Source organism: Lygodium microphyllum, chromosome 8, assembly GCF_053477565.2.
Source record: "Lygodium microphyllum isolate KBCC chromosome 8, Lygodium_microphyllum_v1.1.10, whole genome shotgun sequence".
Taxonomy (NCBI): domain Eukaryota; kingdom Viridiplantae; phylum Streptophyta; class Polypodiopsida; order Schizaeales; family Lygodiaceae; genus Lygodium; species Lygodium microphyllum.
In genome coordinates, this window is record NC_141142.1 from 73,204,788 (window position 1) to 73,276,876 (window position 72,089).

The 72,089-nt window shown below is 42.5% G+C and overlaps 2 protein-coding genes across 6 annotated transcripts; one reads left to right on the plus strand and one right to left on the minus strand.

Annotated features, from left to right (window-relative positions):
- Positions 1-6,779: 6,779 nt before the first annotated feature.
- Positions 6,780-54,644, plus strand: LOC148032450 (pentatricopeptide repeat-containing protein At5g27110-like). Of its 5 annotated transcripts, none has more exons than XM_087683123.1 (3): positions 6,780-10,564; positions 10,781-10,894; positions 54,247-54,644. In XM_087683123.1, the coding sequence occupies exon 1, from the start codon at positions 7,294-7,296 to the stop codon at positions 10,411-10,413; it is 3,120 nt and encodes a 1,039-aa protein (XP_087539249.1). In that variant the 5' UTR covers positions 6,780-7,293; the 3' UTR covers positions 10,414-10,564; positions 10,781-10,894; positions 54,247-54,644. The 5 variants fall into 5 exon arrangements, with proteins under 5 accessions (XP_087539249.1, XP_087539251.1, XP_087539252.1 ...); XM_087683125.1 differs by lacking the exon at positions 54,247-54,644 and adding an exon at positions 53,035-53,681; XM_087683126.1 differs by lacking the exon at positions 54,247-54,644 and adding an exon at positions 42,669-42,687.
- LOC148032451 (uncharacterized) lies at positions 15,037-35,803 on the minus strand. The gene is made up of 4 exons (XM_087683925.1): positions 35,253-35,803; positions 15,450-15,522; positions 15,152-15,384; positions 15,037-15,103 (listed from the first exon to the last, which is right to left on the minus strand). Exons 1-4 carry the CDS (start codon positions 35,801-35,803, stop codon positions 15,037-15,039), a joined length of 924 nt encoding a protein of 307 aa, XP_087540051.1.
- Positions 54,645-72,089: the final 17,445 nt, after the last annotated feature.

Consider the following 72,089-nt stretch of genomic DNA (forward strand, 5'->3'; position numbering starts at 1 on the left):
CCATACTACAAAGTGGACTTCACATAACTCAATATGCCTTTGAGTGCATTTGAATGACACTTCCTAGATACTTGCATAGACTAACTCATAGGCCCAACTAATGCTTCTTGGGTACCTGTATAAATTGATGCTTCTTAAGTACCTACATAAACTAACAAGTCCAACAACATAACTTAGGTCTATCTTGTGACAGTCATGTAGATCAAAGTCCATACAATCCATCTAAACATAGTAGGGGTCTTCTATCTCATCTGAAATAGCAGTACTCAACTCTACATTCTACTCCAATGGCACTAAAATAGGCTTACAAGGTATCATACCATGTGTGAACATCATATCCAAGCTATATTATCTTTGCAATAGTTAGAGTCCATCCACACACTTGATTACTTCTTGTTGTAGGAGTTGTGGGAATGTAGATTGCTATTGTAAAACAAAAAAAATATTGGTTGCTATTGTAGGAATAGCAATGTGAAGTTATTGCTATAGGAATAGCAAGACTACATATTGCTATTGTAAGGACTGCAAGATTACAAGTTGTTGTAGGTCTTCTTGAAAAAATTTAGACTTGTGTAGTTCATCTTGTAATCTTGATACATTCAGTAAACCTAAAAACTTATTAATTGCTAAAATCTCTTGCAAACTTGAAAAGATACTTTGCAAACAAAGAACTTGAAACTTTCTTGATACAAAAAACTATAACATACTTCTACAATTAACACCTAGCTCACCTAAAATCATCATTGTCATGCTCAAAAACTATCAACCACATCAATAATGATGATGATCAAACTTGCATCCTCCTTCCTCACATGAAGTAGTGATATATTTTAGAAGTATTAAAACTAATGTTGGAAATATACTCTCCAATATTTTCAAACCATACTCTAGGTGCTTACTTTGACCAACAAAGCACCATCATTGACCCACACACATATGTAGGATGCTTCAAATCCTCATAACCTATTGGTTGCTCCATATAAGCCTTTTCTTACAAATCAACATGCAAGAAGTTATTCTCTTCATCCATCTTATGTAAAATCCAACCTTTGGATGATGGGAAAGCAATCAAACATCTAATAGTTGCCATCCTAGCAATAATTGGGCTGAACATAACTTCATAATTTATTCGACATGTTTGAGCATATTTTTTAGTAACTAGCCTTGCTTATACCTAGGACTAGAACCATTTACATTATAATTAGTCTTATAGACCCCTTATAGCCAATAGCTTTCTTGCCCTCAAGCAATGGTACTAAATCCCAAGTTTTGTATGGATGCATTACACTTATCTCCTGATCCATTGTTACATCACAATATGCATGATTAACAACTTCCTCAAAACAAGTGGAGTATATCTCCTCAAGTACCTTTGTTATGTAAGTATAATATTGAGCTACATAACCCTCAAAACCAAATCTTTTAACAAGATATCTAACCTTGCTAGACCTTTGTATCACTAGATAACTCAACATAACCTTAACAATCGTATGATTTCGTGATGTCAGGAGGCATATTCCACGGTGGATTCCATGCCACGGTGGATTCCGTAAGATTTTATTACCGGGGCTCATACACAAAGTGGATTCTTTGTGCGAGAAGTTGATGGGGACGCCTATCCTTTTCGGGCATTTTGTTAATTTAGTGTGTACATGGGTGATTCCATAGAGGGTGATTTCGCAAAATACATATTTAAATTAATAAACGTTTATGAGTTTAGAGTGCGCACTCGTGATAAATTAAGGTTAGGATTTATTTTTAACCAATTTATTTATATAGCTGAAGACTGCTAGGTATTCATTTTTTTCGGTTTAATTGTATTATTTTACTAACAATTGTGAATGCTTCAGTTGATGTGTAGAGATAGCAGCGGTGGCAGTGGAAAGCATTGGAGGATAGCATGTATTCAAGTTATCGTCAATATTTTGATGGGCGCATACCTTAGGCATGGCGCCTATATTTTGTCGCGCTTATTCATCAAAGCACTTGATATTTATTTATTATTTTTGTATGCACATGGGTGCACGATTTAGATATTTGTATTTGGACATTGTATTTGGGTACGCCTGACTTCTTGGGCGCCCATTAACTTTAACTCTCTATTAGGCACAAAAGCAAACTCAAAAGCTAAAGCATGCTATTTTGTAATTTGGGCTATTATTTGAGCTTGAAGATGATTAATATATGAAATACATGCTTTGTAAAGCGCTCACACAAGGCATGGGGGGAGATTTCACCCAATTGGTCTCTTGTTCATGTCGTGCAAGCTTTCTACATTGATTTGTGTGCAAAAAGTAGAGTTCTTTTGTTCTTGGGGACCTTCTAACGCTCACTACGCGCGCTTACGGCATCCGATCTGCACACCATTTCTATTCACCTAGTGCCTTGACAATAAGAATACCAAGTCCATCATAGGAAGTCTTGCAACCACTAGAATCTCCATTAAATAATGACCAACTAGTAGATGCATCATTACCATTTGAAACTTTCTTCTTTCCTTTGTTAGTGGTTGTTGGCCTTTTTTTTTATATTACTTGCAACATTAATAAATGCATATGAAGATATGGAGATGCTCCTTAGTCTCCTAAATGACCAGAGACTTACTATCAAATGATATTTGTGATCCACTAAGAGTATGCAATTCCTACTATGCTATTTGCACATGACTACCATGATCATCATCATTGAATGCATAACCACTAGATGCATACCAAGCACTCATCTCATCATCATAAACTACATATGTGCTCACTCTAAACTTATTAATTACAAGCTTATAACAACAATACCCCTTTTTTCGTTATAGAGGACCCAACAAAGATGCATTTTTAAACCTTTGGGTCAAGTTTATTCCTTAGCTTATCATGCACATGAACATATGCAATACAACTAAAGACTTTAAAGTATGATACATCAGGCATTTTACTCATAAAGAAATTTTCAAGGGTCTTACCAACCATGAACTACAATTGTGGGATTTCTATTCATAATATGTTCCCATCAAGGCTTATGCAATTTTTGCAATGTACTTATTTTTATTTTTGCAATCCCATTTTACTATGGGATATAATGCAAATAAACTATCATTAAATGCCATGAAATCTCAATAAGTTACCGAACTCATGCGAGTTATTCTCCCCCCTCCATTTCACCTCGAACATTGATTTTTAGACGTGTTTGTATTTCAATAATAGCCTTAAAAATCTTGAACTACTCAAATACTTCACTTTTATCTTTCATAAAATATACCTTACTATTATCGAGTGTAGGACCCCAAATATCTATATGAACAATATCAAGTATGTGGTTGTTTAGATTTTCATCATGTGGAAAAGGATATCTCGTGATCTACTTTGCAAACTAACATGCTTCATAAACCGTATGCAGTTTTGCAACTTTAAATGCAAGTAAATTGAAACCAACCCTTTTGACTGCATTCGTTTTAGGCTTTGTGAATTTTTATGACCACTATGTTTGTACTAGAGTTCAATATTTGCAACTACATCTTTACCTTTAGTATAGATAGGAGCATTAATGGTAGGAATACCAACATCCAAAGTAGACATATGACCAAATCTACTTCCTTTTGCAACTAATCTACGCTTCTTATTAGATTTCTCCACAAAATAGCCCTTTGCATTGAATCTAACCGGTGACCTTTGCTCTCCTATCGACCAATAAACACTAAATTCTCACTAGAAGAAATAAGGAAGATTAGTGATAGGGGTCCCAAAATTGGCTAATATTGTACATGAGATGATTATTATGGGTGTTGCATATGCAATTCAAGTGTTATAGGCCCAAGTTTATGCATAAAACATAATAGGACCGCTTTGTTGTATGAGGAAATACATCATGTTGTTGCAAGTATTGCAAAAAAAGACTTTGCTACTTCAAGAAATAAGAAAAAAACTAAGAGGTAACACCATAGAATCTTGAGAAACTACCACAAAGCATTTATGAAGACAAAATACAAAGAATATTACTGTAGTAAACATAGAAATAAAGCATAAACATGGCTGAAACTATCAGGACAAATTTGTATGGTCAAAATCCCATACTACAACAAGGCATGATCAACAAATGAGATAAAGAAAGTACATCTTTAGGTCATGCTTGCAACAACCTCCAATAACTATATGTTATATGATCTTTAAAGTCTATTCTTAGAAATACATAACATAGACTAAGGTATAAACCATAAACAAGGGTAAATATGATGTACCAAGCCATGGCTAACACCTAGCACAACCATGACTAGAACCCTTCTGTCAAATGTCTTATCAAAAGATATACAAATTTAGTGAGACATAGTTATGCCTTACCCAAAGCCTTGCACTTTAGAATAAGACACATAGAGAAATGATGAGTAGAGCCTCTCCAATAGGATGCTCATAGCACTCTAATGTAGTTGCATAACTCATTCAATAAACTACCAACAGAAAGAAAGGCACATACATATAATGATGGTATAAACAAAAAGACCACCGACAATTTGTCCAAATAGTTCATGAGCTATGATGCTCATGCATTCCATGTGAATCAAAAGTTAAATTCTCATGATGCATAGCATCCCCATGTGGCTCATGAATAACCAAAGGTATAACAATCCTCTCAACAATCTTATATAGAGTTAAATCTCTAATTTTCATCTACTGGTTATATCTAACAACACCTCATCAATATTAGACTTGGATCCATCAAAAGCATGGATACTAGCAACATGTCCAATTGTCTTACCAATTTGCAAATTAGAAAGAATTCCACATAAAACCTCATCTAATATCTTTGCTCATTCTTCCTCAGTCCATGCAAGAAAAACATCTTGATCAAGGTTTGGCACACGCTTTTCAAGATCGACCATTCTTTGGCCATTGAATCCTCAGGCCTTGCTCTTTGTCATGCAGAGCTCTTTAGTATTCCCATGAATCTTTCCATGAAAGACACCCATGAAGTGATCTTATTCCTTTTTGTCTAAACTTCTTGTGTACCATTGCTTAAATTACATGCAAGTGTGAATCAACATGTGTATTAAAAATGAGTCCTTAAGCATACAATTTTTTGAAAATATAAATAAAGTGAAAATGTTGATTACAGAGGATATGCCATTAGTTTAAGAACTTAGGCATAGGAAACCCTTTTGAAATATCTATTATATATATATATATATATATATATATATATATATATATATATATATATATATATATATATATATATATATATATATATATATATATATATATATATATATAGAGAGAGAGAGAGAGAGAGAGAGAGAGAGAGAGAGAGAGAGAGAGAGAGAGAGAGAGAGAGAGACCAAATGGCCTCAAACACTAGTGGTGAAGAATACAAGTTACAATAAAGAAACTTGTGGGCACATAATACTAGGCATGTGCTAACTGTGGTAATAACGTCCTAGGAATGAAAATAGAAGTTTTGAAGATTTCCACTTGTTTCATTCTTTGTAATTACTTTAAGCTTTTCTTAGCTTTTTCACTACATTGTTCAATGAGATGATGCCATATGTTTTTGAAGAGAAGGTATGTAATTAAAATCCATGCTAGGCTAACTAAGTAATAAAAAAAGATCATGTGTTTCCCTTAATGGCCACTTAAGCTTATATATGTGGCTTTTGCTCAAACATGGCTAGTTGTAAATATCATCACCAGTGCAATATCAAAGTCACAGGTGGAAGTCAAATAGTTGCAAATCATCACCCACTAGTGCAATGCCAAAGTCACACGTTGAAGTCAAATAGTTTCAAATTTGTTTGCATAGCAGTATTCAACTACCAGTGCATTGTTTTTACTGTGATGTTGAATAGATAGGACAATTATGCCGACAAACATAACAATTGTTTGTGGGTTGGGAGAGAAGCCAGAAATGGAAGGAATCAAAGGATTAAAAGTACCTCCATAATTGGGTCGACAATAGATAGAGAGCGGTAAAGTTTTGGTGTTGTGGAATAGGTAATTCTTTAGATATGCACAAATGTTTTGATAGCTTTAACGCATAAACATTGAAGAGTTTTTCATCCCATCGAAGATTTTCTCCATAATTCTCAATGAACATATTCTCATGAGAAGATTAGCTTATCATAGGTCCTAGAAAGTGTAGAACTATAACAATTATGTATCTTACCTTACATTTAGTGGAGCCGATGGAAAGTAATGGAACTATGGTTTTTTAGACGAGTGTGCTCCTCTCAAAGGAGTTGGCCTTTATTTTATAGGTATGCGAATGCGACCTAAATTTGGCCTTCTTTTGGGGGCAGCTAAATTTTCTGGCTAGTACACTACAACTCCATTCCATTGGCTAACATAGCCATGTTAGCTCTATAAGGTTATGCATGATATAAGGCTGGTTACACACCGGGGCTATGGACAGACAGGAGTTGCAAGTTGTCCATTACTTTGTTTACACACTAAAATGTGCCCATGAATTTCATCAAAAGGAGGTTCCATTGGTAATGAATGAGAAGTGTGAGGGGATTGGTGGGGGTTCAATTCTTGTCAGTCCCGCAGGCCACTTTTTGGAGAAAGGTGTTGTCGTCTTGTACATTGGACGTGCCCGAATTTCGGGACGGGGGAGATCCCCCGGCCAAAAATGTCCCGAATTTCGGGACGGGGGAGATCCCCTGCCCAGAAATGTCCGCCATCCGCAAAAATCGGGCCCAATGGCCTTTTGACACGTAGGGCATCTTTTTCCACCCTGCATCCGCCGGTGTGTATCCGGCCTAAGTCCTTGTTTGAAGCATATTCCAAGTGAATCAAAAGTTTACATGTCCAATGCCACATGAGCCATCGTAGCCTGCTCCGCTGATCTGAATGTAATGGTAGACTTCTATACGGTAGCCTCCCGCACCAGCAGATTCAAGAAGGATGCGCGGGAGTGCCTGTCGTGGCATCATCCCTCAACTCAAACAGTTGTTGAAAAATTGCTAGTCGTGCATAAGAACATTCTGATGGTGCTATTCTGTTCAGTGTTATCCTGTAGAAGTCATGGTCGATTTGTGGCATCGCATACAGAATTATCCTGCGGCCATTATACATGTGCCATTTGAAACTGTCAAGGACATGTCCCAGATCAGTAATCACGACAAAAACATGATCAAGCAGAAGCGAGCGAATGGATTACAAAGACTTTATCCTCCATAGCAGAGTGCAGCCGCATTTAAGAGATATCTGCAATATCCTGGGACAAAAAAAAGAAGAGGTATTATACTATGTTTGCGCTGCTGAGTACAGCTAACAAGTTTCCACATGAGTATATGCAGAACTTGGTGACGGCATGCTGCAGTGGTCCTTGGGACATGCAAGCCAAGTCTCTCTATCAGAGCGGTTAGAACGGTCAGTAGGGCTTGCAATTAGGCAAGGATTTGTAATAGACAGGAATACATTGTACAGTCTCCTACAGAGCTGTGTGCAACAGAAAGATATCTCAGCTGCTCGGCAATTGCACTCTTTTATGATATGTGAGGGGCTTGATTCATTGTCAGTTTTAGGTGATCACCTAATTCGTTTGTTTGCTTTGTGTGGAGCGTTGGATGAAGCAAATATGGTCTTTTGTACAATATCTAAACCGACCATTTATACATGGTCTGCAATCATCATAGCCCACACTAGTCTTGGGGAATGTGAGAGCGTTCTTGACCTGTACAAGAGAATGAGACAAGATGGTGAAGAGCCATCTGACTTTGTCTTTATGTCAGTTCTACAGGCTTGCTCTGATGCTGGAACACTGGAGCAAGGAATGTTGATCCATGATCACATAGCAAGAACTGGGTTGGAATCAGAGGTTAACATTGGGAGCATGTTGGTGAAGATATATGCAAGCTGTGGAAGGTTAGCAGAAGCAAATAGGGTCTTTGACAATTTATCTAGTCAAGATGTGGTGTCATGGTCCACTATGATTGCAGGCTATACCCAACAAGGACAAGGTCTCCAAGCACTTGAACTGTTTGAAAAGATGCAAAAGGATTGTATATTGCCAGACAAAGTTTCTTATTCCTGTGTTTTGAAAGCCTGTGGCAGCATCGAAGCTTTTGAACGGGGTAAACTGGTGCACAATCAGATGATTTTAAGTGGAATTCAAGTGGACGTAGTTCTTGGGAATACCCTTATAGATATGTATACAAAATGTGGAAATCTCCTAGATGCACATCAAGTGTTTGATGACTTAGTAGACAGGAATGTGATTTCTTGGAGCACACTGATCGGTGCATATGTACGTTTTGAGCTTAATTCTTCTGCATTGGAGCTGTTTACAAAGATGTTATGTACAAGGGTGAACCCTGGCAAGGTAGCTTTTGTATCCATTCTGAAAGCGTGTGTTGGCATTGGAAAGTTCCAAAATGGCAGGATGGTACATGACTTAATCATTGGTATGGGATTTGAAGTCGATGTTGAGGTATGCAGTGCGCTCATTGACATGTATGCAAAATTTGGAAGTCTACGAGAGGCACATTCATTATTGAAAGGATCTCAAAAGAAGAATGTGTTTTCATGGAATGCACTGATTTCGGGATATGATCGTGTAGGTCTTGGCCGGTTGGCCCTAGAACTTTATGAGAAGATGTGTCAGGAAGGTACTAAGCCAGACAATGCTACATTTTCATGCATCTTGAAAGCATGTGCCAATGTAGGAGCTACAACCGGCGGTAGGATAGTACATGATCACATGATCAGAAATGGCTACCAATTAGATATAATTGTAGGAAATACACTTGTCGATATGTATGCCAAGTTGGGGGCATTAGACATGGCTAGAAAGGTATTTGATTGCTTACCCAAAAAAGATTCAGGAACTTGGGGTGCAATGATCACGGGATATGCCTGGCAGGGGCATGGTTGTGTTGCTTTCAATCTTTTCGAGAAGATGCTATGGGGGGGTATTAGTCCTGATAGTTCCACATTCTTAGGTGTTTTGAAAGCTTGTGGAATTTTGGGAGCAGTGGAGCAGGGGAAACTTATTCATGACCTAGTAATCAGAAGTAGGCTTGAGAAGGATGAGTTAATTAGGAATTCTCTAGTGGACATGTATTTTAAATGTTGTTACATGACAGAGGCCCATTCAACGTTTCAAAGGTCTTTCAAACATGATGTGGTGTCATGGAATGTGATGATAGTAGGGCATGTACAGCATGAAAATTTCCTAACTGCTTTTGAATTTTTTAGAAAAATGCAACAAGAGGGCATTAAGCCTGACAGGGTCACATTTTCAAACATCTTAAAAGCGTGCAGCAGCCTTGGTGGTATGACTGAGGGAAACTTATTTCACAGTCATGTAATTAAAAGTGGGTTTCAATCAAGTACAGTAGTTGGAAGTACCCTTGTAGATATGTATGCAAAATGTGGCAATCTGAAGGATGCTCATGAAATTTTTGATCAAATGCCGAATCGTGGTGTATTTGCGTGGAGTGCATTGATTGCAGGATACATTCTCCACAATGATGGCTATAATGCATTTAATCTTTATTTGAAGATGCAATCACAGGGCATTCATCCTGATAAAGTTATCTATATGTATGCATTGAGAGCATGCTCTTTGATGGGAGCCTGGAGTCATGGTAAGCATGTCCATGTGCAAATACTTAGGAGTGGACTTGAATCTGATGTGGCTATTGGGAACATGCTCGTTGATTTGTATGCAAAATCTGGAGACATAAAAGATGCAAAAAAATTATTTGACAACTTGTTATTTCAGAATATTGTAGCTTGTAATGCAATTTGTGCAGGATATGCCCAACAAGGCAACTGGAGGCAAGCAAAACAATGTCTCCATGACATGGAAAAGCGAGGCTGGGAGCCCCTGGATGAAATGTACACGAATGTGCTTGCAGCTTGCAGTCATGTGGGGAATGTGGAGGAAGGCCACCAGTCTTTCAAAGAGATATTGAAGAAAAACACTGGAGCTCCAAATACAGAGCACATAATTTCGATGGTTGACCTTTTGGGCCGGGCAGGTTGCTTCAATGAGGCCTTGAAGATGGTCCAAAGTGCACCGGGTCTTTCAGATGTAGGATGGATGTCTTTGCTCTCTTCCTGTAGGATTTACGGCCAGATAGAGCTGGGAAGACTCTGCTTTGATCAAATTGTGTCAATAAATCCAGGTATTAGTGCCAGCTACACAATCATGTCTAACATCTATGCTGACGCTCAAAGGTGGGAAGAAATGCATGAAGTGCAAGAATTGAGAAAGTGTGCTGGTGCATGGAAGCTTCCTGGTAGGGCCTGGGTTGAGGCTAACAGTAATGTGCATGAATTTCTAGTGGAAGACAATCTTCATTCAGATTGTAACAAAGTTTATGCTTTTCTAGCAAGAATTCAAAAGCCATTGAAAAATGAAGGATATGTTCCACAACTGGACCAGACTGTGAGACTCTGGACATATCAAGTTGGAACTGTATGACATAATCTTGGAGTTTGTTTTTTGCTACTATCAAATTATGCCCATTGGTATATGAACCATGTAACATGATAAGTTGTGCCCTTCCTGCCAGCATTGGAAGCTGGAAAGATAGCGAATACAAGAGGCAGCAGAAAAGACAAAATAGCAGCAGGTAATCAATAATTGGCCATCATTCTGCAAATACATGTGTGTATGCATATGTGTTCATGTGCAAATAACAAGGGCAGGGGTGGGGGTGTGTGTTTGTTGATGTAAGGGTGGAGTGCATGTGCTTGCTCCCAGACAAAACACCCCCTTTTTCCCCCCCGCGTGCCCCCCCCCCCCAAAAAAAAAGAGATGCTTGCTCACAGTCTTTTTCTTTTTCCAGAGATGCTTGCTTACAGATATGTGCATAGAAAAGCTTTAATTTGCATGGACTGTAGCTCTTATTTTTCATGAAGAGCTTACCTCAAGACCTGTAAGGAGGGCATCATCACCACAGGTATGGGCGCCAGCTTGATTTCCAAACTTGAAACTCCACTTGAGTTTTCTGAGATTGGCAGCAGATTAGCACGAACTTCAAAGCAATGCACTAGATCATCATTTTGGTTGGGTGAATGAGGCCTTTGGGTTTGAGTTTTGTTTCTTGTGATGAGCTTTCCTGCAGAATTCATAGGCTGTGTACTCTGTTGGATGTGTAGGCTGATTTGAGAGGAGGAGCTAAGGTGGGTAAAGCTCCATGGTGAGAGAGAGAGAGAGAGAGAGAGAGAGAGAGAGAGAGAGAGAGACACTTTTTACGAAAAAAAAAAAAGAGAGAGAGACACTTACACCAATATAGATAGATTTATGTGATAATTTCATGATATGAAAATACAAGAATAGGGGATTATTATATAGCCTTGGGATTTCCCCAAACCCTAAACCTAGGCTCACACACATACCGAGGTGTATTCACATGCCAATACACACTGATGTGTGTTCATACATATAGAGGTCGTAGATATAACTAGCAGAACCCCCTCGGATCATGGGTGATTGAATCCATGATATGAAAGGCAGGGAAAAAAAACAATGAACTCCAAAAATATGTAGTTGGCTTGCTCCAATCTGGCGGACCAACACTATCAGGTAACGAAAATGTTGACATGGCACTCTCTGTGCAGATTATTGATGTCTGGGGCTACATAACCTCTATCAAGACATGTGTAATGGCTATAGATATAGTGTGAACATGCATGACACTAACTAGGGGAAGAAATGCACACAAAATGGAATGGAGAAGATAGTCAGAGCTCCAATGTCTCTGTCAGCCTTTGATAAAGCTCACAACTAGGAGATGACAGACTGGCAAGATAAAATGGCAGGCTAACACCCCCTCTTAGATGCCAATAGTGTCTAAAGACCCAACAATCTCATATGATGTAGCATGGAAGCCTTTGGAGGAGGCTTTGTGAAAAGGTCTACTGCATTGTTCTTTGTGGGATAGCAGGCCACGGCTAACTCAAAATCCAGGATCTGCTCTTGAACAAAGTGGTATTGAATCTCTATGTGCTTCATACGAGCATGAAACAATAGGTTCTTTGCCAGAGGTAAGGCACTTTGGTTATCCACATGCACCTATGTGGGTCATGTTTGGGGAAAGCCAATCTCTGCCAACAAACAACGGAGCCAAAGTGCCTCGTGAGTAGTAGAACAAAGTGCACAATACTTGGCCTGCATGAGGCCATGGAAGGCTGCTTCTCACTGTTCCATGAGATAGCTCTTGATCCAAGGAGAAAGCAAAACCTATAGTGGAGCGTCTGGACTTCACATCACCTGCCCAATTTGAGTCACTCCATCTAGCAAGAGTGGCTCCCTCTCCATTCATGATCCCATAGGATTAAGCCCCTTGTAAGTAGCACAATACACACAATATAGCTCTTCAGTGAGCTTGACTAGGAGTCTTTATAAAAGAACATAATAATGCCACCACAAAAGAGATGTTTGGCCTAGTATGGAGAAGCCAAATCAGTGATCCAACAAAGACACTTGTACTTGGTAGCATTAGGAAGGGGAGCTCCAGTAGTGACCAACTTGGACTTAGGGTCCATAGGCCAAGAAATAGGTCGACATTCGGCCATACCAAAATTTGAAAGAAGCTTGGAGATGTACGTGTGTTGGGAGATGAAAATGCCATGTGCTTGCCTAGTATGGAGAAGCCAAATCAGTGATCCAACAAAGACACTTGTACTTGGTAGCATTAGGAAGGGGAGCTCCAGTAGTGACCAACTTGGACTTAGGATCCATGGGGCAAGAAATAGGCCGACATTTGGCTATACCAAAATTTGAAAGAAGCTTGAAGATATACATTGTCGCAGCGTGTAGGGTTGAAGGTCACCACAGGGGTTTGGCAAGAAAACTGGACAAGATATGTGTCTTCAAGAGTTAAGTAGATTATAGTGAATGTTTAAAGGTTCAAGAGGTATTTCACGGTCAATCACAAGGGTTTGAGAAAGAAGAATGTATGGGGGTTCAAGAGCTTAGACTTCGGAGATGGTAGAGATAAGAGAAGGGTTGAAGGTTTCAAGCCAAGTTTTTGAAGATGTTGATAGAGCTTCCAACTGCATGTTCTTAGCAAAGATCACAAGAGTATTATCTCATAAGTTCTAACTCAAATCAAGCTTGTTTTCTTGACTGTAAGAGCAATCAAAAAATCAAGTATATGCTGTCATGTATTATAAACAACTCTGCATCCCATCATTCATACATGATGCCATAGCATGAATCAACTTTGCATGATTACATTCAATGTAGACTGTTAGGGACAAAAGCTTATGAGTCAATTACAAGGCTTGTAGGGCAAAGAGACTTGCTTCAAGAGAGCTTCAAATTGAGTTCCTGAAAAGAATAAGTTACCACAGCCAAGAAATAAGAGAAAAAGCTCCTCTTAATTAAACTCAAAGCATCTATGAATGATCTACAAACATTGCCCTGCCATAGGGGCACATAATACTTGCATATTTTGACAAGATATCTTCTGTAGAGTAAGAAAGCAATTAAAAGAACAATGCTGTAGTTGATTCTCTGAATATGGCTGAAGATATCAGCCCCAAATCAGCCCAAATATCTTTCGGAATTCATCTCTGATGATAGCATAAACTTCCCCTAACACGGTGTTGGTGCGTTTGGTGTTGAGAGTCCACCACGGGGGTAAGAGGCAGCAGGGTAAAGGAAGATTCAGGGAGAGGAGTAGACGAAAGAGAAGGGGTTTGAAGAAATTGAAGACGTAGAATAATACTCCAAAAAAGAATTAGAAAATGTAGAAGAATACTAACTGTAATAAAGCTAAATTCCACAGCAAGCTTTTAAACTGAAATTATAAGAAATAGACATAAAATGCCAGAAAGCCATAGCTAAGGTAGCTTGGCAAGAAATGGTATTACCAATATTGGTTGAGAATTAAATGATGAGAGGCTGTAGCAAGGTATGCACCCCAAGCTATGGGGGCCAAGAGTATTCACCCTCTTAGATGGTGGGAGGTTGAGACCTCAAACAAGATATGTTTGTAAAATGGCAAAAAGATGCTACACATGTTACACCTCCACCTTTTATACTTACCCTAGACTAAGGCATTTATGCTTTATTACAAGCCATCCCGGCCTAAGAGAGCTTTGTCCTCAAAGCTGAAATTGGGACAATTGATAAAGGAAGATTACAAGAATAGCTTGTAAGTGATGAATCCATGTTGAATGAAACTCCAAGCTGAAGATCTCATATATCAATGAAGTATAGGTATGAAATTTGAATATATTAGTGGAAACTGTCCAAAACAGGCTGCTGCACAAGAATGGCCATAACTTGAAGAAGGAATGTCCAATCATCATGATTGAGCTATAGAAATGTAGAGGACAATCCCTACTATCCAGCCATGCCATAAAAATCCCATTTTGATGACCATAGAGCAATTATTTTTATGACAAATTTAATACAGCAAGCTGTCCCGTTCAGATATTACTCTGTTTCTTGCAAAAGCCATGGAAAAGAGTCAAGGTATGATGATGGTTTCCAAGTAGACTCCTCCATGGGTAAACCTCTCCATTTAATAAGGTACTCCAGCAGCGAACGGTTTCTTAAAATCTTTTCTCTTTTGCCAATAACCTTTTCAGGCTCATAAATGATAAGACGATCTTCATCCATGGGAGGTAACTCCTCTAAAACCTTTATGGATGGAAAAGATATCTCTTAAGTCGGGAAATATGGAAGGTAGAATGGATCCTTGTTGAAGAAGGCAAATCAAGCTTGTATGCAAGCTCACCAACTCGTTTGTGTTGGGTATCTCACACGCCTTACTTACGCCTACGCTCATATGGGAGTGTGCGGGTGATCACTAGGACACTGGGGCACTTTTTACTCTCGGTAGGAGAGGTTTTTTCCCCCAGATTATGTGTACTATTTTGTATGTGCTTGTGGTGCACACTTACGGGCACTTACTGTGTTCGGGTGTGAACAGCCCCTTATAACCCTAAGGTATAAGGGTTATCGTTTGTACTTTCAGCTAACACTCAATTCAGTACTATTGGTATCGTGTTCAACTCTGTCTCTCACTCTCACACTGTCTACTGCACTTCAGCTGCACCTCGATCCTCTCCCATCTGACATTTGGTATCAGAGCTGGTCAGCAGCTCTGTTCGGTTCCCGAGGACTTGCGTCAGCACTGACAGCTCGTCGGTACCTGTCTGGTACAGCTCATCGGTACCTGTCTGGTACAGCTCGTCAGTACCTGTTTGGTACAGCACGTGCAGCCTGTACCTTCGCCTGCAGCCCCGCCAACTCCGCCAGCTGCGCGCCACCTACAGAGGTCGCTGCCACCTGTGCGCAGCTCCGTCTGACACACCACCTGACAAGTGCGCCCGCCACCTGCTCCGCCTGACGCCGCCTCTGTCGCCTGCTGCGCCCCTGGACCTGCACGCCTGTACCTACACGCCACCTGTGCAGGGCCGTCGCCTCTGCACTCTGCTTCCGGCAGGCGCCAGCTCAGCCAGCGCCACCTCCCGTGGAGTCCGCCATTTGTGCAGTACCCTAAGGCGCCGCCGCCTCTGACGCGCCACCTCGAGATTCGTGCTAGTCTTGGGATCCATGCCCGTCTTCGACCTGCAGAGGTAACATTTCTGCATTTTTTATTTCCACACAGGGATTCGTGCAGCAGCAGCAGGTTCAGTTTTCAGCATTGGGAAACGTGCTGTGTCAGTCTGTGACACATTGATTGCACATTTTGGGGCTTTTGTAACAGACATTTGTGACAGAAATTTTGGGCAGAAAATTTTGGGGCTTTTGATGGTTTAGTGCTGCTGAGCACTAATTGCACCTTGGGAAGCGTGCATCAGTGACAGTTTTTTTTTGATAGAGTACCCTTTGCACATTAATTGCAGACTTGTGTTTGCTGCAATTTCTGGAAATTTGCAGATTTCCAGCCCGTACTGCATTGACATTGCTCTATTGCCTTTTGGGAAATAATGGCAAATCAGGGAGGAGATGTATTCACCTATGTGTCCAAGGAAGACCGATTGGATGGGAACAATTATTCCCTTTGGTCTTTCATGATGAAGAATGTATTAGTGGCCAAAAATTTGTGGGATTATGTCAGTGGAGAGGAAGCACGACCGGGAGTTGTGGCTCCCGCTACTCCTCCTCCAGGAGGACGTGCAAGAGGGCAACCTCAGCCCCCTCCACCTCAGCCCGCTCAGCCACTTCCCCCAAGAACTGCAGCTCAGAAAGCTTGGGATACACGGGATGCACAGGCTATGTCGCTGATTGCATTGGCAGTTCAGCGTTCTATCATTCCTCATATTTGTTTAGCAGCTTCTTCACAAGAAGCTTGGTTGACATTGGAGCAGATGTTTGCAGGAAAGAATGAGACTCGCATCTCTTTCTTGAAGAAAGAGCTAGAGACTCTAAAGATGAATGAGGGTGATTCTATGCAGGATCATCTCAACAAAATTCAGGACTTGCGGGAGCAACTCATGAATGTGGATGAGTACTACTCAGATGCGCAGCTGATTTCTACGACATTGAATTCACTGCCTCCCTCTTACTTGGCTTTTCATACTGCCTTGAACCTCACTATGAGGATTTCGAAAGAGCCCATCACTTTCATTCAGCTTGTCAGTTTGCTTCTAGAGGAGGAGCAAACTAGACGGAACAGTGGTGTGGATGGTATAGCCTCTGAGCAGGCTTTTATGTCAAGGCAGAAGGGTAAAAACAGCCAAGGGAAAAATGCTTCGCAGAGTTCTGGTAGTAGTAGCACTTCACAGACAAGTCAGAAACAGGGGGGCACGCAAGCCAAGAAAGGAAAATGCCATTACTGCAAGAAGCCTGGCCACTATATCACTGAGTGCAGGAAGCGCATCGCCAAAGAGAAGAAGAAGGAGTCAGGGATGTCTGTTTCTGCAGCTCCTTCCACTGCTAGCGAGTCCGCATCCTTTGTTGCAGCCAGGGACTATTGTTTTTACACTTGCAGTTATGATGTCTCTTGGGCTGATAGAGCATTTAGCTCTACAGAGGATGCTGACACTTGGTTCTTTGACAGTGGTGCTTCACGGCATATCACATCTCGTAGAGATTTGTTTGCTTCTCTTGGTGCACCTCCCGTTGGGAAGTCTGTTCAGTGTGCTAATAATGCATCATACCCTGTTCGTGGTATTGGGGAGATTCAGCTTACAGCCATTGATGGCTCTATTCTCCGCCTACAGGATGCTTTGTATGTGCCTGGCATTAAGAAGAATCTGCTTTCCATTTCTTCTATGGCACGTTGTGGTTTGCAGGTCACCTTTGATGATGACCGTTGCATGGTCCGTGACAAGGAACACATGACATTGGTCTTGACAGGTTCTCTGTTTCATGGGTTATATGAGTTAGATGCTCTTTCGGTAGATCAGTCTGCATATTTGACATCCACTCTTACTCCTGCTATGTTAGAGGCAGAGTTATGGCATGCTCGTTTGGGGCATGTAAACTATGGCAGCTTGATGCTATTACAGCGTACTCAGATGTTGGATGGATTACCTCTCTTGGAGAGACCTCCTGAGCATTTATGCGAGGGTTGCATTTTGGGGAAAATGCATCGTTTCTCTTTTCCCCGTGATGTTGCTTTTAGAGCAACAGCCAGATTGCAGCTTGTGCATTCGGATGTTTGTGGGCCCATGCAGACACAGTCATTGGGTGGTTGTTACTATTTTGTAACATTTATTGATGACTTTACACGTTTTTGCTGGGTCTACTGCTTGAAAAAGAAGTCAGAAGTGTATGATGCATTTTTGGCTTTCAGTGCACTTGTGGAAACTCAGTCTGGTTGCAAGATTAAGACTCTCCGTTCGGACCGAGGGGGGGAATACATGTCCTCTATGCTGAATTCTTATTTGCAGCAGAAGGGCATTATCCATCAGTACACTACTGCATATACTCCACAGCAGAATGGGGTAGCAGAGAGGAAAAATCGGTCACTCATGGAGATGGCCAGATGTATGCTGAAGGCAAAGAGTTTGCCTCATAGTTTTTGGATGGAAGCCGTCATGTGCGCTTGCCACATTTTGAACAGATGCCCTACCAAGGCCTTGAAAACCGTCACACCTTTTGAGGCTTGGCACAGCCGCAAACCTTCTGTTGGCCACTTCCGTACTTTTGGGTGTCTTGCATATGCCCATATTCCACAGGTACTTCGAAAGAAGTTGGACAACAAGGCTGTAAAATGCATCTTTATGGGATATAGCAGCGAAAGCAAAGGCTACAGACTCTATGATCCCGTGACCAAGAAGGTTTTTGTCAGCAGGGATGTTGTATTTGATGAAAAATCAGAATTATCCTTGGCTGGTTTTGATACATATCAGGCTGCCCGTGATGTCTTTGAAGGGCTGCTGCCCATCACATTTGGTGATTCAGCTGGTACTTCAGCAAATGAACCTAATGTTCAGCCAGCTGCTCCTATGGAACATGCAGTAAATCAGCACATTGCTGAAACTGAAATTCAGCAGGAACTTGTACATAGTCAGGAAGCAAGACAGGTGCCTAGATGGTACACGCAGACTATGAGAGATAGTCATTTGGAAACACCCTTGGCTGGTCGTACTCGAAGGCAAACTCGACTGCATGATTCAGCACATTCCATGGAGTTTGTTATGGCAGCATGTACTCATGATAATGAGGAGCCTGAATGTTTTGAGGATGCACGACATAGTGTGCATTGGATGGCAGCCATGCAAGCTGAATTGGATTCTATTCATAAGAATCATACTTGGGATTTGGTGTCTTTGCCAGTTGGCAAGCGTGCCATTGGTACGAAATGGGTCTACAAATTGAAAAGGAATGCAGATGGATCCATAGATAAGTACAAGGCACGGCTGGTAGCTAAAGGCTACGCACAGAAAAAGGGCATTGACTATGAGGAGACCTTTGCTCCTACCTCCCGTATGACGACCATTCGGTCTATGATTGCCTTGGCTGCACATTTTGGTTGGAAAGTGCATCAGCTGGATATAAAGACTGCATTCTTACATGGGGAACTTCAGGAAGAAGTGTATGTACAGCAGCCCATTGGTTTTGCAGTTGAAGGCTCAGAAAATTTAGTATGCAAGCTGAAAAAAGCTCTATATGGTTTGAAACAAGCTCCACGAGCTTGGTACGCAAAGATAGATGCTTTCTTGCTTAGTCAGGGGTTTGTAAACAGCCCATCTGAGTCTACCCTTTATGTACATAAAGAGGGGGGATCCATGTTGATTTTGTGTCTATATGTAGATGACCTTTTGCTCACTGGAACACATGCTGATCAGATTTCAGCATTCAAAAATAATTTACAGCAAACTTTTGACATGTCTGACTTGGGTATTTTGCACTATTACTTGGGCATCCAGTTTGTACATGATGCTAGAGGCATTGGATTATGTCAGTCAAGGTACATTGGGCAACTTCTTGAGAAGTTTGGCTTACAGGATTGCAAGCCAGTTTGTACACCCATGGAACCTGGGCTCAAACTGTCATTACATGATGACAGTGATTTGTTTGATATCCATACTTATGCTCCAGCAGTGGGATGTCTCATCTATCTATGCCACACTCGGCCAGACATACAGTTTGCCGTTTCAGTTTTGAGCAGGTACATGCATCAGCCTCGTATGTCGCATTGGCAAGCTGTGAAGCGTGTGTTTCGTTACTTGCAGGGTACTAGAGCTCTTGGATTGCTTTATGCCAAGGGGGGACCACTGCAGTTACATGCTTACAGTGACTCTGATTGGGCTGGTGATTTTGATACTCGTCACTCCACTAGTGGCAATTGTTTCTTTCTTGGCTCGTCATGCATTTCTTGGCTTAGCAAGAAACAATCCACTGTTGCCACGTCGTCATGTGAAGCTGAGTACAAGGCAGCCTTCACTACTGCAGTTGAGTGCGTATGGCTTAGACGCTTACTTGCTGATTTGGATGTATCTGTTACGGAGCCTACTCCTTTATATACTGACAGTCAGAGTGCTATTGCAGTGGCACGGAACCCTGTGTTTCATGCTCGCACGAAACACATAGAGATTCACTACCACTTTGTCAGAGAGAGGCTACATGCAGGTGATATCAGCCTTGTCTACTGTCCTACCACCAGCAATGTGGCAGACATCTTCACCAAAGCTCTTCCACGAGACAAATTTGAAGCATTTCGCGATGCTTTGAATTTGACGCCCTTTGGTGGCGGATGATCCTTGTACACTTGATCACTCTTCACTCCAGGGGGGTTTGTTGGGTATCTCACACGCCTTACTTACACCTACGCTCATATGGGAGTGTGCGGGTGATCACTAGGACACTGGGGCACTTTTTACTCTCGGTAGGAGAGGTTTTTTCCCCCAGATTATGTGTACTATTTTGTATGTGCTTGTGGTGCACACTTACGGGCACTTACTGTGTTCGGGTGTGAACAGCCCCTTATAACCCTAAGGTATAAGGGTTATCGTTTGTACTTTCAGCTAACACTCAATTCAGTACTATTGCATTGGGTATCGTGTTCAACTCTCTCTCTCACTCTCACACTGTCTACTGCACTTCAGCTGCACCTCGATCCTCTCCCATCTGACATAACCCTAAGGTATAAGGGTTATCGTTTGTACTTTCAGCTAACACTCAATTCAGTACTATTGCATTGGGTATCGTGTTCAACTCTGTCTCTCACTCTCACACTGTCTACTGCACTTCAGCTGCACCTCGATCCTCTCCCATCTGACAGTTTGAGGATTTGATAAGGCCCATAGTAACGATGAGCCAACTTATTATGACCGCCTTTGAGAGAAGCATACCTAGATTTAGGCACTTTGAGGAATTCCCAATCCCCTTCTTCAAACTCCAAAGGTCTCTGCTTTTCATCAGCATAAGCCTTCATAACATCTTGTGCCTTTCGAATGTTTTCCTTGCATTGATGCAAAAGAGCTTCCATTTTCTCCACTTCAGCCTTGGCTTGTGGATTCACGTCTTCATGAAAAAGGGTTGAAGATATTTGCACTTTGTATCCATAAAGCGCTTCAAATGGTGACATGCCAATGCTCATATGATGAGTATTATTATAACATAATTCAGCAAGATATAACCAATGATCCCACAAAGCTTGAGTGTCATGGCAAAAATGACGAAGATAGACTTCCAACCATTTATTGACACGTTCCGTTTGGCCATCGGTTTGGGGATGATATGCCGTGCTAGGAGTCAAAATTGTTCCCATAGAAGTGAATAAACTCCTCCAAAAGCTTCCATGAACTTAGTATCACGATCGGATACTATCTTCAGCGGCATATCATGAAGCTTAAAAACACATTCCATGAACTGTTCAGCCACTTGCTTTGTTGTAAATTGAGCCTTGGTAGGGATAAAATGAGCTGATTTAGTCAACCGGTCCACCACCACATCAATGCTATTCCACCCATGCTTTGTTGTAGGTAAGCCCACAATAAAATCCATTGTAATATCAGTCCACTTGCCTTGAGGAATAGGAAGTGGCTGAAGTAATCCACTGGGTAGAAGAGAGGAATCTTTATTTTGTTGACACGGAAGACATTGCATAATATAATCCTTAACATCCTTCCAAATGCCCTTCCACCATTCTTTGACACTTTTTATCTTATTGGGGTCCACTCTAAGTAAGGTACAACAAGGGGAAGAAGCTGATGTCGAAGACAAAGTGTTGAAGCCTTTAGGATACCATGAAGGGTAGGAACCCCCTCTCAACCTGGATGTAGATGCCGAAGAAGGAAGAGGAGCCTGATATCGGTCTTCGTATGGTACCAAGAACTATAAGGAATGAAAGAAGAGGAAGTGGATGAAGCACCCCGCTAGAAGAGCAAGGTAGAAGTCACTGCCATGATAGCATCGAGAGAGATGCTGTACGATTCGCCTTGAGAGGGGAAATTGCCATGCTGGAAGAAGAGCAAGCACTCCTAGGATGATGAAACCATGAAACAAACAGTGCGCATCCCCATGTCTCTAGCCCAGGTAGGACCAAAGCAATCTGCAAGTTATCCCTACACTAAAAGACAAAAACCTGTAAAAGAGATGAAAATCTACAAACACAGAGATTAGTGGTGAGATGCTATAAAGTAAAACAGAACAGAAAGAAAATCTAACTTAAAATAAATGCAATGAATGTGTATGTGTGAGTAAATGCAGCAGAAGACAAAAGAATGTAAAAGCTAGACCTAGGGTATCCGAAAGGACCTAGAGACATGCTAGTTTAAGAAGATGGCCATCATTGCGTACATCCAGTAGCAAGGCTCTGCCAAGGGAACGCTTGACGAGGTGGGGAGGAAGGTGAGATAGATACATAAAGTGCAACGGGATCGGAACTTGCAGACCAATCAGCTAGTCTCTCCTCAGGTGTAGTGAAAGAGATGGGCTGTTGAGGTTGTACTCGAGCCATATGTCCAGCAACAACGGCAGGTGAGCAGATGAAGCAGGAGCGGAAGGCGTAGCCCCACTGGACTATGCAGTCGTAATGGTTTGTAGAGGCTTTTTAGGTGGAAGACCTTGAGCCTTGAAGCGATACTCCTCGTCCACATGGCTTGCTCTTTGGTAGTGTGTGCAAAACCGGTTTTTCTTAGGGAGTTGTTGCCAGATAGGTCTAGATTCTTTGGTACCATCTGAGGAAGAGGAGTCACCCTTTGATTGGCTTGCCTTCGCATCTTGCGAGTTCTTGCCAGTGGTGGTTTTCCCTCTCGAAGAAGAGGCAACCAACCCCCTCTACTCTGAATAAGACTATGATGAGGATTTTTTGTGGACTTAATCATGTAGCCTTGCGTAACGCAATAAATGACACTCAAACTCGTAGAAGGTTGGCAATCGAGGTTGGGAGATGATGTGTTGAATGAAACTGAAGTATTTTCAGGCAACTTATTCAAGAAGAATGTAACCTGATTGTCATCTGACTTTGGAGAGCTAGTAGTGGCAAACTCGGCAAGTAACCGCCTATATTCAGTCAGCTTGGCTTTTAGATCATCCCCTTCCTTAATAGAGGACTCTTGAAGCTCAAAGTTGAGATTGATACGCCGAGTATGATCACAAGCTGCATAGCGGTCGAGAAGGTGACTCCAATGCTCTGATGCGAGCGGGAAGTGTTGCAACTGAGAGTGAAACTCAGGAAGCAACCCTTGCATCAACTCAACATTGGCTGTGGCATTGCGGACTCTCTATTGACGGATGTAGTTAGGGTGAGCTAGCCAGCATAGGCTCTAGACCAATGATGAGGTCCCAAAGATCTGAGACTCAAGCACTTGTTGCATGAAATTAGACCAAGTTGTGAAATTTGACTCGTTAAAACGTGTCTTATCCGTGAAGGCATTCTTGGCCGTTGCAACAGGAGTGGTAGCGCTTGGAGATGGATAGTGTGAAAAAGTGTAGTGGGGATAGGATGGGGGAGTGGAGTATACTTGGGAATGGGCCCCAAAGTGCCCACCAGGCATGCAGGTAGTGTGCAAGGTGGATCCAGAGGCAGGGATGAGCTGACTAGGCATGGGCATGGTAGCCACATGAGGAACCTAAGGAGGTGGGATGGGAACACGGGGAGCAGAAAATGGGAATCCCTGCGTAGGTGTAACCCAAGGAGAGTGTGAAGACGCACCATAAGCCGAGGATGGAAATCCCTACATTTGAGTGGCCATGTGAGATGTGAAGTTGGGGATAGTGAGGGGGATGGCCATCACAGTCGACCCAGGAGTTATGGGTGTACTTCTTTGTTGAAAGGTGAGAGGCACTGTGTTAAAGGGTGGCATTCCCCCTAACGAAGTACCATGGTCCAAAGAGGTAGAGAATGGGGTGGAGAAGGAAAAGGTGCTAGGAGTGGAGATGGAAGATCCAACCCCTAGGGTGTGTGATGCAAATGTGGAGTGTAATCCAAGGTTTTGGAAAAATGATGAGAGGTGATCAAGGTGTGATATAGAAGAGGGTGGGATGGGAGGGAAGTGAGAAGTGTGTGTGATATGCTCAAATGAAATAGAAGCTGTAGATGTACTTGAATTCCGTCCACTTTGTGAGCCCCCTTTATTAAAGTTCACATACACAAAGCCATCCGGATCTTGTACCTCAAAAGAAGAAACAACACAAAAGAATTGTACAAACCTAACATTGGACTTGGCTGAGATGATGAAGATGGATTGCCAGATGTTCCGAATGCCGTACGGCCTCCATGATCGGAGAGGTGGCCAGCCTTACCAACCGGTCCGAATGTGGTAGCAAAACTGGTAGGAGGGGTGTAAACATCACCGTACTTGTTGCGATAGTATTCCTCAAAGTCCTCTGTCATGTTAGTGAAATCTGGAATAGGAGTAGAAGAAGGTGAAGGTGAGTGTGGAGTGTTGTCCTCCTCATCGAGTCCATAATGCTGTCTTAGGGCCTCCAATGATGGAGAAGCCTGATAAGACATCATAGGAACTGGAGAAGAACGTGTCTGGGACATTGTGATTCGGTTACGAGTCGTATTGTGTGCCTTGCACAAAGACTAGCTCTCCACAATATCCGCAGGATACTCTTTACAAGAGCATCGGCTTTGATACCATGTGAAGAAAACTGCTAGGGTTTGCACTAAGGACACATAGAGTGTATGACCACTCCAAGATTAAACTTCACGTATCAAATTGTTTTTTAAAATGAGATGGCATAGTGATGCCATAGAAATAGTGAATATTTATGCCAATTTGGTGACTGGGAGATGAAATTGGGATAGACCCTATAGGTTGCTTTGTCTATTGACATTGTCACTAATTGCTGGGATCCAAGAGACTTTTTGTGATAAATAGAAAGAGAGAGAGAAAGGTTATGTCTTGTCTTCAAGGTAGAGATTGAAGAGAAGCGGCAGGCCCATGAGCAATGACTGTTGCAAGGCTCTCTGCATTGAGGGCAGAAACGATTCTGTCATGTCCATGATGCGATCCTTAACTATCAGCATGATGAGAAGCCAACAAGGCCTACAGTGAGCTTCTGGACAATGCCTGTCTTCATGAGAGTGGACCAACAGCAGACATTGCAGAAAGAACCAGCCTATAGTTTAGCTTTGTAGTCATGTGTGCTGTTATTGTGACTGATGAAGAAGAGTGTCACTTGTAAGTTGTGATATGGGAATGCTTATGGAGAAGCCACAACTAAAGAGATTGACAAGCAACCAACTGCAATTTCCTTGTTTATTGAGGTGGCGACTCCATTAAAAAGGGAGTGATTTGAGGTTAACCAAGAAGAGACAAAGAGAGAAGGTTGGAGACTTTGAGTCATTGACTTACCACCTTAGACCGAGACTAAGATTTTGCATGCTCAAAGATGGGACTAGAGAGTTGTATACTTGAGGTGGGTTTAAGACACTATGCTTATGGCATCAGATTGATGTTGTTGAAGATCTCAACAAAATTAAGCATCATTTGAGGGCATTGAAGAACTAGTGAGGTGGCATACCTTATGCGATGATGAAACACCAAAAAAAAGAGTTGAAACCTTGTGAGGTTGAAATCTTAGAGGGGAAACTTTGTGTTCTTTTTATGGTTCATGTATGATATTATAACTCTATTGTGCTTAGAAACTTTGATACCTAAAGAAAAAGAAGTGGGAAAATTTGTAGAGCTTATAGAACTTTTGTGTCTATAAGGTGATTAGGTAGAGGTAATAGAGGTAGTCATCTTGTTACTCCACTTTTGTTGGAGCCTTGAGTAGTAATACTAGAGTAGACTCCTTGGATTTCTTTGACCTATAAACATTTTTTGTGGTGATTGTGATTGGGAGATCATTAATGCATCACTAGGGGTTTGGGGAGAGAGAGAGAGAGAGAGAGAGAGAGAGAGAGAGAGAGAGAGAGAGTGTGTGTGAGAGTTATATTAACGTCTACAAAAGGCTAAATCGGTCTATGAGACCAAAATGTTACATTTGAAAATTTAGGGAATTTTCCATGTCCCAAAATAGGTGACATCTAATGCTATGACTATCTAAATGGAAAATAAACAGTGAACAATACATAGGTGACGAGTACAAAATGATGTCTAAGCTTGATACAGTGTGAAACAGGGTTGTCACGTCCGATGGCATCCGATTAGTATAGTCCAATGCTAGTACGGTACTAATCAGACTAATAAATCTTAGACTTACGTTCAATGTTACGTCTAATGAAAGAAAAAATACATATAATTTTAAGTCTATGCTTAATGTTTGGACTTAAAAGTTAAAATATAAACTTAGAGATTTAAGTCTATGCTTAATGTTTGGACTTAAAAGTTAAAATATAAACTTAGAGATGTAAGTCAAAAGTAAGCGCAAAAGAGAGTTGAAACAAGACTCAAGAGTGTAGCATGAATAATGAAACCAACTTTATTATGAGCTAGATGTGCAATCTCACATAAAAAGTATACAAAAATGGATTGAGATAAAAGCTATCATCCATGGCTCAATCCGAATCAAGATACATGATTAGTCTAGGTGCTCATACCACTCTTGACATCGAAGGTGGAAGCATCCTTGTTGCTGCTTGAGGAGCCATCACTCTTCTCAACAAAATCACCTTCACTAATGACATTGCCCTCGTTATTATACTCGGGCTCTCTAAGCTCTATGTGAGAGGTAGTGATAAGTATGTCCTCTTGGGCCGAACTAGGAGTACTTCTCGAGCCACTCCCATGCCTCTTGTAGCATCTAAGGGCCCTATGAGCATCACGGGTGAATAACAATATGAGCGCGGTGTCAAAGAGTTTATTGTTCATAATATAAATCATGGGATTTTTATGAACACAGAAAAACTTTACTAGGATTTGTGTGAGGAATTTGCATACATAACTCAGTCATTGATACCCAACAACCAACTTAGTTACATAAGTTCTTTTGTATTTGGCATACAATTTTCAGTTGTACCATGTATATTGATAAAAAAAATAAGTCTATGGGAACTTACAACTTGATCAACTGGAAGTAATTGACAGTCTGCAGGATAAACCACATTGATTCAAATGGAAAAAATGGTTAGAACTCAAGAAAAATGTCAAAAGTCCACTAGGTTCATGGGGGACCTAGAATAATGAACTTAAGTGACTTGTAAGTGACCAAAGTAGGTCAAAAAGTGAAGTGGGAGCTGAGCAGGATGCAGCCCGCATTTTCCGGCGCAAAATGCGGGCGTGCATACCTGCAACAACTGGAGAAGAACTGTGAGCTATGGTGCATGTTTTGGAGCATGCAAACTGAAGCAAACTGGAGCTGAAGATGAAGATACAAACAAGAAAGGTGAGAGCTCCTCTTACCCATCCATTTGGTCTGACGAAAATGAATGGTATGACAGTCTATAAAAGAGGGAAATCTGAGAGAAAAGGATTCAGCCTGCTCTTATGTACGTATTCTCTCATTTTATTTACCTTATTCATGGTCCAATGAAGCCCGACTTGTACCCAAGTACTTGAGTGACTTTGGGGCAAGCAAAGGGGGAGGATTCTGAAGGTGAATGGGCTGTTATGGGCTGAAAAAACCAGTCGTAAACAGGGCAGCCCACTGTTCTTGTCCATTTTGTTGAACAAACAAGTGATCCATGTGGTTGTAATAGAAGAAATTGACCTCTTATCATCAGGGCTTTACTCATTAATGATTAGAGGAGCTTATTCTTGAGTTTATGTACACTTTTCGAGCTTGATTATGGGCTGGAAATTTTTGTTTTAAAACAGGGCTGAAGTTAAATTTATGCTCCATCAATGCATTTCATGTACTATTGTTCTATGTCTTGAATGTACTTGAGTCTACCATCAAAATACTCGTTTCTTGGAGTTGTAATCCGTCTATGTACATGAGATAGAAGCCCTTTGAGCATGCATTTGATATATGCATTTGGATTAAAATTTGAGAATATTCTTTATGTAATGGCTTATTTTTTCCAAATGTATTTGATGTAATCAAGTTAAAGGCATTCATTCCATTCATGTATGCTAAATACACAGAAAAAGCTTGATATCTTCTTCTTCAACTAAGTCATTTCTTAAACTTGAATCTTGTCAAACTCCATTCTTTTTCCCTTCTCCAAATCTTGAATCCCACACTCTTCTTCTGCTCTAAGCCCCGGTGGTAGACCTTCAACTCCTAACACGACGACAGTGGTGAACCCGACGTGAAGGTCCGCTGTGGAAGAAGAAGTACAATGGGAGAATCATCAAGTTCGGGAGGAGATGCCTTGCAACAGTTGGTTCGTCTGATGCAAGAAAGCCAACAATAACAGTTGCAATTTCAGCAGCAGTTGCACTTGCAACAACAACGGAGACAAGAAGAAGAGCGGAATGATGCCGCCACCATTAAAGCTTTGGAAGCAGTTGGGCAAGAGCTCAAGCAATTTAATGGGCAAAATGTGTCTTCTTTTATCCGCCTCTATACTGACAAGATGGTCTTCTTCGGAGTTCCTCATCATGCCTGGAGCCGATATTTTGCCCGTTTGGCCGTACATGGTCTCCAGGATCGAATTCATGGTCTTTTCCAAAAAGACGCGGGATGGTCCGCATTCAAGAAGGCTCTTCGAGAAGAAATTTTTCTTGAAGATTCTGGCTTTATGACAAAGAAAGTTTTCACTGAATGGGTCGAAAGGCCCAATAAGGGTCTAACTGCCACTGCTCTTTATCGCGAATTTGAAAGCAAATTTGCTCAACTAGATCCTGACGATTAGCAAGGTATGGAAAGTCAGAAGATTGAATTATTTCTAAAGGTTGCAGATCCTTTTCTTCAAGAGAAGCTAACTGATCGACTTGAAGATCTTGACTCTGAGACGGGATTGAAGACTGCTTGGAGTGATGTCACTGAAGCAGTTAATATGATTGCTCGAAGAGAGCGGTTGCGCCTAAGATGGGGATTTACCCCTGCTCCAACTGAATCCATGAAGGAGCCTGTTCCTGTTTCTCGACCTCCTGTCTCTATGGCTGAGCAACCAAGAAATTCTGCTGTTCCATCTCCAAAGAAGGATGTCATGGACGAGTTAATTAAAAGCATGCGGGATCTCCATCTTAATCTAACGGAGATTAATTCCAAGGTGGAAAAGCTTGATATGAAAGTGGAAGAAAGGGGACGGTCAACTGCCCAAAGACTTGTACGAGAAGGCTTCAAAAGACGCTGTATCTGGTGTGATAGCCTACAGCATGATAAGAGGGAGTGCGGTGCATTCCGTGAAGCTGAAGCACAAAAATTAGTCTTTTGGAAGGATGGTAAAATTCATGCAACCGAAACTGGGCTTCCTCTTGAGGCAAATTTCGGTAACGGTGGCATGAAAAAAAGATTGGAGGATTTGGCAACAAGAACAGCCTATGCAGCTGTTGATGCAGCAACCTATGGGTTGCAAATTGAGCCAACTAATGAAATTGTTAAAGCATGTAAAACTGATGCAAAATCTAAAGTGTGGATGCAGGCCTTAGAATGCATGGAGCAAGGCAAGGCAACCAAAGATGATTTAACTACTGCCAGTCAATGCATCCGAGGAAGAACCGGATAGACCGAGCTAGTTGATTCATTTTCAGCTTTGCTCGGTTAGCTGAAATTAATTATCATGAAGCCATGATAGAAGAAAAGAGAAGAAGAGATGAAGATGTTGCTGGTCCTTCTTCTTCGGGGCCAACTAAACGCGTGACAAGAAGTAAACCAGATCAGCAGAAGGCTGTTGAAAATCCTCCACCGCCAATGCTTGAGATGGGAGATGCCCCTCAAGCAAAGAAGACAGAAGAAAAAAGAAAAAGCAAACATCCCAGCTACAAGTTGCAGTCTGATATAGAGACCGCAACGGATCTTAAGCGGATCCTAGAAGAAAGGATTCTTGGAAGTAGAATTGAATTTACATTAGGTGAAATTCTCGGAATTGCAAAACGAGGATTTCATGATGTAATAATTAATGTAATTAAACGAAAAAGACAATATGTTGGTGAGGAAACTGAAGAATCCGTGCATGCTTTTTTGCAAGCACTTCATGTGTATTTGCAGGATGAAGAGAAGCTGAAAACTCAAGGGATTCGATTGGAGGCAATCAAAGAATTGATTGCAACCATAGAAGCCAAAGATGAAGACATTTATGAAGCAGAAACTGAAGAAGCTATTATGGTGGGAACTTCTCAATCCAAAGTGCAGCCCATGCATAAGAAAGAAGCTCATCTTTACAACATGCAAGAAGAAAATGATGCTCACTTTATTCCTAGTAGTCACTACTCCCGTACCCATTGGGCAAGGGTGACCACTGAAACCGTTGTTAAGATTGGAGAAAAAGAGACTCCATGCATTGCCCTTATAAACCATGGCTCGGAGATTAATGTCATATCAAGAAGTCTCTATGAGAATGGCGGATGGCCCATTGATGTGGACCCAGGATGGCGTATGAAAGCAGCCAATAACTCCTCTGGCGATCTTTATGCAGCATGCCCTTATGTACAAGTTACTATTGGTAATGTAAACGATGAATTTCATTTCTTTGTTCAAGATCCTGCAGCTATCCTATCATTCTTGGAAAACCTTTTATTTTTGAATCTCGTTTAGAGACAAAGGCCCTTGACGATGGTTCATCATATGCCCGGATAAGAAGTAAGGATAATGACAAAGCTGTCCAATTCTTGACTGTATGTGTAAATCATCACCGGAATAGAGATCGATTGAGAGATCATCCTGCTCCTCCTAATGCCCGAGAATTTAAGGGTTTTTGGGTAGCACTGCTATAAGTGGAGGCTATGGCGGTGTTTCATGTCACAAAAAATTGCCTCCACATATAAAGGGGGCAATACCACAGTGTGGGCTGTTATAAACAGTCTTCAGCCATGAATAGAGCTGAAAGAAGGCATTTATATCATGTGGAACAAGAACTGAAGCAAATTGATGTTTTGCCTAAAGATGATGAAATTTCAGGGCTCTTTTATGGGCTGATTTATAATGATACAATGGCTGAAATATATGCAGCTATTCATGCAGAAAATCAAGCTGAAAATCAGTCCATACAGGTATGCACATTGGATATGTATGACATAATTCAAGAATTTACAGATCAAGAAGCTTTTGGACAGCCAAACAAGGATGAGGTAAGAGTAGAAACAAAATATAAGACAATTGATAAAAAGGTCAAGCCGGTGGCTACTCCTCTACCACCCGAAAGCGAAGGACTGGCAGAAAGGGTATCCAAACAGCCAAGCCTTCGTGATTCCAAAGACATTGGTCACCAATTTATAGCAGAAAGTCTACAAGAGCTGAAAATTGGTGACAACTCTTTTCTCTTGCCAGCTGAAAAGCAAATCTTCATGCAGATGTTAAAGAATCATGGCAAAGCTTTTTCATTTCAGCCACATGAAATTGGCTGTGTGGATCCAAGTGTTATGGCACCAATGGTGATTTTTACGGTCCCACACGTTCCTTGGAATCTTAAACCAATTCCGGTACCAAGGGCTCATTTGCCTAAGTTATTGGAGCTTCTAAATGAAAAGATAAAAATGCGAATATTGGAGCTGTCTTCAGCCCCATATTCCAACCGATGGTTTACTGTGCCTAAGAAGAATGGATCTTTGCGATTCATTTAAGATTTACAGCCTGTCAATAAAGTCACTATTAGAAATGTTGGTTCGGGGCCAATTGTTGATGAATTCGCTGAAGCTTTTGCAGGTAGAGCAATTTATTCCATTGGAGATTTATATTCGGGCTATGACCAATTTCAGCTTGCTTTGGAGAGCCGAGATGTTACCACAATGAAGGCGCCTCTTGGTTTAGTCCGCATGTGTACTCTACCTCAAGGAGCTACGAATTCAGTAGCTCACATGACGAATGCCATGCATAAAGTGTTGAGAGATTATATTCCCTAATTAACCCTTCCTTTCCTTGATGATGTACCAATCAAAGGATGTGAAGTTCATGAGAAGAATGAAGAACTCAATGAACTTGGATGTCGCAAGTTTGTTTCCGATCATATTAATGATTGTGCTCAAATCTTGTCTAAATTAGAAGAAGTCCATCTTACTCTTTCAGGTGCTAAATCTGTTTTTGGAGTTGAAGAAGTTCTTGTGGTACGGCATATGTGTGGTCCATATGGCCGAAAGTCCTCTCCAACCAAGATTGATGCTATCAGCAAAATGCGGGAAATATGCTCAAATATTTCAGAGGTGAGAAGATTTCTTGGTGCATGTGTCTTCTACCTCATTTGGATCCCACATTTTGCTCATGTAGCTGAAAATCTTTATCAACTGCTAAGAAAAGGCCAAAGGTTTATATGGGAAAAAGAACATACTCAAGCTATTCGGAAATTGAAGAAATTGCTGATTTCAGCCCCCACCTTAAAGAGGGCTAATTACTCTAATGGACAGCCTATTATACTCACAGTGGATACGAGTCCTATTGGAATAGGATGGGCAGTCGGTCAAGACGACCTTGAAGGCAACAGATATGCAATTTGCTTTGGAGCGAAGGTTCTTAATGAACGACAAAGAAGGTATGCTCAAATTAAAAGAGAACTTTGGGGAGTAGTAACTGCATTGAAATGTGACCGGGAGTACTTCATGGGCGCACATGTAATAGTTGAACAGATTGTCTTCCACTCTTGGGCATGATTGCCAACTGCTCAACTCCCGATATAGCAATGCTGAGATGGATAGCCTATATTAAATCCTTAAATCCTGATTTAAAACATATTGCAGGAAGAGATAACCCAGTTGCTGATATGCTTTCGCGTGCCAGATATAAGGATGAAAAAGAGATGATGGATGAGAAAGAATCAAAGTCTATATTTGCTAAAAATGATGCTGTAATTGCAGGTTCAGATCTGAAAACAGTAAGTACAGCTGTACCTAATGATGGCTCAGCTGTCAAAAATGTAGGTACAACATTAATTACAGAAAGTACAACAGGTTCAGCTGTTGCTAAAACAAAATTTACATCAGCAAAGAAGGAAGAAACAACCATAGAAGGACACTGGGCAGCTGATAGACAGCATGCTCAATGTTTTGTTATGGTTTGTTCATACTTTAAAGAAGAATATTATGCAGGTGATTGGCTAAAACTTGGCCAATTTTTGAGCACTATGACAAAGAAGAAAGATTGGACTAATGAAGAGTTCAAGAGAATCAAGAGAAAAGCTTATGGCTTTTGTCTTAAAGATGGCTACCTTTGGAGGCATGCGAAAAAGAAAGGAAAGGTGCCTGTTCGTGTCTTAGGAGACAAAAAGACTCAAAGACAGGTCATGTAAGAATTTCATGAAAGCCTATTGGCTGGTCGTAGAGGCATATGGGGCACTTTTGCCAAAATAAAAGAGAAATTTTGGTGGCAAAACATGTATAAAGACATTGAGCATTTTGTTAAGTCTTGTCATGTTTGTCAAATGTACTCTATGGTTAAGCATAGAGATGGGCTTCAGCCTACCTTTCCTTTATCCATTCACTATAGATGGGTTATTGATTTAGTAACCATGCCTACAGGAATTTGGAACATGAGATATCTAGTACTTGCTAGAGAAGATCTCACAAATCAAGTGGAAGAAAAAGCCTTGATAACAAAGTCTACTCAAGCAGTTTGTAGATTTTTACTTGAAGAAGTATTTTGCAGGTATGGCTGTGTTGCCAAAGTAACTGTTGATAGAGGAGAATTGGATGCTGATGAGGCTCGCCATTTCTTTGCTCAATTGGGAATCAAGCTATCTCTTACATCAGCCTACAACCTTGAAGGCAATGGTAAGAGCGAAAGAGGTCATCAACCAATTCTTAAAGCTTTAGCAAAATCTTGCAAAGGAAAAATGAGGGAATGGCCTAGAATGCTACCATTCGCATTATGGGCTGATAGAACTACCCATAGTGCAGTAACAGGTTATATGCTGGCTGAACTAATATATGGACAGCCACCTATTATGCCTATTGAGGAGTCCATTGTCACATGGAGTATCTTGCCTTGGGATGAAGGCATGAATAGAGAAGAGTTGCTGACTTTGCGTGTAAGGCAACTTAAAAGAAGGCCAGAAGATATCAAGACAGCCATTGAAAGGTTGAAAACTGCAAGATTAAAGAATAAGAAGAGGTTTGACAAGCATCATCGATTCTGTCCAAGAGCTATTCAAAAGAATGATTGGGTATTTGTCTATGATAGCAGCCTGGACAATCAATATAGTGCTCATAGGAAGCTAGCCAAGCGATGGTTTGGTCCATATGTAGTGAAAGTAGTACATGATAATGCTACTTATACTTTGGCTGAAATGGATGGAACCATGGTAAAAGTACCAATAGCCGGTAAACGTATCAAGCTCTTCAAACGGAGAGAATCTTCAACTTATGAGCTTGATGACTTGGATATGAGCCAACTACTTGAAGACAAGCAGGAAGAAGAAGACTTAGAGAATGAAGATGAAGATATGTCAGAAGAAGACCCTCCTTAAGCCTGTAATCTTGTGAAATGGCCTATCTCCTCCTTGGGCTCCAAGTAAAGCTTCCAAAAGATTTGCTCCTTCTCCAAGTCCCTCTTGCAAAAGTCACACTTTTAAGTGTGCTACGGAAAGCTTGAGTGAATCCACATTTATTTATACATTTAAAGGATGAAAAACTTAGATTAAACAAATGAAACTTCTCTAAATATATTTCATAATCTATAAATAAAGTTATGAACTAAAAAGTATAAAAATTGGATATACGATACTTGTCTTGCCATAGATATCTCATGCATGTTGTGTAGCATGCGTAAATTGGAGCGATAATAAATTAGCCACTCCAATTGTCGTGTGCTATGCTTATTATGAATTTTGGTGTGCACGAGGGAATAGGCAGATCAATTTCTCTCACATGCACCCGACGAACAATCCTAAATCATGTGAAGAAAAAGTAAGTTTAAACTTTAAACTTGCAAGTTGTAACTAGAATTAAATGAAAAAAGAGAAGAGGTTTTCAAATTTGTGCAAGAATGCGTGAGGCCACTCTTTGGAGGTGGAGCAATCGGTAGCCAAATGACTCCCACAAAAAAAGGGGCTTCACCAACGATTCCCGTTTCCAACAAATGGTAGATGCGAAAGCGGTGCTCCTTTGATCGCTATAATTGATGAGCTCTTGGAGGAAGGCACCATGGTGCTCTTCCACCAAAGCATTTGGAAGAAAGGCATCACGATTGGCAAGGACATTGGTATCCATGAAAAGTGAGAGTTTTTTGAAGGTGGGATGCAAGAGTGCCGCAAATCCATGTATGGGTCGCTTCATCCACTCCATTTTTTTTTCGTCAAAAAGAGAATATCATCTTTTTTAAGGGTGGTATTCAAGATATCACCATAATAGGTGTAAGAGGATAGAGATTTAGAGGTGAAATTTGAAAAGAAAGAGAGTGAGACAATATGAATTATAGATTCTAAAACTAAAAAGAAGCATGAATCATTAAAAAAAAATAAATAAAAACAATACCATAAAGAAGAGGCATTTCCATCCAAGATGGTCGATGATTGTATATTCTTCATCGCATCCTCTATAAGATGATAGAGGAGGCCAATAGTAGTCCACTCCATGTTCGTCATATGAAGCATCTTGTAGATGGGAGTGATGGCAATGACAATGCCTCTCACATTCATCCAAAATTTCTCCTCTAAGCAAAGCCTTTGAATGGCCTTTGCTTCCACTTGGCTTGATGTGGACTTCCTTTCAAGCCATTCCTTAAAATCATTTGACACAATTATTTTTTGTAGCCTATTGCGAATGTCATAGAGACGCTCGAGGAGAAGCCACATGATTGCAAACTGAGTCTTTGAGGGCTTCTTCAACTCCAAGTCCAAGTATGAGTGATAAATTGTAAGAACTCGGACCTTGGAGTTGATAAAGCCAACGATTGTGTAAGCGTCATTGACAATCCTCGCCACCCACTCTAACTTGCTTATATCTTCCATAAGAAGATCTAGACAATGTGTAGCGCATACTGTCCATACTATGGATGGAAACTCGGCCTCAAGTTTCCGCCTCATAGATGCACAATTTGAGGCATTGTCTGTGACAACTTGCACAACATTTTGCGGCCCAACCTACATGATTATACACGATGAAATTAGAATAAATTTAGGAGGTTAAAAGAAAAGAGAGATTACAAAATAATGGATTTAGAAGCATGACCTCAATGATGGCTTGCCGTATGTGCCAATACATGAATGAGCCGGTGGTTCTTCTTTCCCTTGTGCCCACATTCACCACTTGTAGGAAGTATGTGCCAAGTGGGCAAGAGACGAGGATGTTGATGATCCCTTTTTTTTTGCAGTCACTTCATCCATCGGATAAGATAGAGCATCCATACTTCGCCCAACCGGCACGCACGGGCTTAAGGGACCTGTCAATCCTCTCTCTCTTCTCATTGAGTTTCTTGGTACGCATGTTATTGTATGTGACACTGTACCATCCCTCGCATGGACCAATGGTGGCAATGGCTTTTATCATCCACTTCCATTGATCCACTTTGAGAATATGGAAAGAGAGATTGCACTCAATTATGGTGCGTGCAATCTCTATTTCCGCTTGCCTTTGCCTCTCCTTGAGAAAGGAGAGAGGACCGGAAACTTGCCCTTTTGCTTGAGTAAGAGTGGCTTGTCTCTTGGGCATAGGTGTACCACTCGAATGGCTTTTTCTAGATGGAATAGAAGAGGCCCCTCCAACGGAGGAAACTGAAACAATTGGAGAGGGATCGTCTTCCGCATCTGAGACCTCATGATCGGGAGAGATCACCTCCTGACTTGCCCTTGAAAGGCCTTTGCGTTGCTTCAATGGCAAGTATTTCCGACAATAATCTTCATAGACATTGTCGGGAATACCAGGGCATGGTGTGGCCTCCCCTCCTAATTTGCAAAGGTGGAATGAGAAGGCGAGTGACGGATGAGATTTGGAGCTTTGGGCAATACTTGCATTGCCACTTGCAAGTGTTGGGTTTCTCCTTCACTCGTTCGAAGTACGCACAATGCAAACGAAAGGCCTCATGGAGAGGGGGTGCCATTGATGATGTATAGAGAGCCTAGAGGGTTACGGCAGGTGGAGGGTGAGATGATTGAAGAAAGGAGTGGAAAGGGTAGAGAGCTTGAGGGAGTAGAGAGAGGCTAGAGCTTGATGGAGGAGGAGGTTGGAAGGGTTGAGAGGTTAAGGGAGGAGAGAGCTTGAGAGAGTAGGAAGGATGCTCGATGGAGAGCTTGAAAGGAGTAGGAGTGGTGGAGAAAATGAAAGGATGAATGAGATGGAGGGGGGGGAGAGGGGAGATTTTTATAGAAAGGAAGAGTGCTTTGGGGTTTAGGTTGAGAGAGAGAGAGAGAGAGAGAGAGAGAGAGAGAGAGAGAGATTATAAATTTTGAAATTTGAATGGTGGCCCATCATCCATGGGAGAGGATGGTTGCATTGTGCCATTGTGTGTATGTGAGAGAAAGAGATGGATGAATCATGAGAGAGGGAGAGGGAAGGAGAGAGAGTTTTTAAACTTGTTAGTTTAATCTTAAAACTTTTCTCTTGAATCTTTGTGTGAGAGAAATAAAAAATAGAAAGAAAAGATAGAGAGAAAGAAAGGAAAGATAAGAAAGAAAGAAAAGAATAGAGAGAAAGAAAAGAAGAATAGATAAGATTCAAGAGAGACAGAAGAAAGAAAAGAAGAAAAGAAAGCACTGAAAAAAAAGGGGAAAAGCGGTCAGAAAAGTGACCATTTTAGTGACCGTTTGTTGGCTGCAAGCATATAGGAGGAGAGGGCTTAGTTGGCACAGTTGGATCAAACTAGACGGGTTGGACAAGTTGACCCATCCGTTGGACGTGGACAACTTTGGTGTGGAACTGCTTAGGAAGCACTCTCAATAGAGGGCATATAGACGATTTGAGATTGATAGAAGATAATTGAATTTAACCTTGGCTAGTCATTTGTCATTGAATTATTCGGTTTTGTTTCTTGAAATTCTTAGGGTTGTGGTATTAGGGCATAAGTCAATTGAGCCTAGACACTAGGTCACTAAACCTTACAAATACTCGTTTGTATCCTTGACTGTGCGTGCTAGTGTGGGTTTCCCGATTAGCTGAGTGCATGTCATCTTTCCTGATATTAGTTCGCATTGCCCACAACCTAGAAGGACAAGAGGAGACATGTATCCACTTCCAAAGATTCTACCCAATAGGCAAAATGATTACGCGATTGAGATCCATGAGTCATCAACTTCAAGAGGTCCAACTGCTGAGAAGAAGGGGAGTGCATTAAATTGTATACTAGCTGCCAATAAAAGGGCTGGTATTGCACTTGCTATTAACAGGAGGAGAGAAGTATAAAGAGATGAGCTTGAAACCAGTAAGGTTGGTGAGAGAGAGAGAGCTAAGGCAAAGAAAGATGCTATGGAGCAAAAAGATAAGACAAAGGAGAATGCAAAGCAAGGCAAAACTAGGACTAGAGCTCCTAGAAGGCATATCATGCGACTAATATACCTCTAGGGTAGGGAGAAGAGGACCATGACTTGCAAAAGAATCTTCTAGGAAGGAAGGCCAACATCACCCTTGCTCAGCTCATGGAACTTTGTTCAAATATGTGAGACGATTAAGGGATCAAGTTTTCCATTAGGTTGGCAAAGCATGCTAGCATTAAATATCTTGGGATCATATAAGACCTTGAAGTCAAGGTGTATGATGTGCCTATGAAGATTAATTGTCATGTGATGCTAGTTGGAATAGGGGCATTCTCTTTAATCTCAAGAAGACCATGGCTTAGAAAAGCTGGAGCTATACAAGACTGGGGGAAAGGCACTATCACTTTCTAAGCTTGCCTAAGAAATTCGACATGACTAGAAGTAAGCTAATTGAGAATAGTGTAAGCGAGGAAAATGAGAGTGAAAAGGAGGACAGTGAAAGTTCTGAAGATGAGGAAGAGGAAGATGATGAATTTGAAATTGAATCAGATTCTAGTCAAGAAGTTTCTTACCTCACATTGGGAATAGGAGGGGAGAAAGCGAAAGTTGAAGAAATATCAAGTACCTTACTTGAGGAGGGAGGTGTTGAAGGGACTTGTCATGAATGTTTTAGTGCCCCTATGATTTGTGATGGAGGATTGACTAAAGACCCTTCTGGATTGACTGACATGGTTGAGTCTCATGTTTTTGGTAAAGAATCCTTTGAAAATAAGGATGGATTTACTATGGAAAGAAAGAAAACCCTAGGAAAGAAAGAAATTGTGAGTGAGAAAGAGCATGTTGAATGTGGTTATAGACTGGGAGAGTTAAAGAGCTATTGTGATTTGGATGCTTTTTTAGTAAGCATAAAATAGGTGCTAGAGATCAAAGGGATCTCTTTTGGTAATGAGATTAAGGAACCATAAAATGGGGTAGGCTTAGAGCCTAGATCCTTAGGAGAAGAGCTGTGTGAGGAGCATGAACATTGTAAGAAGGAGATTGAGAATTTTCCCAATGAAATCCTCGGGAACTTGGGTAAAAATGAATGAGGAAAAGAGCAGATACACTCTAAGCTGCTGCCTTTCGAGAGGACTTCTATTTGAGAGGGGTTTGAGAGGAAATATTTCAGTGTGAGAGAGAGTAGAGAATGTGCAAATGCAAGAGGTATTTACTCTTATGACGGATATGAAAGTCATGAGGAGTTAGTAGATTTTCTTGTGAATAATGATGTTGAGAGGGTGATTTTGAGTAATATTGTGAGTCCTGAGTTGACTGGAGTGAATGTTGTTTACTACGGTGAGATTAAGTCTAAGATGGTAAAGAGAGAGCCTTGCATAGCACACTTGACCAATGTTTGGTTGATAATGGGAGTGTTGGTGGCAACAATAGAGTGGAATTCTCTTTAGATGTTCTTAATACTCCGTTGGGAGTACTTTACAGGCATAGACCTGCAGTCAAAAGGCCTGCATACAGGAATCTGCAAGGACAGAGGAACCTGATTGCAAGGACAGGTCGCGACAGGTGAGACTTGCAGGCAACTCACAGGCAGCAGGCAGAGAGAGAGAGAATTTCAGCAGCTGGAAGAGGATGTCTGACAGTACTTCAATATCAAGATCCCATGTCATGCTAGAGCTCAATACAGTCTTCATAGATCAAGTGGTGGATGCCTTGGGGCCTGATTCGGATGATGAAGAGTGGGAAGACATGTTTCCTTGTACGGAGATGGCTGCCCCCCCTTCTGATGTCTAGCTTGCTGCTGATGTGCATCGCCCTGTTAAACTCACTAAACATGTGCCTAATGCAGTGATGGAATGCAGTGAGCATACCCTTCATGATGTTATGGCTAATTCTCAAACCCCTCCACAATCCAAGCACAGTGCTTGTTCTTATCCACAGGTGACTTCCATGGTTGAGGAGTCCCAGGATCTGGACCGGTAGCATCTCTTGGAGTTTGCTAATACGTTGTTGGGAGAATATGTTCAGCATAACCATGAATCCTTTCCAACCCAGGATAAGGAGGATGTGTTGGATGTTACTGTGGATACCAAGAGTGTTCTGTGCTCCTTTTCAGCTTTCTATGAAACAGTGGTCATTCTCTTTTTCACCGGTAGGATACCGGTGCTCTCTTGGATTCGCCAATGGCTAAACTTTGTTTTGCAAGGTGATTGTGTAGATGAAATTTTTGTTGGTGCAGGACGCTTCTATGAGATTTTGCTCAAATCAACAAGTGCTCATGACGATCTTTTGGCTAGAGTTTCATTGTTCTTTGACAAACGCCTCGTGCATGTGGGGGGGTTGAAGGCCGTTGGTGGACTTTCAACACCTGTTACAAGAGGAATGCCCAGTATGGATTGAAGTGGAATGTTATTCCGCAGTTTGCTGGCCATTGCTTAAGGATGCCATGGGAGTGATTGGCGCAATGTTGATTCCCCCTAGCTTGTGGGCTGCCAATCGAAACTGCCTGTGCATGCTGTGGAATACAGCACGCAAAAGGCCCAATTGTCAAAAAAAGGACAAAGAGACCAAAGAGATAGTAGGGTTTGCAAGAGGAGACACAAAGTGTGTATGAAAAACCAGAGAGGATAAACTCAGAGACATGAGAACACTGTGATGATGCACTGAATCATGATATGATAAGAAAATCTGATATAGTGGAGCTGAAGCTCAAAAGATACCTGCATTGTCCTGTTTGAATCATTTGGCAGCACCTATGGGAATCTGCATAGTGAAGGGAGGAAAACACAATCCTCCAGGTAGTGGGCTATCGAACTATCGAGGGAGTGAACCACGTTCTTTGATGCCGTCAGAGATGTGGAAGATGATCATCGGCTATATTGAGGGAGCAAATCGTAGTCCTTTGATGGCGGGGAGATGGCCGCGACAAGTGCGCAAGAGGCAGTCGACTGGTGTAGAAGCGTGACGTAGACTTGACTGGAGTCGTGGACAGTCAATGACTAGTCGAGCGGGGGAGCAAGCGACTGCAGCTGACGAACGACCAGCGGGCGACTAGCAGGTGAGCAAGCTGCGCTGATGAACGACCAGGCCCCGATCTGCACGGCGCAACGGACCCGTCATCCAACATTTTTTTTTTCTCTTCAAAATCTTTTTTTTTTGAAATTCCCCTACCAAGGGTTTACGTGTGGAGGCACAGCTTCAAATTTTCGTGCAATCTAAGCCCATAAATTTGGGGCTTCTCCTGACTGAGCACTGTTCATGCAAAATTGAGGCATCGGTGTGCACATTTGAATTGGGGATTTCGCCAAAATTATTGAAATTTTACTCATGTAAGTGAAATTTCTCAACATTGGACCCATACAATTTGGGGCTTTTATCGTATTGGTGAAATTCTGTTTAGCTGAGTCAGATTGGCTGACATTGGTGCACATTTGGACCCGAAAAATTTGGGGCTTTTGCAAAATTTTGTGAAATTTTACTAATTTTGCCCGGTTTATACTTTCGGGAACATGTATTAATGCAATTGGGACAGATTGGTCAGTGAAATTTGGGGGTTTTGCTGAAATTGCTGTATTTTGGCGAAATTGGCCTGTTCTATGCATGTCAGAGACATTGCAGATGTATGGTTAATGCTTTGAGCACAAAATTTTAGGGCTTTTGACCGTGCCTGTCAAATTTTATGCCCGTGGGTACATGTACAACAGAAATTGCAGCTAAAATTTGGGATTTCTCATGTAATGTGATGCATTTGCCTTTGGAATAGTTGTAATCAGTTGTGGAATGCTGTAGCACATGGTTTGTTGCTTCTGAAAATTTACTTACAGATCTGAAATTTCTGCTTCTACGTGGTCATTTATTGCTGGTTGGTACTTGTTTGTACCTTGGTCACTTGTGTGACAGTTTGGGCCTGCATTTACTGAAATTTTTGGTCACATTTGGGCTGAAAATCATGGTTGGCAGTAATGACAGCAGTAATCTCATGCACATAAAGAAGCTTGAAGGAGCACATAACTTTGCAGTTTGGCAAAAATAGTGTTACAATATCCTGTTGCAAAAGAAGTAGGCAAAGCCGATTAAGACAAAAGGGGCAAAACCCGCAGATATGGAACATGACAATTGGGATGAGTTAAATGGGCTTGCAGCTCAACCATTGAGCTATCGATTTTTGATGCCTTGCTGTTTAATATTGAAGGTTTGGATTCTACATATGCTATTTGGACTCGACTGGAAGAACTGTATGCACAGAAGAGTGCCGCAAGCAAAGTGTATTGGCTGAAAAAGATTATGGATTTGCGTATGAAAGAGGGTACGACAATGTCTACTCACTTGAGTGAGTTTAACTCCATTTTTAGCTAGCTGGTTGCCTTGAAGTTATTGATTGATGAAGAATTTAAGGCTGCGTTCTTGTTTTGCACTCTTCTAGAGAGTTGGGATACATTTAGGACTGCTATGAGCAATTCTAATGCGATTCTTTTGTATGCTGATGTAGAGAGTGCTCTACTCATGGAAGAAATGAATCGGTAGAACAATGCATCCAGTAAGTCTTCTAGTGCTTTGCATACTAGGGACAGATCGCAGTAGAAAGGCAAATATGATAGCAAGGGACGCAGTAAATCAAGTGGCAAAGATGTTGAATGCCATCATTGTGGCAAGAAGGGTCACTTTAAACGTGACTGCTACAAATGGAAGAAAGAGAAAGGGAAGGGCGAGAAGACAGATGATAGCAAGGAAGAGAAGAAAAAGAGTCGACCTAAGAAAAGCAGTGTCAAAATTGAAGAGGTAAATGTAGTCACTCATGACAGTGATAGTGGGAATGATGTACTCTTTGTCTCTTCACACTTTGGTGCACATGCTTTACGTACAGATACAGATGATGACATGCATACTTGGATTCTCGATTCAGGTGCTTCCTTTCATGTCACTCCTCATTGTGAGTGGTTCTCTGTCTATACAAGGGGTCGACATGGTGTTGTCCATCTTGGGGACAACTATGCATGTGACATTGCAGGTATTGACAGTGTGCAGTTGTAGTTTCAATATGGCTCTGTCTTCACACTTCAGTATGTACTGCATGTACCTCAACTCAAGAAAAGCTTGATTAGCACTAGGCAGTTAGATGATGATGGATTTCATACCACCTTTGGTGATGGGAAATGGAAGATCTGTAAGGGATCTAGAGTGATTGCCAGAGGTTGTAAAAGTGATACCTTGTATCCTCTCCATGTATCTAGTGTGAGTGATTATGTTGTTGTTGTGACCAAGTAGTTAAGTGTTTCTTTGTGGCATGGCTGGTTGGGACACATGAGTCAATCAGGAATGAAAGTGCTTTCTCGTTTGGGTTACTTGCCTTGTCTTCGTTATGCTGATTTTGAGCATTGTGATCATTGTGTTTATGGTAAACATGCACAGACGTCTCATAAAAAGTTTCTTTCGCTGAAATCTTCTCCTCTAGAGTTAATACACTCAAATGTATATTAGATGCCAGGGTTATCTTTAGGGGAAAATAAATATTTTGTCACCTTTGTCAATGATGCTACACGGAAGGTACGGGTTTACCCTATTTGTAGCAAAGATGAAGTGCTTGACAAGTTTAAAAAATTCTTGGCATTGGCTGAAAATTAGATAGATAAGACACTTAAGTGTCTTCGCTCTGACAATGGTGGGAAATATGTGTCCAAGGCCTTTCAGGCATTTTGTGACAGCCAAGGGATAAAGAGAGAGCTCACTACTACTCATAATTCACCCCAAAATGGAGTTGCATACCGTATGAATCGGACCATATAGGATAAGGTCCGTACGATGCTGTCTCATGTTGCATTACCCCATGGTTTTTGGGTAGAGGCTGTTATGACAGCCGTACACTTGATTAATCGGTCACCAAACAGGTCTTTGGGGGGGGGGGGGGGGGCGGGAAAGAGGGAGTTCTCCAAGAAGCGTGGTCGGGCAAGCCACCTTCACATGCTCACCTGAAAGTGTTTGGCTGCGAGGCTTTTGTGCACATTCGTAAAGAAAAACGTAGGAAACTTGCGCCAAAGTCATGTAAATGCATTTTTCTAGGATATGGTGACGACGGTGAAATGGGGTATAGATTATGGGATCTTGAGAAAAGGAAAGTAGTACGCAGCAATGATGTTATCTTTTGGAAAGGTCACATGCATAAACAGCCCAAAAAGGTAGGGTTGTATTCCGGGAAGAAATACCTTTTGGACAACAAAATGTGCCCGTTGTACAACAGCAAATACTTGTTGTAAATAAACCTGTAAATGTAGAAAATAATGCTGGAAATGATTAGCCAGCTATTGCCCATGATAATGAACCACTACATGTGCAGGAACAGCCAGGAGAGCAAGTGGTTAATGCTGATTTGCAGGTTGAAATGCCAGGACAGTATGCTGAAAATGGAAATTTACAGGAATAGCCAGCAAACAACGATCATTGGGTTAGGAGATTGCCTAGGGCTACTAGACAACCTGATAGATTTGTTCCTGGTGCAAACAATGTGGCTGATTATGTCATGTTGATAGACTGTGGTGAACCGTCTTGCTTCAAGGAAGCAATGGACAGACAGGACAGCAATAAATGGTATAAAGCCATGTTGTCAGAAATGGAATCTCTTGAGAAAAGTGGCACTTGGGACTTGGTGCAGTTGCCTAAAGGGTAGAAAACACTTCCATGCAAATGGGTTTACAAGATGAAAGTCACTTCTGGTTTCTCACCAAAGTACAAAGCAAGATTGGTTGCGAAGGGGTACAATCAAGAACATGGAATTGACTTTGATGAGATCTTCTCTCCTATAGTCAAGATGACTACCTTGAGAACCATTTTGGGCTTGATTGCAGCTGAAGATATGGAGCTCATATAGATGGATATAAAGACTGTATTCTTACATGGTGATCTGCATGAAGACATATATATGCAGCAGCGTGAAGGGTTTGTGAAAAAAGGGAAAGAGAAGATGGTATGTAAACTCAAAAGGAGCTTATATGGGCTGAAACAAGTACCAAGATAATGGTATCATAAGTTTGATACATTTATGCAGTCTCAAGGTTTCCATAGAAGTCAAGTGGATCACTGCTTGAACACCAAGAAGGCAGTAGATGATGACAGCTTGATTATCTTGGTTCTGTATGTTGATGACATGCTGATTGCTGGTAGGGATACTCATGCCTTGGACTCATTGAAGCAAAGTCTTCATGGTAGCTTTGACATGAAGGATCTTGGTGATGCAAATCATATGCTTGGCATGCGAATACTCAGAGATAGGTTGAAAGGATTGGTCTATCTATCTTAGCAGGAGTATATCTCCAAGGTTTTGCAGCATTTCAATATGGAGGGGGGGGAAACAATTGGGGTTCCATTGCCTTCATATGTGAAACTCAGTGCATAGGACAACCCTACATCTGATGATGAGAAGGCTAAAATGGCCAAGATACCATATGCTTCAGCTGTTGGCAGTTTGATGTATGCTATGGTTGCTACATGTTCCGATTTGCCTTTGCAGTGAGAGTGGTTAGCAGATACATGGCAAACCTTGGTAAAAAGCATTGGGAAGCAGGGAAAGGTATTATGAGATACCTCAAAGGCACAAAGGATTTGTGCATTTGCTTTGGAAAGCAGAAGGCATCTGTTGTTGGCTTTACGGATGCAGACTATGGTGGTCATGCGGATTGCAGAGAGTCCACTTTTAGGTATGTGTTTACTTTTATAGGAGGAGCAGACTCTTGGATCTCCAGGCTATAAAAGTGTGTTGCATTGTCTACTACAGAGGTAGAGTGTATGGCTGCCACTGAGGTATGCAAGGAGGCTTTATGGCTTTCACGTTTGGTGGGAGAGCTTGGCATTATAGAGTTACCTGTTCTCCATTGTGATAGTCAGTGCTATCATGCTAGCACGGAATTCCGTCTTTCATGCAAAGACGAAGCACATACAGGTGAAGTACCACTTCATTAGAGATGTACTTGACAGCAAGAGCATTGAGCTTGTTAAAGTGCATACATATGATAATCTTGTAGACCTTCTCACGAAGGGTCTTCCAGCAGAGCGGGTTGCTCATTGCCGACAGATGATGGGAGTTGGATAGATGTATGTATTTCAGCTTTGTACATACCTAGACTTAGCTGATTCTTTTCTCCTCTTAAGGCACATTGCCTTTAGGTGGGAGGTTGTTGGGAATAAAGGTCCTCGTGCCTTTTTTAATGTGCTCAGGTGTGAACACACCCTTAGTACTTGTACTTATATATATATATCTATCTAAAAATGTAAAGTGGTACACTCGTCATTGTATCCATAAATTGCACACACTCTCTACTCTGCTCTCTCTCTCTCTCTCTCTCTCTCTCTCTGTCTCGCTGCTATAAGGAATGCTGGAATTGGATGATAAGGAATGCTAGTGACTATGCACATCATCTATTTATTAATGAGAAACTAACCAAAGTCTAGGAGATGGCTTGATATACAACATAGGAACTTTTCTAGTATTAAAGTTTGAGTTTTTGGATTGTTTAAATGAGCTAATTAAGGTTTAATCATTAATGTACATTTTTTGGCGATGAAACTTACAGCCATGTGATAATGTAGACTAGATAAGGAAGGCTGGAATTGGATGATAAGGAATGCTAGTAGCAATGAGGCTAACAACCATGTGATAATGTAGACTAGATAAGGAAGGCTGGAATTGGATAATAAGGAATGCTAGTGACTATGCAAGTTATCTATTTATTAATGAGAAACTAATCAAAGGCTGGGAGATGGCTTGATATGCAACATATGAACTCTTATTGTAGTAAAGTTTGAGTTTTGGGATTGTTTAAATGAGCTGATTAAGGTTTAATCGTTAATGTACATTTTTTGGCTTAATGACAAGTATTGGACCCGAGTTACCATGGAGACTAAAAGCATACCAATATATAAATGTGAAGAGAGGGAATGTAAGATCTTGATCAAGTACTTACAATCATTCACAATTGATTGCAAGTTATTTGTGAATGGTGCATTACCAATTTTTCAACTTCCACCCGTCCTACTCAGAAATTCATTCTCTACATAGACTTTTAGCCTAGTTGGTCTAATTCTCTTTAATTCTTGTCTCTTATGTACTGTAGAGTGACCATTCTTATTTGTATGGTCCCATCTTCTACATTAGGTCTCACCATGGAGGGAAATATCTTTTGCTTGTTCTCCATCTTGACTTCTCAGGTAGGCTAGACATAGTGGAGCAACCTCTCATGCATTTAGTACACCATCCCTTTCTCAAGTGACCTCTCAAATTTCCCATTTGGCAATGTTGAGTGGGCCTTTCAAGTTACAATAAGTAGCACCTCATATAATTTCTCAAGATGTGTAAGAATCCACCGCATAAGGCTCATTTGCTTCTTAAGGTACTTTGGGGATATTCCCCAAGTGTTGTGGTGGCCTATGCGCAATGAAGGTTCAATGTTCAGCAATGCCATGCTCTCCCTCTAGACGTGAAAGCCATAAAGCCTCCTTGCATGCTTGAGTGGCTTAGACTTTGCCTTTGTAGTAGACAATGCAACACATTCTTTAGCCTGGAGATCTAGGAAATCGCTCCCCTTATGAAGGTGAATACATACGCTGAAGCAGACTTCTTATAGTCAACATGACCATCATAGTTTGTATTTGTAAAAGCCAACAACAGATGCCTTTTGCTTTCCAAAGCAGATACACAAATCCTTTGTTCCCTTAAGATATCTGATGATACCTTTCATTGCTTCCCAATGCTTTCTACCAGGATGTGCCATGTACTTGCTAACCACTCCGATAGCAAATGTTATATTAGGATGTATAGCAATCATAACATACAACAAGTTACCCACAGTTGAAGCATATGAAATCTTGGCCATTTCAGTCTTTTTCATCATCAGATGTAGGGCTGTCCTCTGCATTGAGTTTCACATATGGAGGCAATGGTACAACAATTGCTTTCCTTTCGTCCATATTGAAATGTTGCAAAATCTTAGATACATACTCCTATTGTGATACATAAAAAAGACCTTTCAATGTGTCCCTAAGTATATGCATGCCAAGGATATGATTTGCTTCACTAAGATCCTTTATGTCAAAATTACTATGTAGGTTCTCCTTCAATGCGTCTAATACATGAACATTCCTACCACCTTTGTTGATAATGTCACACACAAAGTATGGGTTTATCCAATCCATCATAAATACGAGACTTTGAAGAAGTTTAAAAAAGTCTTGGCATTTGCCAAAATATGACCAGCAAGACATTAAAGTGTCTTCGCTCTAACAATGGTGGGGAATATGTGTCCAAAGCCTTCCAAGCCTTTTGTGACAACAAAGGAATAAAAAGGGAGCCCCTTATAATCTACTCCAAAATAGTGTCACAAATTTAAGGTAGAGACTATTATGACAGCCATACACTTGATATTATACAGATGGATGTAAAGACTACTTTCTTACATGGCAATCTGCATGAGGATATATATATGCAATAGCCATTAGGTTTTGTGGTTAAGGGACAACAGAGATGGTGTATAAACTCAACAAAAGCTTATATGGACTAAAACAACCACTGCATGAATGGTATCATAAGTTTGATACATTCATGCAATCTCAAGGATTTAAGAGAAGATCTCACATACATTTGAATATACCAACTCTAAGGGTGAAGATTTTAATAAAAAAGACTTTTTATATGATGTTTGAGCATGCTTGCCAAAAATACAATGATCACAATGGCCAAAATCAATATACCTCAATCATGGAAAATAACCTAAACGAGAAAGTAATTTCATTCCAGTTTGATTCACGTGCCTTAACGGGCTATGCCACAAAGTCACACATGGCTGCTCCGTTATGGCGACAACATGATCACACATACTAGATACTTGTGATGGATACAGAGTATCACTTTTAGAGCCTTTAGCAACAATTCTAGAGCCCTTACATATCTTCCATTTGCTATCCTCAAAAGTGGTATAATAGCCTTCATCATCTAGTTGCCATGTGCTTATAAAGCTTTTATTGAGTTGGAACATGCCTCACATTATGCAAAGTGAACATTGAACCATATTGAAATGCCAATTGTACATTGTCAATTCTTGCAATGTCACATTTATAATTGTCCCCCAAGTGGACAACACCATGTCTACCACCACTATAGTCAGAGCCACTCATGGAGTGGTGTTACATGGAATGAGGCACCTGAATTAAGAATCCAAGTGTACATGTTATGATCAAAATCTGCAATTAATGAGTATGCACTAAAAGAAGCAAAGAGTACATCATTGCCACTATCACTCTCCTGACGGACTACATTGACTTTCTCTATCTTCACATTGCTCTTCTTTGCATGTTGGCTATCCTTTTTCTCATCTTTGTTATCATTAGTGTTTTTATCTTAACCTTTTTTTTTCTTTCACTTAAAGCAATTCTACTTGAAGTGCCCTTTCTTGCCATATTGATGACACTCCACATTTTTACCATGAGATTTGCTGTGTGTTTTGTTGTCACCATTGCCCTTCTGCTGGGATCTATCTTTGGTATGTAGTGCATTGGAAGACTTGTTTGCTTAAAAATTTTGTCGATTGAGCTCCTCAATGAGTAAAGATCTCTCCACATAGCATTAGAGTTACTCTTTTTTTTCCTAAAAGTGTCTCAACTTTCAGGCAAAGTGCATAACAAAAAGGTTGTGTTGTAAACTCTTCATCAACGTGAAATTCCAAAGCAATTACTTGGCTGAACATAGAGTTAAACTCATTGAAATGTACAAACGTGGCTGTACCTTCTTTCATATGAAGGTCCATCAAAAATTTCAATCAATAAACCTTGTTGGTTGCACTCTTTTTAGCATATAACTCAAGTGGTCATTACATATCATAAGCAGATTTTAGTTTCTCTATGTCGAAGAGCAAAGTGTCTGACATTGAAAGCTCTATGGCAGAGCGTGCAAGCTCATCTAACTCATCCCACTCATCTAGATCCACTTGTTTTTTTTGCGCCAATATATTATAGCATTGCTTGTGCCATATAACAAAGTTGTTTGCACCCTCAAGCTTTTAATGTGCAAAAGATTGTTGTTATCACTATTGGCAACCATGCTTTATAGCTTAAAAGTGACTCAAAAGTCAATAAATGTAAGCCCAATTGTCACACAAATGACCAAGGTATGAAGCAAGTACCAACCAACAATGAAAATTCAAGTTATTGCAGAAGTTTTAGATTCGCAAATCAATTTTCAAAGGTATAAAATATGTGCTACAACACACACAAGCAATTGAAGCCATATCATGAGCTAATGGATCAAATTCATGAGAAAGCCCCAAAATTTCTTTGCTCAAACTGCTCAAATGACATCAAACATAGCTCTCCCGAATGGATTGTACAAGCCAATTTTGCCAAAATTTCACAAATTTTGCAAAAGCCTTGAATTTGTCCGAGGCCCTATGTGCTCAATTTGCATAGGAATTGCACTGCAAGTACATACCAAGACCAAATTTGGCCCAAACTTTGCAAAATTTTCAAAAGCCCTAGATTGTAGGAGGTCCAATGTGTCAAAATTTCAAGAATTATACCTATCCCATTGCAATTTCTGCACACACATGAAAAGCTTGAAACTTCGAGACGAGAGAGTGCAAAAATCCACAAATTTTACTCAATCGAGTTAATCTTCACAGGTACACAAAAATCCCCAAATTTCGAGAGCAAATATATGCCAAATCTTTGATATTTGTAGAAATGTGCTTGTGCACGCATGACAATCTGCAGAGCACCAATGAAAGAATCATTAAAAAAAAGACACGTGGACAGGTCAAGAAGCACGTGACTTGCACTTGGGAGCTGCTGCTAAACTGCTCGCAATTGTCAGGTAGTACACGACTTGCGCTTGATTGGTGCTTCCCGCCTGTCACCTCTTGACGGTGGAACTACTAACTTGAAACTATTACATGACTTTTCACTTGACTGCCTTGTGTTACTGGCTTGCCTGTGCCAAATTGCAAGCTATTCTTGATTGTTGAACAGTCCTGTGACTTGATGTCACAACTCGGACAAGCTTCGGAGGCTTGGTTGGGATGGCCTTCAACTCTGATACCAGTTTGTGGTGGCCTATACGCAGTGAAGGTTTGATGTTCAGCAATGGCAATGGTGCATAGAGAGAGAGAGAGAGAGAGAGAGAGAGAGAGAGAGAGAGAGAGAGAGAGAGAGAGAGAGAGAGAGAGAGAGAGAGAGAGAGAGAGAGAGAGATGCACGATGTGTGGGTACAAAAAGGTGTACCTCTCTTAGGTTTTAGTCATATGTAAAGTACTAAAGCACAAGTGCTAAGGGTGTGTTTACACTCAAGCACATATAAAAGGCATGGTGGCCCTATATTCCCAGTAAGTGCTTTGTTCGTGATTAATCATTTAAACTCATACCAATATTGCAACTACTACTGCATTTAGTGATAAGATAAAATGTTAGTGTTTAGTTAGGACTCATGTTGCAATCACTAAAGATACATTTAGCAATGAAACAAGGCTTAGTTATATTAACTATACTACTAGGTCCAATCTTGTGCAACAAGTGATTGAGCTTAAGGTCTTTGCGAACTTTTCCTTGGATAAGATCCTATGCTTGGTCTTAGATAATAAACTAACATTAAGGGTGATTTTTTGAGTTTTGCATTCATCCAACAGTTGGGCTCATCTAATTGAAATGCTACATGACCTATGGTCAAAGTAGACGCATCAATCTTGATTATGAGCTCCAACAAATTTCGATTGCAAAGGGGGGATGACTTGTTGAGTAAGCTAAATATAGGTGATTATTTGTCAAGTTTATTACCACCGGGTTTCCAAAGCTAGAAGATGATCAAATTATATTATTAAACAAGTTACCATCTAAATATTTCATTGGCTTGTAGGCCTACATTTTATGATATTAATTGTCAACTATTATTATTTCTAAGGCTACAAGACCAAGTGTCCAAGAAAGTCTACTTTTTTTAAAAGGGGCCTTTGTTTCCCCATCCTTGAAAGGGAAGTTTGAGGGTAGTCAAAAGTTTGAAAGCAAAGAATAGTTCTCAATCTAGAATTCTTCTCAAGATGATAATAGAGAAACTTAGTTGACAAAATAGTTGCAAAAGGAATAGGTATTGCACTCATTGTTAGCAACTTGATCAATATAGATGAGGAGTGTCATAATAGCACCTAGTGTAATCCACCAACAATTGAACTTATTTCCTTGTGCAAATAGGGCCAAAATGCACCTAAAAATTAGCAATAAGGTGCTTGTAAATATAAAGAAATGGTATGTCAAATAGAGAAATGCAAAAGATAATACACTTGGTAGATATCTATTTTTAAAAACTTATGACAACATGAAGTTGAGCTTTTATGTCAATGGCATATATGTATCAATTGCAAACACCTATACTTAAAAGGGATAGATGTTGTACCCATTACAAGAGACCTAGCCAATGCACACAATTCTCGAGTTATGTAACATATTATTCATATGAATAATATTAGTATAAATACTTTTGTATAAATAAGCTTCGCATAAATATTCTTTGCTTCAATACTTTGGATAAATGTATTCAAGGATTTAAAAATGTAAAAAATACCAATATTATATTTAAGAATTTCAATGAATATGCAATTTAGACCCTACTAATGTTTTTAGATGCTACCTTACCATGCAACCTTGCAACTTTTGGGGTAACCTATAGATAATTTTTACAATAATTTTTGCATTCATACACGTTTGCATTATGATATTGCATTCTCACCTTAGTTTGCTTCATCTTTAAAGAGGTGCTAATTTTGTTGTTTTAGTCGTGTTTTCAATTTGTTGCCATTTTTGCTACTTAGATTAAGCTTTAGTTGTTTGTAAAGTGCAAGATCTATTTGAATACAACCCATCCCTTCAACATTCCTCAACTTGCTCATCGAGAGAGAATGGTAAGTGGATACTTATTCGCTCCTTGGGTATTTTTCACGATTCCATAAACTCAAATTATTCATAGAGTCTTCATTCATTCATTGCTATTTCTTTCATTAGTTTATTTATTAGTCATATGATTGCTTAGGTACTCTATTTTCTTCATAGGTCCTAGTGTATTCTCTCTCTCTCTCTCTCTCTCTCTCTCTCTCTCTCTCTCTCTCTCTCTCTCATTGTATTAATGTCCTACAAGACAATTCAAAGTGCATCTTGGGATAAAAGCCAATGTGGCTAGTTGCCCATCATACTTACTAATCCAAACTATATGTGTAAACACTCATTCTTTATTCTTTGAGTGATAATGTAATAAGGTGTTGCTCACAAGTGAGCTATTGACAGCACCACAAATAGTGTATTCTCACTCACTCACTCACTCTCAAAATCTTTTTGCAATTTCCATATTCCTTGTAGCTTCATCAACAGATATTAGAACAAATAGAAGTCTTTAGTCAGCACCACTAACGAAAATGTTCATGTTCTTTATAATTGGACGAGACTCCATGTGTGCGAAGAGTCAAAAAATTCTTAGGGTAGTCTATAAGAGCTTAATTTACTCTGTTTTCTTTTTCTAAGACTTTTGAACTATGCTTTTGTAAATACTACACATATTATTTCATCTTTTTTTCAATTATATAAATTTAATTCAAAATTTTTAAAACAAGTAAATACTCAGTGTCTATATTAGAGACATTATTTATAGGTTACCAAGCATTGGTAACCAATAGATAAACTATAAAAAGGAAGCAGTTTGAGGTTGTAGGTGGTTTGACATAGGTTGCTAAGAGTTTCATGTTGGTTGCTATTGTATTTAGCAAGTGATCTTAATGAATTCAATATCATATTTACTCAGATGTAGGCTCCAAGATTGAAGTTTAAAGTTGAGGTTAAGGTGTATTTCATAGTTGTGAATGAAACCACCGCACATGACTTATGGAACAAGCTATATGATAGTTATGCGAAGAAAACTACCTCTAATAAGGTGTATTTCATAGTTGTGAATGAGACCACTACACATGACTTATGCAAGAAGCTATGTAACAATTAATGAGCAAAAAACTAGCTCTAATAAGGTGAATCTCATGAAAAAATTATTTCAATTGTTGCAGATGGAGAAGAGCTTTACTATCGTCTTGTACCTTAATGAATTCAACATCATATTCAATCAAATATAGGCTCAAAAGTCAAAGTTTGAAGTTTAGGTTAAGGCAATCTTTTTATTGTGCTCATTGTCTGTATCATGGAACATCTTTAGAATAACTATCAATAATTTAGCCTCGAATGGTGAGTTGAAATTTAATTTTGTTGTGGCTAGTTTATTGATTGAAAAGACATGCAAGAAATCCATAGATCAAGGAGAAATTTTAGTAATTGGTAAGTTAGAAATAATAAAATATAAAATAGTATAAATGCAAGAATCAAGATCATAAGCAATCACGCAGCAAATACAAGACCAAGTAAGACATTGAATGCTTCTGCTATAGCAAAACATGTCATATTAAGAACTAATAAAAATGAAAGCAAGAGTAAGTAGATAAGAAGATGGAAGGTAATGATGTTGACATGAAAAATGTAAATATTAAAGAAATGATTGTAGTGATTATATATGATGATAATGGTGAAGTGGTGTTTACTTTTACTATTTTGTACATATACTAGTTATAGTAGATTGACAACTAGCTTGAGATTGGATATTTAATATTGACATATCTTTTCATGTGACTCATTATAAGGAGTTGTTTCATTCATATGATAGCAAGAGACAGATTAATCCATCTTGGTAATGACTATGTATGTAATACAATTGGTGTCAATGATGTGTAGTTTGCTTTTGAGAATGGATCTATCTTACTCTTTGGAATATATGTTGTGTCCAATCTTACTAAAAGCTTGATATCTACTAGTCAATTGGAAGACTTGGGATATTCTATTACTTTTGGGAGTTAGTCATGGAAAGTCCACGAGGGAGCATTTGTTGGAGCTAAGTGTGACACTCTGTATTTTCTTCATGCATTTTTGGTAAAAAAGCATGTAATTTTAATCAAGCAATCAAATGTATATTTATAATATTGGTAGTTGGGACATATATTCAAAAAAGGAATGAAACACTATTTCATTTGGGTTACTTGTTTTCTCTTGTTTTTTTTGATATTTCTATTTGTAAGCATTGTATATATGGAAAGAATATATGTTTAACCCATAAGAAAAACTTAAACAAAAAGAAAGTGAGCTGCTTGATTTAGTACACAATGATATATATGGACTTATACATACAACGTCTATAGAGAAGGGGAGAGGGAGGGGGGGGGATCTTATTTTATCACATTTATTGATAATGCAGTTGTGGGCTTTCACTATAGCTAGGAAAGATGATGCTTTGTCTTGTTTTAAAAAATTTTTAACATTAGAGAAAATCAGTATGGTAAGATATTTAAGTGTCTCAGAACTGATAATGGTGGAGAATGTCTCTCATGAGTTTAGAAATTTTTGCAAAGTACATATGGGATAAAAAGGAAACTCATTGTAATTGAAAATCTTGCCCAAATTGGTGTTATAGTGTATAAATAAAATTATAAATGAAATAATATTGAATGTACTATTTAATATTGGTTTCACTTAAGAACTTTGGGTTGAGACTACGATGATTGGTGTTATATGTTTTAGAAATATATCGTCTAATATTGTTTTGGATAATAGCATTCCTAAAGAGACATAGTCACACAAGAAGCTCTCTTATGATTACTTAAGTTGTTGTGAAGCTTATGTGCATGTATTAAAGGAAAACCATAGTGAATTAGAGTCAAAATCCACTAAATGTATTAAAAGAAAACCATAGTGAATTAGACCCAAAACCCACTAAATGTATATTTTTGGGCTACTATGGATAGAGTGGTAAGATGGTTTATTGTATTTGGGATCCTAAAGGTAGAAAGATTATCTATGGTAATGATGCGATTGTTAATGGAAAGGACATACATAAATGCCTCTTAAGGAAGTGGAAACAGAAAATAATACTTTCTAAGATATCATGTCATTTGGTATGTTGCCATGTAGAACAAGTGCTAATGTACCAAGTGTACAAAAAGAGGGCACAAGTGATTTGTCAACTAGTGAGCAACAAGTGGGGATATTTATTGAGAAGTAGGTTGAGAGTCCGATGGTACCTTAAGAAGAAAGAATGGAAGCTAAACTTTCCACTCCAAGTTAGTCCATTGTGCTATATAGATATACTTGTATCACTTGTCCCTTGTATGAGAGATTTTAGCGTGGGTTTGACTATGTGATGTTGATAGATTGTGGGGAGTCATCTTGTTATAACGTGGCCATGACTCGTGATGGTAAACTTAAGTGCAAGCTAGCCATATAGTCTAAAATGGATTTCAATATGAAGAATCAAACTTGGGAGTTAATTCCCTTTTCAAATGGTAAAAATGCTTTGCTATTCAAGTGGGCTTATAAGTTGAAGGTTATATGTGATAGTAAATTAAAGTACAAGGCAAGGTGTGTGGTAAAAGATTTTAGGCAAGAAAAATATGTGAAATTTGATGAGATCATTTTACTTATGTGGTGAAAATTGACTACTTGCATTGTTCTTGTCTTGGTGGCTAAAGATGAGATAGACCTTGTAACATTGGATATCAAGATAACATTTTTGTAAAGTGATCTTCATGGTGAGGTCTATATGCAATAACTAGAGAGTTTTGTGAAACATGGCCATGAATATCTTGTTTGCAAGCTACAAATAGAGTTTTTATGGATTTAAGTAGGCTTCATTGAAATAATACAATAAATTCAATGCATTTATGCAATCTCGTGGCTACAAGAGAAGTGAGACAAACCATTTATTATACATTAGAAAGACTGTGGGAGCTTACGCTCAACCGCCAAGACCCTCGGACCACTTATTCTTTCAAGCGTTTTAAGCGAGCTCTAATGGCTATCTCTCACCTAGCCGACGCGCCGTCGATCCTACGAGTGTAGTGAGCTTACCTTGATGCTCGATCGAGTACCCTCCTCTCTCTTGCACTCCAGTAGCTCCACGATCCTAGATGCTAGCGCAAGCATCCTCAAGCCTCCTCCATCTTCAAGCTCCATCCTCCATAGCCGCGCGTGCAAGAGAAGATAAGGGAAGAGAAGAGAAAAAGAGTAGAAGAGATGGTGAAGAGCTTCACCCTCTTGATCCCTCACCCTCACACACACTCACTCCCTCACACTCTCACACTCCCTCTCTCAAGAGCACGCACAAGCAAGAAGAAGAGAAGAAGAGAAGAAGAAGAGGACTCCTTTTGCCACACACCAAAGAATGAGCTTCTCATTCATTTTTCAACTTTATATACAAAACCCTAAATCCCTTCCGGGCGGTCATCCCCTTTTCCTTTTTTACATGGCCAGCCGTAGCTTAGGCCCTCTTTCCCATTTCCCACCATTCTAATTTTACCCTATTCCCACTAATGCATACACTTTGCATAGGAGTGAGCCTGGCACTCTTTTATACAGATTTGGGGGTGTTCCCATATTTTAATGGTGCGCCTTTTTCTCTTTTATTGCCGTGGCCCAACACCGAAGCCTCTTGAGGGTCGTGTCCGAATATTTGAATTTTTCAGGGATTGGTTGCCAATCAAGGCGCCTTTTTTGCTCTTGCGCCTTTTTTGCTCTTTTTCCTTCTTCCCAGTTTCCGCTCCTCTGTGCTGCGGTAACGTGGTCGGAAACATGGTAACATTAGCCCTCTCCTAGCCAAGTGGCAGTCCCATGGCACTGCGGTGGGACAAGGGGGCACGTTAGGTCAGCTGGTAGGCGGAACATGTAGGTGGGTGGTTAGGGATGATGACCCGGAGCGAGTCCGGCGTATGGTAAGCTCCATGGAGATACTCGGCATCTGTCACACGGTTGTCGCCGGTCGTCTTGTGAGTAGGAGAAGCGCTTGAAGCAATGCAATGATGGTGTGGGGGAATTTATTATGGTAAAAACCCCTTGAACTCGGTTTGGCTTGAAACCCGTGGCTTTGATTGAAGATTTGTGCCTTGGATCTGAAGGTCCTCGAGCCGGTGGAATCAATAAGCTATCCGTGGATCTTGAGGCGTAGGGCATGGATCATTGGACGATACATGTCCAAGATCTATGCCAATGGCGGACTCACCTTGAGCTGGTTCGATCATAGTGGCCATTAGCACCAGGCGGTTGGCTGGAGGCCAGCACGCTTTGGTCCTTAAGGGGTGCCAGGGGTGACGGTCTTCCACGTGCAGCCAGCCCCTGAGAGTCGATATAACCTGCAAGAAAAGTTGTGCCCTACCTAAGGGGTGTGCGGCTTGTCGTGTAGAGTGTTGTGCTCGTGGTAGCGGAACTGGGAGATGGGTCTAACCTTGGGCAAGCCCTTGGTAACATCCCATACTTGAGGACCCAGCTTGTGCTTCGTTGGTGGTGCGGTGCGAGCCTTAGGGTGACAGGTCTAAAGTCCTGCCCTTGATGTGCCCTAGGCGTGAAGTGGGGGAGAGGGCTAGGGAGATCCCTAGGTGCTTTTTTTTTTTTTTTGAGATGAGACATAGGCCCAAGTATCTTAGTCGGAATGAGGAGGAGAAGGTGGGCGGAGAGACTTGCTAAAAAATTGGCGACTCTGCATGTAATTCTTTAGATTCATGCGGACATGTAGGGAGGTAGTGGAGAGGAAGGGGTGGTTGCATCTAGTGAACTGGCTGTCGTTCATGTTCTCTAGGAGGGCTAGGCAAAAATAAGGGAGGAGGGTAGCCCTCATCATGAGACGAGCCATGGCACAATTATCTATAGCATTAGGGTTGAAGAATAGGGGAGGTAGGCCACGCTCTTGTGGAGTAGAGTCCTGCTTAAGGAGTAGCCTAAGTAGCCTAAGATAGTTACAGGTGGTTATGAAGGCGGGGTCAGGACATGAGGAAAAGTTCGCAAGGAAGCGCATCATAGATTCGTCTAGGCTTTCTGCGGTAAAAAGAAGGGCGTTGTCGAAGGATGCTACAGTGGAGTTATAAATGACGGGGAAGTCATAGCGCCCGTGGAGGGTGGCATCAAAATCTATGCCTACCCTTCGAGAATACGCTATATAAGTAGGGTCGTTCCGCTCGAACGGCAGGGTATTACAAAAAGCCATCCAGGCGAGCATGCTTATGTCGCATACTCGTCTCCTCCACAGGGGTTGGTCCCTATAGTTTTGTACAGTGTAGGGGATTTCAAAAACTTTATCGTGCCAGTAGTCAGCCGCTTCGGTGCCCCAAGAGGTTGGGGTCTTCCCCAGCCGGCCACCGACCGCGATCACCTCGTCCATCACTTTGAGGGGCAGGACCCTCCGCAGACTGTTGGGTAGGAGGAAACTAAAGGGGAATGGCTCCTTTGCTAGTTCCTGCACTTCCCATACCACCAGTTCTGCATGGAATCCCGCAGGGAGATCATCTGGGCACGGAGGGAGAGGCGCGGACAGTAGCACGGCTGGTTTGGCTCTCAGCTTCTGTCTGGCCTCCTCCACCATCTTTTTTCGCCTTTCTTTAGAGATGGCTTTTCTTTCTGCAGCTGGGTCTGCTTGTGGTGGATCTTGGGCCTGTGGCGAGGGGGGTTGCGGGACCACATCTTCCCTGAAGCGATTCACATCGATTTCCAGCTCGGCTTCTTCCCCCTGCCGTTCTGCGTGTACTGCTTCTTCCTCGAACCCGAGGGCATCTATTTCCTGGGGGGTTAGGCCGGCTCTCGTCAGGTATTTTCGCTGTTCCTCCAGACTCAGCCTCACCTCCGTCGGCAATGGTGGCATCTGTAGTCCAGCATGTAGAGCTCTTCTCGCCATGCCAAGCTTCCTCTGTACTACTTCCAGCGACTCTCCTTGTGCTGTGTGGGTGGCGTCCAAGATGGTGTCGAGGAAGATCTTCTATTGAGCACTGAAGGCCACTTGGGCTGCCTTTGCCTTACTCTCCGCAATGATTTTCTCTTTTTCTGTTAAAGCAAGGCGGTGCGCCAGTGTCTTTACCCTCCTCTCGTTATGCGCGACTCACTCCTCTGCCCTCTTGTTCATCACTTCCAAGCCTTCCCCTTGTCTCAAGGTCAACATCATGATTTTCTGTCCATAATCCTCTAGTTCCCTGACCAGCCTCTCTTGTTCTTGTCGTTCCGAGGTCAGCTGATCTGTGAGGCGCCTGAGCTCTTGCTCCTGCTCCTCCATTCCTCGTTGCCTTTCTTCGTCCCTAGCACTTAGCTCCTCCCTGAGTGCATCCACCTTAGCAGCTTTTGCAGCAAGCTCCTGGTACTGCCCTATGAGAAGCTTGTGCCCTCTTTGCATGTTTACTAATTCTTGCGTCTCATTTTCGAGTAGCTGCCTCCAATGTTCCTCCCTCGCATCCCTAGCCTTCAGTTCCTATTTCAGCTCTGCAATTTCACGCTGCTGCAAGGCTACCATTCTTGTCTTGTCCAACTGGAAGGCGGCCATGGTTTCCTTCTCGGCTGCCAACTCAGCCACGACTGTTTTGCGTTCCTCCTTCGCTCTCTCCAACTGGGAGAGCAGCTCGGCGACGTATTCGTCGTAATTAGCCGGTGGCATCATCGTTGCGTGAATAGGCGAGGTGGAGGCTTCGACTTTTTTGCTTTTTGGGTTCCTGCCTGGACTCTGCATCTGCGGCTGGCCTTTTCTGTCCTGTGGCCGTAGTTTTCGTGCTCCGTCCCTGGCTCATTTCTTTATTGATAAAATACTGCATCCATGCCACGAAATTCGACACATCTGCGCTGGTGGGGATGCTGGGGATGACGGTGGTGAGTTCCGCAGGAGGTACCAGGAGGATAGGGATCGGATGAAGCGGGGCCTTGCCTTTGCCGTCGGAGACTGGGGGTGGCATGAATTCTAGCACCTGTGTGCTGGATCCAGGCCCCTCCTTTCTGCATGGGCTTAGGTTCCTTAGTTCGTCCGCTCGGCACTGCTGTTCGATGGACCGTCGTGTGGCCTCCGCCAGGTCCTCCTCTTTCCTTCGCAGCTTCTCCTCTTCTTCCTCCGCTTTCCTCTTCCTTTCCTCTTACCTTTTCTTCTGCTCCTCCTGCTTTTTTTCTTTTTTTTTTCCCTCCTTTTCTTTGCTTCAGCTTCTTGTTTGGACGCCTCCGTGGCTTTCTGCAACTCCTCTCTTTCCCTCTGCTCCTCCTGCTTTTTCATCCTCTCTCTCTCTTTTGCTTCTTTCAGGGATTCCTTCTTTGCCCTTTCCAAGTCCTCCTTTTCTTTCTTCTTGCCTTCATCACCATTTTTCTTCCCCTGCGCCGCCTTTTTCTTCGTTGTCCTGATTGCCCTCTTACTATAGTTGGTCCTTCCCCTTCTTTTTCTGTTTCTGTTCTGTCGGTGGACCTGTCTTTGTCCTGTCGAGGGGCGACTTCTCCGGCGTTTCTCCTTCTCCCTCCTCCGGCTCTTGTGTTGCCTTTACTGCCTCCTGAATTAGTGCAGTTAAGACTCCTCCGTAGCTCATGAAAGAGGCCTTGGAGGAGGATTTCTTCCTTTCCATCACCTTAGAAGCAGGAGAATCTCCTGTTGGTGCACTTCCCAGGGCTAGTGCTTTGGCTGCTTGATCGATAGTCTTCCGCATGTAGCCATTCCAATCCACCTCATCTAGAGTGTGGACTGCTACATTCTCCAGCATGGGCACACTAATCCGATGCATTAAGGAGTTGTATCGTTGACTGGAGAAGAGCAGGTGCACCAACTTGGCCTGTAGCTTGGCGTCAGTGTCGGGGATGTCTTGGATGCTTATGCTGTCGTTTGTAAGTACCTCTTCCTTCTTCATTTTTAGCAAGGCGTAAACATCCCTTTTTTGCCGCCTTTCTGTCCTAGGTGCCAATCCCAGAGCTTTTTCCACCAGGACTGGGTCCAATCGGACCGGTACCTTCTTTGCGCCCTCTCCTCAGCCTACTGTTACAGTGCTCGCTTCCTGGTCCGAATTGTATGTCCTGAGGAATTCCACGCATTTGAAGTGATCTGGCGGTTAGGGTCTCGTTTGGGTGGTGTACTCGAATGCGGTTCCTACCGTTTTGTCACCCACATAAGTCTGGGCTCCTTGGCCTTGTGAGCATTCTTGGTGGATTTGGGCCTTGGGTCGAGTGCGTGACACGAAGCCACAGGTTTCGCCCCTTTAGATTGGGTCTGGGGCGTGGTCCTAGGGGTTTCTATCGGTGGTGTCGTGATGGTGGAGGAATCATGATAGCCCTTGCTGAAGGCCGTTACTATACGGGTGCTGCCGATGGCAAGATGAATGTAGTTTAGGTTGTAATCCACATTACAATGCGTTAGCTTCTTGAAGGTGCGACCCAATAGTGACACATTACCGGCTTCTTTAGTGTTAGGCAACACATGGAAGAAGGCTGGTAAACTTTTAGTCTCGATGGAAACAAGTGCCTTGCACTTCCCCAGGAGTGAATAGGCAGCACCCCCAAACGAGGTGAGGTTGGCATTAGTGGGCTATAGCGTCGGTTGACCAATGCGTGTCCAATGGTCATGCGTCAAGATGTTGTAGTCGGCCCCTTCATCAATCAAGGTGTCGAAAGAATACACCGTGCCTGCTGTGACTGTGATTCGTAGATACGCCGGTGCTACTGCTTCCTCGTCCTGATCCGTAAGATCGGTTACAGTTGCCATTCGGACATTCAATGGGGCTTCTAGCATGGGTGGCTCATGTAATGGATGGGAAGGAGGATAGTACTTCTTTACGCGGCTGCCGTTCAAAAAGCCTACTCCTTCACCGTCAAGTGTCTCCAACTCCACATTCCCGGTCTACCAATCATGCATACTCTAAAAGGGCCTAGTCCTCGGAACTTCATCTTTTGTTTGTGTCCTTTCATTGAGTATAGCAGAACAAGATCTCCTTGTTCGAAGTCTCGCTGCTTGACATGCTTGTCAAACCACATCTTTCGTCGGGCCTTCTCACAGATGAGCGCGTGGGTTGCTAGAAGACGAGTCTCTGACAGGCGTTCCAGCTCGGTCAGGCGTTGCGTCCATGCTTCCTTCCCTTACCATCGTTCTTGGAGTGCTATTCTCAGGCTAGGGACAAAGAATTCTACCGGTAGAATTGCTCCAGTCCCATAGGTCAGCCTAAAGGGGGTTTGACCGATGACTGTTTTATAAGCTGTGCGGTAGGCCCACAAGGCTGCCATCAACTTGTTGTCCCAGTCGCTTCTCGAGGCTGAGACCACCTTAGTGAGGATGTTAATGAGAATTTTGTTAGTCGATTCTGCCTGGCCATTAGCCTAAGGGTAGTATGGCGAGGATTTGCGATGGATGATAAGAAAGGTGGATAGGAGATGTGCGATCACTTCGTTGATGAAGTGTGTGCCTTGGTCGCTAACCAGTTCGATGGGGCAACTGAAGTGTGAGATCACTTGCTCCCATAAGAACTTGGCAGTCATTCTAGCGTCGTTTTTTCATGTTGCTCTTGCCTCTGGCCATCTCGTGAGGTGATCCGTGGCCACTACGATGTACTTGGCTTGCGAGTACTGCGCTGCGGGGCTTATTGGTCCTATGAAGTCAATTCCCCATTTTTCGAAGGGTTGGCGAGCAATAATTGGGGTTAACTCCCCGTGCTGTCGTGTCTCCGCTAAAGTGTCCACCTACAATGCCGCTGTGCGCTTCTGAGAGCACATCATGCATCTCATGTTCACACACACACCTTCGCAGCAATCCGTCTTGCCCCAACCTATAGAGTTGGCCTGCAATCAACTGGTAGGGCTGGAGCTTCAATATCAAGCGCCTAAGTCGTGTCTTTTCTATTGGTCGCTCAGGTGGTCTGTGCTCGAGCACTTGGACTATGTCATCGGCCCAGTATGGCGTCAGATCAGCCTTAAATAGGTCTCTCTCTGGACAGGTGGAATAAGTGGGCGTCAGGTAACTCGTCAATGATACCTTGTTCTGCTGCTTCTCCTGTGGGTATACGGGACATGTGATCAACCATGTAATACTGTTTTCCCTTTCGTACCACCACGGAGAAATCGAACTCTAGGAGCAGGAGGAGCCATCGAGCTATGCGTCCTATAGCACAAGGCTTGTTTACCAAGTAGAGCAGGGCTTGATGGTCCACAAAGAAAATGAAAGGTGTGGCCAGTAGATAGTGTCAGAATTTCTTCACGACAAACACCATGGCTAGTTCCTCCCTTTCTGTTGTTGAATAAATCATCTCCATCTCAGTGAGTTGCCTGCTAGCGAAGCTCAGCGGGTAGTCCAAGTTATGCTCGCCCGGTTGGCACAACACTACTCTTACGGCAAACTTAGAGGTGTAAATGTGTACATGGAAGGTAGTGGTCCAGTCCGGGGCTCGTAGAATCGGTGCCGTCATTAGAGCCTTTTTCAATTGTTCGTATGCCCGTTGGCATGCTTCAGTCCACTCGAAGACGATTAGTAGCTTGTACAATGGCCTAGCGATCAGCGCGTAGTTCAGCACAGACCGTCGATAGTATCCTGTGTGACCTAAGAAGCATTGAACTCCCTTGTAATTACTTGGGGATGGAAAGTCAACGATAACCCTGACCTTCGAGAAGTCCGTGGCAATGCCGTTCTTCGACACCACGTGTTCTAAGATGCATCCGTGCTTCACCCAAAACTGACATTTCAAGGGGTTCAGGGAGAGGCGATATAAGCGACACCGTTCAAAGACCGTGCGGAGTTTGTCTAGATGTTCAATCCAGGTTGAATGGACACACAGGTCATCAACAAAGACCTCCAACTCCTTGCAAAGCACGTCCTTGAATATGGTGCACATAAGGCATTGAAAGGTGACGGGGGCATTGGTTAACCCAAAGGGCATGACTACGTACGCAAAGACGCCCCACTCAGTGGCAAAGGCGGTCTTGTGCCTGTTTGCAGGATGCACTTGCACCTGGTTGTACCCCGAGAAGCCATCCAAGAAATTGTAGGCTTCCTTACCTGCCACTCTCTCAAGCATATGCTCGGTGTACGGCAAGGGGTAGTTGTCTCTCTTTGTAGCAGCGTTCACCTTCTTGTAATTGACGCACACTCGAATCTTGCCGTTTTTCTTCATCACAATGACTATGGGTGACACCCAGTCTGTGTGCTTAATTTCATAAATGAATCCAGCTCTCATCAGCTTGTCGATTTCCTCCTTGACAACATGAGCGTGCTTTGGATTCATGGGGTACGGTCGCTGCTTGACCGGCGTTGCATCCGACATCATGGGTATGTTGTGAGTCACAACACTCGGATCTACCCCTCGTAGCTCATCTAAGGACAAACAAATACGTCTATGCATTCCCGCAAAAGAGCGACAAGACTAAACTCTTCTTCAGTAGTCAAGTCTTCGGCAATGAACACCGGTTGGGGTACTTCCCCTTCCAGGGCTAGGTTTACCTCCTTGACCTTGGCTGGCCCTTCGATTGGTTTGCTTGTTTGCCCTTGGCGCTTGGCACCTAGCAGAACCACTACCCTATCCCCTTTTTTGAATTTAGTGAAGCGTTTAGGGAGGTCTTGCGGCTTCCTTTGTTCCTCTGATCGTGCATGCTTGGGACGCTTTGCCTCATCCTGCCGCAACCGTCTGCGTCTCAGGTGGACAGGTAAGTCCCCCTTGGTGCGTCTGGTCATGGGTGGCCTAGGGATTTATGGGTCGCTAGCAGAAGTAACTTCCGATTCAGAGTTAATCCCTCCGTTTTCACTAGAAGAGGTGGTCTCCCCTGGTGGCCGCAGTTTAGATGGCGATTCGGTTCTAAGCATTGATGTCGTTCCTGATTGGGCTAGGCCGGCTTGCTCAAGGTCTACGGCTCCTATGCATTCCAACCAAGCACGATCACATTTCATACACATGACTCCTTGGTCCATTCTAACGGCCTGTTTTTTCTGCAGCTTGGCGTCTGCCCGTATCTGCTCAATTTCTTGTCCTTCAGTGTCGTACTCTATGGTATCCACTTCACCCTCGCTTTCATCACCGAAGGATTGGCAGTCTTCGTATTCATCACTGGAATCTTTATCGCTCGACTGCTCATCGTCTCCCAAGGCTTGCTTTGCCTCATCTCGTTGGTCGGGGACCAAGGCCTAGTTATACCTGAGGTTCAGCTCGTGCACCCTGGTCCACTTCCACTCGGACTCCTCCAAGAGGCCCTGGAGCGGCTTGAAGTTGGCGGCTGAGTTGCCTGCTAGCCGGTCCGTTAAGTACTCCAGTACTCCCTGGAGTTCCCTTTTGTTGGAAGGCACTTGGAAGGTCACGGGCTCAGGCCCTTCATGGGGGCTTGTTGCCATCATGTAGAGTGGCGTAGGAAGTGTTCCATTTGCCTTGCCGACCGTTTTGATGGCTTGCTCGTATGCCTCCTGGTCGGAGAACGGCAGGTTAATTGTAGCAAGGACGTGCATCCAATCCCGCTCATCCTCTGGGTATGGGATATACTTGGTCAAGGACTCATAGGGCTTCCTGACCTGAGTGTTTCCTTTGAGCATAGCAGAGATGGCGTCCAGGTCGATTGGTGAGGTCTTCTAAGTGTCAATTTCTATTCGTACGGCGTTAGTTCTATTGCCAAGGAAGATCAAGCCGTTACCCCAATCTTCGATGACTCTAGCATTGGCATCCAGGGTCGGCCTAATAGAACATCGTAGTCTACTCCCTTTATGACTATAAAGTCAACGGAGAACTGGACTCTTGCGATCTTCACTGGCCAATTTTTCAGGACCCCGAATGGTTTCACTCTCATACCATTTGCTAGCGTGACGTTAAACCTAGCAGCTTCAACAGGCGGGTTTCCCCAAGTCTGCAATACCGCGTGGCTAAGCACACTAACCCCGGCTCCCGTGTCTACGATTCCCTAGCTTGTTGCGTCGCCCAGGGCTAGGACCGGCAGGACTGCGTGCATCTCAGAGCCTTCCCAAAAGGCATTGACGTGCAAAGATTTAGGTACAGAGTGCAGCGTGAGATTGGGCAATTGTGTTTCTGCATCCTGGTCTTGAGGGTCTACCGTGACTTGCTCTTGTGAGCCCTCAACCCACTGCCTAAGATCTTGCCATAGGGCAGGGTGTTGCTTAAGTAGATCTCCCAGGCCAAATGTTACAGGGGTGGTCACTAGTGTGGTCAGGAGATTGCTAAATACTCGTCCCTCCTTTAACCTAGACTGTCCGGGCCAACGACTGCGGCTGATCTGCGGCTCTGTTGCATCTAGGCTTGGTCTTAGTGGCACTGTTTGTGGCATAGTAGCCTCGGCCGACTTAGGTTGAGGCGGTGACATTGGCGTGCTTATGCTGGAGAGATCATCGATCTCGTCCTCCGTGATGGGTTCCGCATCTTTGAGGTGCTGTTGAGCCTCCCTCACCCATTCCTTCACCTTTTCTATGGCCTCCAATTGTCGCTTGGGGTGCGGGTATTCCCCTATCTTAGCGCTTTCCTTTTCGGCTGTCTTAGGGGCTGAAGTCTCTGCCTCCGCGTCTGAGACTTTCTTCCCAGTAGTTAAAGTCGTAGCACTCTCGGTCTTCAATGCGACCTTAGCGTCCGACCTCTTCTTTTTCTGCCTGCGGCTTTTCTTCCCTATTGAGGCTGCGTCCAGGTTGCTAGGTCTTGGCAGAGAGATGCCGGCCTGCTTGGTTTGGGCTCGGGTCATAACTCGTAAGGGAATAGGTGTGGCCTCCCCATCGGGGTTTTCGACACCAAACAGCCCTAATGGGACGGATGGCAAATTAGATGCGCTAGAGGACGGCTTCCGCTTTGGGCAATCAACGAAAAGATGGGTGATTTTGCACTCTGTGCACCTTTGATCAGCCTTGTCCCTGTTTTGCTGCTCTCTTTCAGGGCAACGTGATGAGACATGACTGGGGTGTTCGCAAGTCCAACAAGTGACTGGATTCTATGGCTGCCCTCCTAGGCCTCTACCCCGTCCTCTTCCCAGCGCCATCACCGGCACGGGTCGATAATCCATGAGGACCGCATTACCCTCGTCGTCATGCGAGACGTAAGGGTATATGTAGGTCTCTTCATCATTTGGCTCCTCCATGTAATGAATTGGAGCATCGCTTGGTGGGTGGGTCACATAAGGACCAGGCGGTCTAGGGATGCCGGTGGGATTTATGTCCATTCTAGGGACGGCGGGTTTCATATCGTTAGGCGCGGGTAGAGCCAATGGGGCTCTCCTTCCGAAGAATGGCTGCGGCCTGTTAGCTAGATAAGGCTGGCCGTAGGGTTGCGAGTATGGAAACCTTCTTGGTAGTCTGCATTGTGCGGCATCGTGGCCGAACCTCCCGCAGTTGGTGCAAGGTATTGACCTAAGGTCTTGACACTCGGCCGGTAAGTGGTTTCCTCCACAGTACACGCACTGGATGTGTGGGCGCGTTGGTCGTCTCAGCATGTCTTGTATCTTGGTTAATTCCATCTTGACCTCCGCCAGGCCTTGGTCTGTCTCGGTGGCTTTCCCCTTATCTTGGGGTGATGGGTTCGACCGCTCACTAGAGGCTGGCGTTCTCTCTAAACTTCGCGGGTTGGTTTCTTCTAGATTTGAGCTCCTGGAGCTCCGCTCTTTCAGCTGGTCATCGACTCTGATGGCTTCCTCAAAAACCCTAGCCACACGTCTCGCTGCAAGCTTGAGTTGCTTGCCAGTGCCTTATATAACTCCTCATCTCGAATTCCGCTGATGAATACAGTCGATATTGCCCTGTCAGTAGGTCACTCGCCTAAGGGGATTCTTTTAAAGAGGCTTCTCACGTGGGTCACATAGTCGCGGATGCCCTCCTCCTGTTTGACGTTCATCAAGCGTACTAGCAGGTTGTCAGAGTATCTAGGCTCGGCAAACCTCTTAACGAAGAGATCCTTGAGGTTATTGAAGTTGGCTCGTTCTATGGCATCCAGGCTTGTATACCACATCCTACTCTTATTGCTTAAGCAAAGTCCGAATGCTTGCGAACGTTGAGTCTGGTCATTGAGGCCATTGGCTTTGCAGACTTGCTCAAACTGCTCGATAAAGCTGTACGGATCGTCATGTGGCTGGTACTTGTCGAGTTGCTTGGCGACAATTGGTATTTTGGCATGGCTCTTTGAGTCCTGGTTTGCCCCTAACCCTGCAAGCAGCGACGTCGCTAGTGCAGTGGCACTCTGCTCTACTGCAGAGTTATCAAGCAGTCGTTTCATGAGGAGCTTGCTCAGCGTCAGGTCTCCCTCTAGTGTTTTTTCTTGGTCCGTTCGGTTTCGGCCAGCCAAGTTTAGCACTCGCTGCACCTCATGCAGCTCCATGCTTTGCCTTAGGCTCCTGGCTTGTTGATCCTTATTATACTCGGCTATGCCTTGCAATGCCTTGCGGGCTAGCCTTCTCTCCTCCTCTAGGTCTGCAATGATTGCATCTGCCGTTCTGCCACGGTGCTCGTACCGGGCATGCGCATCGTAACTGCTCACCATCTACTGTATAGCATCTGGGAATGCGCTCACATCGAGCTCCTCGGTAAACCGATGGTCTGAGCCTTCCTCCGTCATGGTCGGATTCTTGCGTCTCGCTGCGCTGTCGATCAGGTTAACTAGTCGTGATAGGTCCTTGTTGTTGGCGCTCCTCGCTTGGTTCTCTTCTACGCTTTGCGTGTCTATCTACGTCCTGGGTCCTCTCCTATTGGTGGGTTCCTTGAGCGATTTATCTGAGTGAGTTCCCTTAATTACTGAATACAATTCTTAATTTACCGCCACTCGGTGAGTGTGTTGTTCCTCATGCACTCTGCCCAATCAGGCTTTCAGTTTCCTTAAGTGTATTTCAAGTGCAAAATTCAATGTGAGTGTAGCAAGCAATTCCTCGGTGCCCCACTCACTCGCTCGTTTCTGGCCTGATAGGCTTGTAGGTCCATTTTTCGGCCGTTTAGTTAGGGTTTAGGGTTCCTTGTTTGTTTCCTTGTTCACTTCTGATCGATCAGGTCTTCGTGGTTCAGCGGCTTGCGTTCCAGTCCGTGGATCCCTCAATTGTCTACCGCCCACCACTAAGCGGCTGTGTACTACAATTTCTCTTATCCCGGGTGCCAGAATCAAGTTCTGAACGCCCGAAGGGTTTCGACAAGTTGTGCTAATGCGCGTTTGCCGGTCAGGTCAAATTTCTGACAACCTTGACAAAAAGCTACGTTCGGACCAAGTGGTCCAAATTGCACGGTCCGAGTGGGTCACTCGGACGGGCCGAATGGCATGGGGTCAAGGGCCGAATCTCCAAATCTGGCTCGGACGATTTTTACTCGGACAGGCCGAATGGCCGGTTTGACCGATTCGGACAGGCTAATTCGGACAGGTCGAGCCGCAGTTGGCCAAGGGTCGAATCCCAGGTGTGGCCGAGTTTCGATTTTGAAATTCGGACGGGTCGCTCGGACGGGCCGAATGGGCCCAAGGCCGAATGTGCCACGTGGTCAAAAAGTTCTGGCTCGGACGGTCCGAGGAGGGTCTCTCGGACGGGTTGACTCGGACGGTCCGAGTGCCGACTAGGGTTCTGGCCGAGTGGCCGAATGGCAAGGGGCTGAAGGCCGATTCTGGGCCTCGGCCCAGAAGCAATAGCTCGGACGGGCCGAAAATGGTGCGACGGAAACAGCGTGATGCCGATCTTGCCCGGTTCTTATGATTTACTCAACCATTACAAGCACAAACCTCCAGATACCATCTAGGGGGTTTGAGGGAGGGATTCATATACCTGAATGGATCGGTGAGTGCGTCGGTGCTACGATCGAATCACACGGCTTAGGGCTTTCTAGCTCTCTCTCTCTCTTTCTCTCACACTGAAATGGCACAAATGAGTTCTCTTTTGGCCTCCCGGTTCTTATATGCCCTCCCAGTTGTGGCGTTGGCACCCCTGATCCCTCTCTTGTCGATCTTAGTCCTCACTAGCAAGCATTTTGCACATTTGCATGACTTTTTCCCTGTTTTTCCCCTGTTTCGAAACAATGAACCCTACTCTTTTCCGGTTCGATCTCCTAGCTCTAACCTACGCTAAATGCAACAAAAATCGAAGGCAAAAAACTGGAATAGATTCTCCATGCTTTCCAATCATCAAACAACCAAAATATCCAAAATACTTACTTGTTCCGAAGATTAAAAGCACCCAACTTCCTACCTATCTCAAGCTCCGTTTCGGGGATGAATACCCTACTTCGATGCTCGATGTGAGGCGCGCAAGTGCTCAAGCTTGAAACCGTTGGTCCCGGCAACGGAACCAAAATGTGGGAGCTTACGCTCAACCCCCAAGACCCTCGGACTGCTTACTCTTTCAAGCGTTTCAAGGGAGCTTTAATGGCTACCTCTCACCTAGCCGACGCGCCATCGATCCTACGAGTGTAGTGAGCTTACCTTGATGCTCGATCGAGTACCTTCCTCTCTCTTGCACTCCGGTAGCTCCACGATCCTAGATGCTAGCGCAAGCATCCTCAAGCCTCCTCCATCTCCAAGCTCCATCCTCCATAGCCGCGCGTGCAAGAGAAGAGAAGGGAAGAGAAGAGAAGAAGAGGAGAGGAGATGGTGAAGAGCTTCACCCTCTTGATCCCTCACCCTCACACACACTCACTCCCTCACACTCTCACACTCCCTCTCTCAAGAGCACACACAAGCAAGAAGGAGAGAAGAAGAGAAGAAGAAGAGGACTCCTTTTGCCACATACCAAAGAATGAGCTTCTCCTTCATTTTTCAACTTTATATACAAAACCCTAAATCCCTTCTGGGCGGTCATCCCCTTTTTCTTTTTTACATGGCCAGCCGTAGCTTAGGCCCTCTTTCCCATTTCCCACCATTCTAATTTTACCCTATTCCCACTAATGTATACACTTTGCACAGGAGCGAGCCTGGCACTCTTTTACACAGATTTGGGGGTGTTCCCATATTTTAATGGTGCGCCTTTTTCTCTTTTATTGCCGTGGCCCAACACCGAAGCCTCTTGAGGGTCGTGTCCGAATATTTGAATTTTTCAGGGATTGGTTGCCAGTCAAGGCGCCTTTTTTGCTCTTTTTCCTTCTTCCCAGTTTCCGCTCCTCTGTGCTGCGGCAACGTGGTCGGAAACACGG

Bases quoted from the DNA above. Each gene is read 5' to 3' on its own strand.
- LOC148032450 (XM_087683123.1), top strand. From the start codon at position 7,294: ATGCTGCAGTGGTCCTTGGGACATGCAAGCCAAGTCTCTCTATCAGAG.
- LOC148032451 (XM_087683925.1), bottom strand. From the start codon at position 35,803: ATGAGGCGGAAACTTGAGGCCGAGTTTCCATCCATAGTATGGACAGTA. The intron at 15,523-35,252 runs GTATTGTTTTTA...TTACCTCTGCAG, and splicing joins GGAAATGCCTCTTCTTTATG to GTCGAAGACGGGCATGGATC. The intron at 15,104-15,151 runs GTACTGACGAGC...TGTACCAGACAG, and splicing joins GCACGTGCTGTACCAAACAG to GTACCGACGAGCTGTCAGTG.